Source organism: Lampetra planeri, chromosome 47, assembly GCF_965212315.1.
Source record: "Lampetra planeri chromosome 47, kcLamPlan1.2.h2, whole genome shotgun sequence".
In the NCBI taxonomy this organism is placed as follows: Eukaryota; Metazoa; Chordata; class Hyperoartia; order Petromyzontiformes; family Petromyzontidae; genus Lampetra; species Lampetra planeri.
In genome coordinates this window covers 6,029,526-6,085,945 of record NC_136153.1, presented here as the reverse complement: position 1 = coordinate 6,085,945, position 56,420 = coordinate 6,029,526, and the positions used below count along the sequence as shown (strand labels likewise).

General features: G+C 47.5%; 1 protein-coding gene across 2 annotated transcripts; it reads right to left on the bottom strand.

Annotated features, from left to right (window-relative positions):
* Positions 1 to 2,032: 2,032 nt before the first annotated feature.
* SNX9 (sorting nexin 9) lies at positions 2,033 to 53,951 on the bottom strand. Of its 2 annotated transcripts, none has more exons than XM_078615512.1 (18): positions 53,802 to 53,951; positions 49,038 to 49,124; positions 45,324 to 45,398; positions 42,436 to 42,609; positions 40,696 to 40,750; positions 39,202 to 39,397; positions 36,038 to 36,122; positions 34,091 to 34,216; positions 32,692 to 32,809; positions 31,008 to 31,138; positions 29,794 to 29,897; positions 28,246 to 28,349; positions 27,441 to 27,518; positions 24,671 to 24,750; positions 19,306 to 19,395; positions 17,706 to 17,820; positions 16,225 to 16,316; positions 2,033 to 4,900 (listed from the first exon to the last, which is right to left on the bottom strand). In XM_078615512.1, exons 1-18 carry the CDS (start codon positions 53,811 to 53,813, stop codon positions 4,850 to 4,852), a joined length of 1,773 nt encoding a protein of 590 aa, XP_078471638.1. In that variant the 5' UTR covers positions 53,814 to 53,951; the 3' UTR covers positions 2,033 to 4,849. The 2 variants fall into 2 exon arrangements, with proteins under 2 accessions (XP_078471638.1, XP_078471637.1); XM_078615511.1 differs by having other exon boundaries at positions 40,696 to 40,780; positions 53,802 to 53,950.
* Positions 53,952 to 56,420: the final 2,469 nt, after the last annotated feature.

Sequence of the window (56,420 nt, the reverse complement as noted above, 5' to 3'; positions counted from 1 at the left end):
AAGCAGCTGGTGTCCTGGACCTCCCCTAGGTTGACTCAGCCTAAAGTGAGTGTTACCCACAGCGGTGTTGGGTAACATTCAATAGTGCAAAACACACTCTCATACGTTTCCGACCCTCGTGTAAACCCATCGTTCCGAATGTCCTTCAACAGTGTCCTTTGCAAATCCACATGTCCCGTGGTGATGGCAGTGGTTTTTACCATACTTCTCTTTGCTGGTCAGTGAAGGTAAGTTCGGTGGGGGGTGATCAGATTGTCACTTGCCACTGACGTTAGCCCTGGCCACGGAGCAAATTCAGGACACTGAGTTTCTAGCACACATGCGCTAACCACTGCGCCACTACTCCATCGCGAGCTTCAGTGTGGCTAACTGTACTCACGGAAATGACTCGCCACGACTACTTAACGGGGGAGCATGTGCTTGCGTGGCTGGGTGTAGGTGTGCGAGTGTGCGTGTGTGGGTAGTAGCATGAGTGTGTTGTGCATGTGTGTGGCATGTGAGTGGGTGGGTGGGTGGATGGTATGGAGTGTGCGTGGCTGTATGGGTGGGTGGATGGTATGGAGTTTGTGTGGCTGTATGGGTGGGTGGCTGTATGCGTGGGTAAGTGGGATGAAGGTCGTGTAGCAGCATGCCTTCGCGCGCAGGAGTTTAGGAGGAAAATTAAAAAGGGGGGAAAACGGTTAGAAAACCCAATTACGTTAATGCCTTGAAAAATTCTTGCAAGCTGCATTGCCATTAATTCATCTGCCTTTTAATTCATTGCCAGCTCTTCCTCTACTGTTACAGAATTACGGTGCACGGAGGTAAGTGAAGGGACCAGTGGGGCAGTGGTTCATCCACTGGCCTTTGAGTCCTGCAACCTGAGTTCGATTCCCATTCACAGCTAACATCACTGGAATTTGATATCTCCACCGATCCTGGCTCCCATGCCCCCCACCCCCGTTTCGCCCACTCGGATTGACCAACGTGGTGACGTGTGGTCCCACAAAATCCGTAACTTGACGAAGCATTCCAAAGGCCATAATACAGCAGCAGATTGAGAAAGGATTGTAAATTAATACCATTACGAGTTCATAAAGCCTGTCTTCGCCAGGCAAAAGTTTTCAATACATTTTATTAACCTCATGTTTTTTACCCCATTTTAATCTACGATCAGACACTAACTACTCCAAAAAAAATTATTTTTCCAGGAAAAAAAATGTTGAAGACTTGATTAAACTTTTTTATATTTAAATACGTACCCACCAAAAACCACTGAAATTAAATATTCTGTTATGTCTTTTATTGTAAAGAACTAAAATTTATTAACTTAATACTCGATGAGGGGAAGCTCCCATCTTTTACCGTTTCCAAATTATTCAGATTTGAACATCATACAATGCGTATCTTTTTCGTTCAAACCCGCTTTAATCCGAAATATCTCAAAAACAATTAAAGATAGAACAATTGTTCTCACTCTAATTGTATTTGCTGTTTAAGGGTCTATTTAAAAAAACGCAATTTCATATATTAAACGGTTTCTGAATGACACGTACAAACATCTTATTGGTTCTTTCGGTAAAGTCACGTAGAAGGGAAATAATAAAGTAATAAAAATAAAACATAATAAAATACAATTCTCACGACGTTTCGGCCACAACGCAAGCAGCCGTCCTCAGGTGAAGAACAGGTCTGTCGGAAAGACAGCGTCCGAAATCGACAGCCCTGTTCTTCACCTGAGGACGGATGCTTGCGTTGTGGCCGAAACGTCGTGAGAATTTTATTTTATTATGTTTTATTTTTATTACTTTATTATTTCCCTTCTACGTGACTTTACCGAAAGAACCAAGAAGATGGATCCCTGCAGTCACGAACGCTTTAAATCGAAACGTACAAACATGTTTATGGGGAACTTAAAATCGAGATTTGGCAGCTTTAAAATACAAAATATAGATTTTCAGATTTGTCCTGCTGTTTACTAAAAGCTACCTATGTACCAAATTTCAGCTTTGTACCTTGTCGGGAAGTACCTTAGAGGTTTTTGAGACATACATACAGATTAAGGTCTTTATTTATGTATAAAGATAGATTGTTGTTGTGAAATAAACAATTACATTCACACAAGAAACACAACTCAAAAGACGCAAAAAAGGTCGGATCGTGTAAGATTGCATTTACCAGCTTTTAAAATTAAATGTAAAAGTACACAGTATTGCCAACAATTGTAAATGTGTGTAGTGTATACGGCTATACAGATGTGTGCTCTTAACATTGCTCCTATTTTCCCCAAATTATATTACAATTGTGTTATCAGTGACCTGTCACGAGACGAATTACTATACTCAGCTAGCAGTGAATCACCCTGTGTCAAAGCATGGCTCACAGAACTACTTCTGGAGGTCGCCTACTTCGCCCGTTCTAGAGACACACCTTTTATAGGGGCACCGCAGTGGCGAAATGTTAACTTCCTCGCCTGGTATACAGGAGGTCGTGGGTTCGATCCCAACCCTGACTCCTGCTGTATAGTTGGAGTTTGCATCTCTTTCCGTGGTGAGATGTTAACTACCTCGCCTGGTATACAGGAGGACATGGGTTAGATCCCAACCCCAATTGCCTGCTGTATATTTGGAGTTTGCGTGTCTCTCTCCCCATGGTCGCGTGGATTATTCTCCGGTTTGTCTCCGCATTTAGAATTAACACGCGTTTAGAGTATGTGGCTGCTGTCAATTTCCACACGATGAGCTACTTTGTTGAGGCTATCATTTGTGGCCAAGTCGCTCATGAAAATGAGCTATACAGCTCAGTGCCTTACCTGTTAAAATAAAACATAGTTTTAGAGTTTAACGTATGCTCTGCAAAGAGCGTTTGCCGCACGTCAATCACACTGACAGTTTAGGTCTCAGAGCTGGAATTTAAGCAAATTAAGGGAAAAAACAAATATTTACGTGGTAGAGTGGGGGGGGGGGTCATGCACATGGTGACCAGGCCGAGACCATCATCTAGCTTCACTTGAAACCCCAGTTTCACCACAGGTGGCTGGCTGCACGTGGCTCAAGGGTCAGTGTTGTACGCATGTATGTTGAACTTCTTTCGCACCGCACATTGCCAACCGCGCTCATGGGAGGTGCCGTGACACCCGGCCACCTCCCGCACTGTAAACCCTGCAGAGCTGCTCCCATGTAAAAATACAATGATAATTGCCGCATTGTTTAACACCCGAACAGGCAGATATCGCAAAAGCTCACGGGATTCTCATTTCACACGAACATTGCACTCGGTCAGTTTAACACGTAGACTTTCGCGACCAATATTATTCATAATCAACGTTTTTGGGTTTAGATCGCGTTACTTATAAATGTGTCGTAACCCTCCACCACCCGACACGGCCAATCAGTAAAAAAGTGTCACGTTGACAAAAGACAAATAGTTCACTGCTTTAGCCCACTGGTAGGTTGAAGTCGTGTCGGGTGGTGGAAGGTTACGACACATTTATAAATAACGCGATCTAAACCCAAAAACGTTGTTTATGAATTGCACTCGGTGTTTGAGCGACCGTGAATTGAATTGACTGCGGCCTGCGAAAAGCGACAGCGGAGCCTTCCTCACAAGGCCCCGGTTGCACATTCAATTATCATTCAATAAAAGGAAGTAACACCAGCGCAGTTAAGAGCGCAACGTTGGTGAACGTGAAAATTAACATTCTCGTGTGAAGACTGCAATGTCAGCACCCGTTCACGCACCTACGACCTCTTGGGTTGCGCCGCCTTGTTTGCTCCACGTGCGGGGAGGGGGAGCTCCTCAAAAAATTCCAGAAGAGGCTCGCAGCACGTGGAGGAAATGTGTTTAAAAATGTATAATAAAGCTTCCAGCAGGCGGAACAAAGCGTCCGACATCGTGCTGAACGACGCGTGCGTTACAACCCCCGAAAACACATCGGACAGCTGTACATCGCAAACCAGGAAAACCTATGCGGTTGCGCCATAACATAATCATCCTTAGCCCCAGGCGGTTTTCTTGCAGGAGATGGGTTAACCTGCAGACTTTTGTGGCCAGTCCGGTGCTTCAGCAGATCTCTCATAAAACTCGGTCAATGATCAAGACACCCTGGTCACATGACACAGCGGTGTCGCAGGCCGTGGCTTGTGTAAGGGCTGCAAACGTGAATGCAAATGACTTCCATCGTTTCTAATGGGGGCGTCTCATGCGCCGGCCTTGACTCACGCACACACGTCCAAGGACACGGCTATTTTCAGATTCTCAGAAAGTGCAGAGGTCACTGCCACGTGCAGGAGGGCGGAAGATGGGGGGGGGTGGTGGTCTTCCTTAGGCACCCACCACCAACGGCTGTGGTCAAACCAGCCAATGTTGAGTTCAGAAAACTATGCACGCCTCCGATTCCCCACACCGAGCACACGAGAGCCAAATAGAAACAAGAAAGCGCCTCATATGGACTTATTTTTGCTGCATCTTAATTTAACTCCAATGAGCATCAAATTATCACTCCCTCCTCTTCATTCGCACCGAGTAATTTCAGCACCCGGACGTGACGAAAATTTGTGCTTTTTTACGTCGAAGATTCTGTTCCCCGATTTACGCCCCGTGTATAAAACGAACCGCGATTTGCAACAAAAATACCGGAACGTTTGCTCATCAACAACAACAACAACGACAAAAAACGATTTAAATAAAGCAAATTAAAAACCCGGAAGAGACAGAGGCCAGCTCGGCACGTGACGGTTTCCAGGGGGTTGACGATGTGAGTCTCAGTGCCCGGGAGGTGTGTAGGCCCAGAATGATCAATTCTCGTTGTTGATGTCCGCCTTAGTTTTGACGGCATTTTCTTGCTGCTGTCATACGCCGTCCGGGTCTCTCACTCGCAGGAATCGAAGGCCAAAAGAGCTTCCTGGAGTTTCCCTGTGATCTGCACATATTCATTCAGCGGCGGGGGTGGGGGGGGTGTCACACACATTGAATAAAAGCAAGGTCACATGTCATACCAATTACCATAACAGCCAACTGCAAGGAAATCAATAATGATATACGGTGATGATTAATCCCCCCTCTGTCTCCATGCCACCTGCCCCCTGGCTCTGGTACACGGATAGGAAACGTGAAAACAGATGGAGAAAATTGAACAAAGGCAGAAGAATGCACATGTCAAAGAGGAATGGTGAGGGCACGCTTTTAATCGCACTGAGAGGCAGGAAGGGGAGCGACAGGGATCAAAGAGAACAAATCAAGTTGGAGACACCACGTGGCCTGTTGAGGAGAGTAACTGGGCTTGGGCAGCACTCGTCGCTGGGAGGGATGATGGGCAATGACTTCGACTACAAACAATGGAAGCTGAAGGGAAGGAACGCGGCTCAGAGGATGGTCCATCACGGAGATGTAACGACGAGATCAACCGGGGTGCAGTAGCCAGGATGGATCGTAGCATTGCGAGATACTGAGGGATTGCAATGGATTGTGGGAGGCCTTCATTCGCGGCAGATAGACGACGATATGTTCACGATGGACACTCTTATTCTTGGTTCTTTCGGTAAAGTCACGTAGAAGGGAAATAATAAAATAATAAATAAATAAACATCTCACTATTTTATTATTTCCCTTCTACGTGACTTTACCGCAAGAACCAAGAATATGAATCCCTGCAGTCACGAAAGCTTAAAATCGAAAGATGGACACTCTCTTACATGCCAGCCTAGGGTGCCTGCTGTAGGTTTGAATCAAGGTGTGAGAGAGTATGTCCCTGCTGAATTGAAGCCAAAGGTGGCGGGTGTTATTTTGGCAACACACCGCACTCTGCAATTATTCCCACAGAGATAAATGACAAATGCACTTCTGCACACTTTCACGACGGCAGACAACAAAAAGACAACTCGCTTCTTTCTTGTTCAAGTTGTAACAACAACAACAAAAAAACCCCCACCACATTCCCAAAAAAGAAATTTACTTGAAACGAATTGCTCCAATTAGCTCAAATTGCGGCCGTTGTTGATAGATTGTGCAACGTTCCACAACCGTTAGGCTTGCAGTCGAGGCCGTTTATCGTCGGCTTAAAAGCCTGCACTGTGTCACTCGTGGCAGATTGAATAGCGGGCAGAACAACGCCGGTTTGAAGTGGCAGTCTTCAGTATTTACTGATACAGATAGGGCTGAGCATGAACGAAGGCGATGGATTTATGCCCCGGCTGGCCCGCCGAACCTAAGCTCCGTTCACTGGCATTCAATCACGGCAGGATTACTAAAGCTCATTTATTTTGTGGGGATTCTAAAAACAGCTGCACGTTTGGTGGAATGCGAGGATGCAAATGTACACATACACACGCACACACACACACGCGCACGTCCCTGTACAGACGGTTATCTTCAACGACATCCTGTGTTCATACACATCTTCTCTGTAGAGGTGGCGACGGCCACGTTTCATGTTTTGTACCTGATGATCCATCGTAGAATAACCCTATTTTTGTTCGCACTCTAATAATCCCACTGCTGGAGAAGGGACTCCCCACATGGTGTGGGTCACGGTGGATTCGTTCACCACGCTGCTCAGTACAAGTTCATGACGGTGGAGAGCACAGACATGGGACCATATAAGGGACCGTCCATAAATGATGTCACGCGATTTTGAACGATTTTTGACCCCCCCCCCCGCCCCTTCGTCACACGACGTCACAAAAAGTTAGACCCCCCCCCCCTCAAATGACGTCACAAAGCTCTGCCCCCTCCCCCCCCCCCAAATAAAACATGCTTCAAATCGCTTTAAACTATTGTCATTGTAGTGCGTATTTAATGTGGTGCTGCACTCTGATGTTGTAGGAGAAAACATTTATAAGAAAAAGTCGATTTAATTAAGTAGAACGTGTCGTCTATATTTATTTAAAGTTGCGCATTTTTATGTGACGTCACATTTCTCACCCCCCCCCCCCACCTCGTCACACATCGTCACAAATGTCTGACCCCCCCCCCCCACCACCCCTAGGTGCGTGACGTCATTTATGGACGGCTCCTAAGTACCGTACAAGAAATGCTCTTAAAAGCTACTCTATCGGGATACCCGTAGCGAGTGCTGATCCTATTCTGCAAGAGTCGCTTCTAAGACCATTTCTCACACGTCGAGCCGTGAAAACTTACAAGACATAAAAGTAGATTTCAATAATATATGTTTTTAAACAGTCTGCCTCAGCAGCAGACCAAGCTTTCCCACCTGATGAAGGATGCTTGTGTTGCACCCGAAACGTCGTGATTTATTTTATTTTATACCTACGTGACTTTACCAAAAGAACCAAAGAGTATGGATCCCTGCAGTCACGAAAGCTTCAAATCTAGATTCAATAACTGAATCTGTTGCTCTCTGCTCTCTGCTGCTCACAAAGTAGCCCCAAAGCCTACTGCTCACAACATGCACGGCACGCCAATTGCATTGGCATAGGTCACCCATGCAGGCAATTCCCAGGCTCCACCATGCTTAGCTTGTGAGATCCGACGGGTGCATTCTGGGTGATGTGGCCATTTAGCCTCGCACGACGTCGCGGCAAGCATCGTTAGCGAATAGCTAATAATTCTAGATTTGAAGCTTTCGTGACTGCAAGGATTCATACTCTTAGTTCTTTCGGTAAAGTCACGTAGGTAAAAAATGAAATAAAAATTAATAAAAATAAAACAATAAAAATCCTCCGAAACGTCGTGATTTTTATTGTTTTATTTTTATTCATTTTTATTTCATTTTTTACCTACGTGACTTTACCGAAAGAACTAAGAGTATGAATACCTATGAAGGCTGGCACGACATATAAAGAGCTAGCATCACAGCCTTTGTCTCCCCCGGTGCCGATGCTTGCATACTGCAGCAAGGTAATAATCTAAAGAGATCCAGGATAGTTTCAGGTGCCACATGCGATGGATCGATGTGTATGGTGAGAAATCAAATCGATGTGGCTGGGATCATAACGCAGCGTTCAAACCATTGCAACAACAAAGATCCCCGTGTAGCCTGCATAGACTGTTGAGGCAAGTGCAGTTGATAGCGCCCTATTAAGTCCTGCACCACCTCCCTCTCACAACAACAACCTCCATTAGCCACTGCGTGGCGGTGACGTCACCACAGGGCACTTGTGCCAGGCTACGTGCACTTTAAGGCCACGTGAAGTGTCGAACGTCCGCTGGCAGGAGGTCACAGAACAGACCCAGGTGCCACGGGTCGACTGACTGAGATGACTGGCCGTTGCACCACCTGTGCCCCCTACCGTGCCAACTTGCTGTGTTTTAGCCACATGCGCACGCAGAAACAATGCACAACGCACAATAAGCCATTCATGACATACGCTGCATGAAGACACACTCGCAAACAATACCCGAGCACGCACTGGCGCACGCAAGCTCGCTGAGAACTATCGATAAATTAGACGTGGGATTTGCGCAAACATGGAGTTGGCTGCAGTGTTGGCTTACAGACGCCCAATCCTCGCGTGCCACATTCTGGTGATTTACACACCAGCGTTACACCCATTGAACATTTTTTTTTTAAACTGCACAGACGACAAGTTACGCACACATGCAAAAGTTATTCGACGAACACACACTCGATTCTAAACACGGCTCGGTTATTGACAGTTATCGGGATCTGTTGGGTGGCATTTTGTATTTGAAAAATACACGTGCACGCACACACACATACACATATATACACACACATACACACACATACACACACATACACACACATACACACACATACACACACATACACACATACACACACATACACACACATACACACACACATACACACACACACACACATACACACACACATACACACACACATACACACACACATACACACACACACACATACACACATACACACACATACACACACACATACACACACACATACACACACATACACACACACACATACACACACACACATATACACACATATACACACACATACACACATATACACACACATACACACACATACACACACACACACATACACACACACATACACACGCGGGTTTTAAATCTCATGGGAACAAAAACTTTTGACGGCAGTTCAGCGCCAAACAGGTGTGCCCTATTTACAAAGACAAATTTACCTCCTATAGCCTTTAACAGACAGTTGGGGCAAGTGCTGTTAGCGAGTACCTATGAAGGCTGGCATGGCACACAAGGGTATTGGATGGCCAGCACCACGCCCGGCCGCCTTTGTCTCCCTCATGGCTGGTTTTACACACTGCACCAAGTACTCATTTTGAGGCTGAGTGGACCTAGCGGAGGCCCAGAATCGGTTCAGATGGCCATGATCGGGAATCGAACTCGGGTCGCTGGGTTCATCATCCAGCACGCTCATCGCAATCGTACTGTTCATAGGACATATAAACAAACAAAGATCCCTGTATAGCAGGGGTGGGAAACGTCCGGCCTGCGGACCGTATAAGGCCCTCGAAATCATTTGATGTGGCCCTGCCAAGGCAACCGCAGGCGGGACTCGATTCAATAAATCTAGGAGCAAACCTGGAAAAGCAGTTGCGAGTAGCAACATCATCAATAGCAGCTAACATCACACGCCTCACCAAAGAGAAGCAGTTACAGCCATCGCATTAGGGGTGAGTTAATGAAATGTTTGACCAAATATAACAGGATAATTTTTAAGTTGATAATTTTGTATGGCCCGCGAATGATGTTATAAATATCCAAATGGCCCTTGGCGGAAAAAAGGTTCCCCACCCCTGCCGTATAGCCTTAATGTTTTTCACCTGAGGACGGCTGCTTGCGTTGTGGCCGAAACGTCGTGAGAATTATTTTATTATGTTTAATTTGTATTATTTTATTATTTCCCTTCTATGTGACTTTACCGAAAGAACCAAGAAGATGAATCCCTGCAGTCACAAGCTGTCGTGGCTGTGACGGTTCCACCTGAAGACGGAGGTTTGTGTTCCTTCCGAAACGTCGTGAATTTTTAAATTTGTTTTATTTTACTTTTATTAATTTAAATGTTTTACCTACGTGACTTCACCGAAAAAACCGGAGAGTATGACTCCACATTAACACACAGGCTGTGGGGGTGGGGGTTGAAGTCATTGCAGCAGCGATGTAGTAGGCTAGCACCCTGCACACAGGAGGTTATCGTGTGGCCAGAACAGAGCCGATCACTTTTGTTGCAGCGGTCACGATGTTTACACTCCGTGCCAGCAGATGCTCATCCATTAGCGTTGAGTTGACAAAGACGACGAGGCCCTGCCTCTCTTTTATCATTGCCACCTTGACGCCTTGTCCACGATTGTGAATTTAAAACTCGTTTGCCGCACCACTGCTCCCACACAAATAAACACACTTGGGATATTTCGATTCAAAGCTTTCGTGACTGCAGGGATTCATCTTCTTGGTTCTTTCGGTAAAGTCACGTATTATTTTATTATGTTTTATTTTTATTATTTATTATTTCCCTTCTACGTGACTTTACCGAAAGAACCAAGAAGACACTTGGGAGAAATATAATTTATACACGGACTCGCGCATAGGGAGCAACAGCCAAAGAACACACACGTGGAATAATACGCACAGGAATAACTCGTACACGGGGAATAATTTCTATACGTGCAGGTAATAATGCACGCACACACACGCACACATATACCAATACGTAAACACACAAGGATACAAACAAAATATTCCCCCATATATCCTTTAACAGGGGCAAGTGCTTTCAGTGAGTACCGATGAAGGCTGGCATGGCATTCAAGGGGGTGGGTGGGTGGCTAGCACCACACCAGGGCGCCCTTGTCTCCCCATAGGGATGTTTGCACAACGCACCAGGCACTCATTTAAGGCTGAGTCGACCTAGAGGGGGCTCAGGACCGGTTGAGATAATTGTCACTGGTGTTGGCCGTGAGCGGGAGTGGAACTCGAGCTGCCGGGTTCGTAACGCAGCGCAGCGCTAACCGCTCCCCTCACACACACAGACACACACACAGACACACACAGACACACACAGACACACACACAGACACACACAGATACACACAGACACACACAGATACACACACACGCAGACAGACACACAAACACACACACGCAGACACACACACACACAAACACACACACACAGACACACAGACACACACACACAGACACACAGACACACACAGACACGCAGACACACACACAAACACACACACGCAGACATACACACAAACACACATACACAAACACACGCACGCAGACACACACACACACAAACACACACACACAGACACACAAACACACACACACAGACACACACAGATACACACACACGCAGACAGACACACAAACACACACACGCAAACACACAGACACACAGACACACACACAGACACACACACACGCAAACACACACACGCAGACACACACACACACAGACACACGCAGACACACACACAACACACAGGGAATAAGATTTGCACACACTCGGGAAATAACTCACATGGACGCTAACACAAACAAAGATCCCCCGTATAGCCTGAACAGACTGTTGGGGCAAGTGCTGTTTGCGAGTTTCACCGACGAAGGCCAGCACGGCACACGAGGGGGTGGGTGGCCAACACCACGCCCGGCCGCCTTTGTCTCCCTAGTGGCGATATTTACTCATTTGAGGCTGAGTCAACCTAGAAGGGGGCCCAAGACTGGTTGAGATAATCGTCACCATAGGCTTGAGCGAGAATCAGAACTTGGGTAGCCGGATTCGAACTTGGGTCGCCGGATTCGTAGCGCAGCATGCGAACTGCTACCCTACCGCTCCCCCACAATATACACACGTACACACACACACGTACGTACGGACATGGTGGGAATTACACACACATACATTAAAACGCACAGGAGATAATACGTACCGACACGCACACAGATTCTGCATAACATTATCACATACCGGGCCAGTCTTTGTACTCTATTGACATTGCAAGGCAAACACTGACACTGTGACACTCATTGTGGTGGTAGGACCCCCACATAGCAGCGTGTACATGCGGCGTCGCTGTCTCGCTCGAAACTCTCACTCGGTCAGGCAAATTAAGCAAGAGACCGGGGACAAACAAGCGAGAGGTAAGATCGTGACCACGTAAACTAACCCCGGGTATGCTCAGTGAGGAATTCATTAGCGAGACAATTGTACAGTACTTCTACACGGATTGCTGCAGCCAGTGGTGATTGTCACGCGTTCAAATTGGTGCATTGGATTTTCCATGCGACTGTGGGTTTTTTTTCTCATATTTGACAAGGATAAATCCCTTAAATTTCGATTTAAAGCTTTCGTGACTGCAGGGATTCATCTTCTTGGTTCTTTCGGTAAAGTCACGTAGAAGGGAAATAATAAAGTAATAAAAATAATAAAATAAATCCTAATAAAAGAATGTTTTATTTTTATTACTTTATTATTTCCCTTCTACGTGACTTTACCGAAAGAACCAAGAAGATAAATCCCTTGTGACATAACAAACACGTATGACAGAGATATATCTATTTTTAAAAAAAGTTAAATATAAAATATATATAAAGTATACGATTATAAAGAGTCGAACGTAAATAGATACACACGCGGGATTGGTGTCAGATTCCATTCCATCGAATATTGTATTTGTAAATGTTTTGGTCGGATTAGATATTTCAGTTTATTTTACTGAAATTGATAAGATGTTTACGACTTTCATGGTTCACGCGTTAAATTTAATCATTTTAGCCTTACGCCCCGAGTCGCACATTGAGATCAGTGAATGCTGAACCTTTGGGTGGTTCTAGAAATGAAGATCATTCAGTGGTGATGCCACCTGGGTCTGGACTCTATTCCAAGTCATATCCGCCATGATGCTGGCACACCTCTTAGTCTTTTAAGTAAAATTGTAAAACATATTGCTTTTCGTCAACTTATTTGGATTGAGCTAGATTCATTGGTCAACTACTTTCTGAGTTTCTACTTTAGTTTAATGTACACCACCATGAGGAGATGCAATACACGAAGAGCTATATTTAAAAGCCAATTCTATGATACGTATTCTATTATTATGGCGTACGAGGCGGTGCAGGCAGTGGCAATCTTTGCGATCTTAGTCTCGCCAGCGTTGATGCTGACACAAGACGCAGGGTTCCACGTGCTAAGTCGAGTGTGATGCATCATGGCCAAGAATCACATTTTCGAGTCACTGAAATTGCAATGCAATGCACAAGCCATTTACACGACAGCTCCCCGAACAAACACAATGATCCCTATTTAGCCTTGCAGACTATGGGTTCAAGTTATATTTGCAAGCACCGAACATGCCTGTCACAGGCACACAAAGATGTAGTGTGGTAAACACCACGCCCGGCTGCCTTTACTTCCCCAGTGCCGATGTTAACCCACTGCCCTGGCTGAGTCAACCCCCAAGGAGAGGCCCAGGACCGGTCCGGATATCAATCGCCACTGACGTTCGTTGCGACTCAGAATCCTTCTCCGTTCGCTGGGTTCATAGCGCAGTGTGCCAAACACTACGCCACCCGCTACCCACAAACACACACCTGCGCGCAAACAAAAACATGTATGCCAACACATGCCAGTGCAGGCAAATGCTTCAATACATACAACAGACAGACGCTGTACGCATACCGGTGTATAGCTCACGGGTACACCAGCAGGCCATGCACACAGGGGCGATTCTCCAGACAGCCCTTAGAGCCCGCAGCATAGAGTCTGGCCGAGACTGTACTTTGTAATCCTTAAACAGGGCTGAAGAATTTGTTTGCAAAAGAAAATATAATAATACCTGCATTGTGAGGCCCCATACCTTGCGCGAGGGGGATTAAAGAGGGCGGCCCTCTCCCCAAGAGTCTTTTCTGGTCGCGGGCCTTGAAATTGGCCCTCGGTGCGCGCACGCGACAATACACGGATGCCGGGAAACAGGCAGGGAAATCCATCAGCCCGTTCAGTTATTTGCGTACAGGCAAAGTTCAAAGTTCAAAGTTCATTTATTAGGTATAGCCCTGAAGGCGAGGGCCCCCTTCAGAGGACAATGTCACCCCTTGCTAAGAGGTGGCTCCAACACCGGTGCAACGCTCGCAACAAACGAGCGGCGCAGACACAAAAAGCGCAAGGCTTGATTGGCACGAAGGCAAACAGACGTGGTCGTGCACATGGGCGCCACGGTGGCGAGATGGCAACTACCTCGCCTGGTATGCAGGAGGTCGTGGGTTCGATCGCGACCCTGAAGCCAGTATGTTTGGGGTTTGCATGTTCTCCCTGTGGTCGCGTGGATTTTTCTCCCGGGTCCTCCGGTTTTTCCCTCCACATTCGTTTACAGCATTTGTGTACACATGGGTACATGTGGGATAACTACGAAACTACATCACTCTCTCCCAGCAATAACCGTCCAGGATGGAGGAGACATCAGTTGATATTACCTGCTATTATAAGTATCTATAAACATATTTTGAACTTCTTTAGCACTGTACATAGCTTACTGCCGCTAATCAGAGGGGAGGGACACCAAACTAAACACAAAAAGCTGTTTTGAAGAAGTGAGTTTTTAATCTAAATTTTTTTAAATGCAAAGCTCCAGTGACTTCGTATTTTTGGAAGAGCGTTCCAGACGGCCCCAAAAGCCCATCTGAAAGTGCACGATTGCACTCACAATCGAGGACATTGACCAAGAAAATAGATCAAACGCTGAAAGGTGAGCAAAGAAACATGGAGAGGTGACACATTGGGAATTAGAAACATAACTGCCTCCCCATTTCCACCCGCTCTCCGTGACGTGTGTGCTCCGCTATTTTGCACGGCATCTTGAGATGCAGCTGCAGTCACGCGCTCGAAACATCTCAATCGCATTGTAATGTTGCAAGGAATGCTAATGACAAACGTGGCCTGTTTCTTGCATGTTTGTACGGCCACTGCAAATTCAGTTGCTTAATGTTATTTATTTATTCTTAAGGAATCTACAAATAGCCGCTATTCATAAAAGTACAATTTGAGGGGGAAAAATATTCATCTTGATAAAGGATTGTAAATCTCAATCAGCTGAAATTCATCTGCATCACTCAGGGGGCTCAGGTCATGCTGGTAATTAAATCACTGAGCACATACGCAGCACTGCAGCAACGTGGGTGTGTAGACACAGTGTGTGCATACATGAGCTCTCGGTTCTCACCGCCTCGCACTCAGCCCCAGTTTCACACACACAGCCTCACCTACACCCACATGTACACTCTGACACACACTAACACACACTCGCGCACTCTCACAAAAGACAAAACTGACAAACATCCCCCCTTAACGGACTGTTGGGGCAAGTGCTGTTAGCGAGCACCTATGAAGGCCGGCACGGCACACGAGGGCGTGGGTAGCCTGCACCATGCCCAGCCGCCTTTGTCTCCCCAGTGGCGATGTTTACACACAGCACAAGGTACTCATTTAAGGCTAAGTCGACCTTGGAGAGGCCCAGGACCCATTCAGATTGTCATCACTGGTGCTGGTCATGAGCGGAATTGAACTCAGGCCGCCTGGTTCATAGGGCAGCACGCTAACTGCTGTGCAACCGCTCCCCACATTGAACTTACACTCACGCGCTCTCAGAGACCACAAATTAACATGCTCACAGAACTCATCAGTACTCAATGCACAAAACTCCATTAAAATACAATGCACTCAAACGCTCAGTCACTCCGCCAAACTGTAGAATGTTAATATACACTGCACTCACACTCACTCATGCAAAGTACACGTATACTTTCAGGGCCCTATACACGAGCCAGAGCCAAGCCAGTCTAAGAATTGTGGGCCTCGGCAGAGGTGGCAACCGGGTACCCGATACCCGTACCCTACCCGATACCCGGCTACCCGTACCCGGCCGGGTACAGGTACGGGTACCCGTTTGCGACCCTAGTGCGGCCGGGTACGGGTAGGCCGTGAGTCACTGGTGAGTAACCGTTTGTCACTCATTTCCAAACGTCTTGTCTCTTCTCACAATTCAAGTTCCTAGGATCAACCCACCCGCGCCTGCAACATGGCTTCATCCCAGAGGTCGCAATCAGGTACCCGATACCCGTACCCTACCCGGCCGGTTTGCGACCCTGGTGCGGCCGGGTACGGGTAAGGAATCAAAACCCGTTTGCGAACTCTGGGCCTCGGTCACTCCCGTGTCGCATGGCAAAAACTCCAACCTGCGCGCGCCCCGTGGCCCCCACGCGCCCCACGCCACCACGTGCTGGCGGGCGTCCCACCTTCTGGTAGAATCCGATCTGCTCGGCGAGGAAGGCTTTCATCGCCTGCCTGTAGTCGTAAATCCGCCCGTAGTGGAAGTGGTTTGCCTCCGCTGCACACAGCCCATGTGGGGAAAGAGTTGAAACAACCTCACATCAACGCCAGCGAGGACTAATGCTTCTACGACTACTATGTCGTGTTTTTTTTTCGCGGATATGCCGTAAAGCCCCACGATGTGTTTTCGGGTTGTACCGCGTTCTATTCGGCACCATGTCTCACGTTTCGCTTCCTTATGCTTGGGAGCCTCTTCACCAACCCACACTGGCAAGCGTGGTCAAATTGTGGTAAACAACACGCATGGCCGACACGGTGTGGGGGAGGCTATAATCGAGCAGTGGGTTGACAAAGGGCTGTTGTGGATCATTATAATTAACACATTCCTGCGGAGGGAGCTGGTAGTAACGTTGGGTTGTTCGGTCAATGGCCAGGATCAACAGCGGCGTGGTGTATACCGCAAATATGCCCGACTGTGAGCGCGGGCACAAGCTGGCGTGAGTAGTTTAAACGTTGAGTTTTATAAGGGCACCACGGGGTGACCAGCCCCTCCCCACCAAGCCCCACCCCTCCCACCCCCCACCCAGCCCCACCCTCCCCACCCAACCCCTCCCCACCCTCCCCACCCCACCCTCCCCTCCCCACCCAGCCCCTCCCTCCCCACCCAACCCCTCCCCACCCTCTCCACCCAGCCCCTCCCCACCCCACCCTCCTCTCCCCACCCAGCCCTTCCCTCCCCACCCAACCCCTCCCCACCCTCTCCACCCAGCCCCTCCCCACCCTCCCCACCCAACCCCTCCCCACCCTCCCCACCCAGCCCCTCCCCACCCTCCCCTCCCCACCCAGCCCCTCCCTCCCCACCCAGCCCCTCCCCTCCCCACCCTCTCCACCCAGCCCCACCCCTCCCATTTTTGGATGCACGACGGACGGACAGACAGAATAATCCCCTGTGGGCTGGTGTAACCAGGAGGTTACTACCAGTATTACAGATACGTTGTGTATTTAAGTTCTTGCGTGTGGAAATATGTTCAGGAGCCAGACGCCGCTGTCGAGGTGTGCGAGCCACTAGAGGCTGAAGAAGAGAGTCCACGTGGTTTTCCTACTCCTCCATTGAAGGAGCGCAGACTACATTTGTTTACTTTACGGTGCAGAGTTTGGGTTACATGACCACAATCGCTTCGTGGCTTGTCTTGTTCTGATGTGGCTGATGGCTACACCAGTGTCTTCGAGGAATGTCAAAGCCAGGAGGTGCAATGTTTGGCTCTCGAATTAGGATATTTTTGTTATTCAGGATGTCTATGCTCCATTGTGTCCGACAGCATTCTTATGGATCTGGGTGATGTTCTAGAATGGCGAGAGCAGTGTGATCGGTGGCGAGGTACATCGCGAACAAGGGCATCGGACTCTCAAGGCAGACGCAACAGCCTGTGGAGGCCCGGGGCCACACCTTGAATCGCGTAGGACATGACGGAGACTCGAGTGGTGATGGCCTGCTTCTCCTGGACAGACATTTTGCTGGTGTTGATAAGTTTATCGCATTCCTTCAGCTTGTCCACCGCTCCCTGTGCCACACACACACACACGGGACATCGTTAGCGCTTTACCAACTTAATGGCGCCAGAGATAATTTAGTTAGTTAGCCAAAGTAGTAGGACAGCGCTGTCTAGATTTGAAGTTTTCGTGACTGCAAGGATCCATACTCTTTGGTTCTTTCGGTAAAGTCACGTAGGTGAAAATAAAATAAAAATTAAATAAAAATAAAAAATAAGAATACAAATAAAGTAAAATGTAGTTGTTATTTTTTTTCTTTATTTTTATTCTTAATTTTTATTTTATTTCTTTTTTATTTTCACCTACGTGACTTTACCGAAAGAACCAAAGAGTATAGTGCTGTCTACTTTAATGGCAATAAGATTTTTGATTAAAAAATTAAACAAACAAGGGTCTCTCTCACGATGTAAAAAAAACGAAGTGAAATCAAACGTGAGGATCACCAGCAGATAGACCTTCTGAATCCATGTTTTCCAGTCTCGTGGTCGCGTGTGTTTGAGCGGACAAACCCCGGACTGGTTTTGACTGTCTTTGTATCATCAGCAGTGCATCCTGTTAAACTAACAATGCTGGTTTGGCAAATGTCATCGGCTAACAATTTAGAAATGTGATGGCAAATACTCAAAAGAGTGATGATGTCTTGATTTGAAGCTTTCGTGACTGCAGGAATACATACTCTTTGGTTCTTTCGGTAAAGTCACGTAGGTATAAAATAAAATAATGCGAGCTCTTAGAAAGCACAGAGAGTCGGCTAACACAACAGCTAAAATTGGAAGTTTGAGAAAACAAACCTAGTAAACTTAGAAATGTAATGAAATGCAGAACAGAAAGTCGGCTAACACAATTTATTTTGTGATGATGTCTGTCTGGCCACGTGCGATGTCTGCATGGCCCGGCTCAACACTGAATGCTGGGCAGCGGTTAAGTAACCCTTATGAACCTCGGCTAACGAGATTCATCTGATAGGCACCAGCAGTGGAGTTGTGTGGCCCCTGGTGGACTGTATCACAGCCAAACCGAGCTTGTGGGATGACAGCAAAAGGATCCAAATTACGGTAAAATTGTGGCAGTCACCATGTCCGCACTGATGTAGGATGTGGGCCACGTAAAACGATTCAATTCAAATCGGATCCCTCTTGACCACAGTTGTCATGACCCTGCTGCTGACAGACAGAAGGACAGAGCTAATGCATTCACGGCGCTTTCAACCTTACTTGAAAAGTGTTAACAAAAAAAAAATGGAACGGTCGCACGTTGTTTAATCTTGTCGTTAGTTGGTGAGCAGATTTGTGTTGCTGGGTCTTGCACTCACCAATTTAAAAATTTCTAACCATAGTCCTTGGCTTAGGGATGCAGTGAACCCTGACCATGTGGCTACGCTGGCCTCCTCCTTCTCTCCACCTCCTTTTCACTTCTGATTCTCTTTTCAATTCCAGAGCTCGCGACGCTTCTGTGGTAGAGGAGGGGGGGGTGGGGGTTGTAGAACGGGCGCGGACCTTGTGCGTGGCCAGAATGTCGGGGAAGCATGCCAGGATGCCCTTGTACTCCAGGTTGCATTCCATCAGGTAGTGCCAGTCGCTCTTTGGCTGCCAGACAAAGGGAAAGGGCACAAGTAGGCGAGGCGGGCAATGACGGAGGTGGTAGCACGGTGGACTTCATTTAGATTCCGGGGCAACAGCAAGGGTAGAACAGCGGACTCGTTCACTCCACCTTTTCTGAACCGATATATTGCCTGAACCGGTGTTTCTCAAACTCCAATCAAGCTCCTCAAGTCCATCTTGTTCACATTTCCCAATCAAACGGTGTGCGGATTTTCGCCGGCGCCGAATTTGCACGTGAATGGAGAACACTGGTGAATGCACAAACACTGCACAAAGAGGACACACAAGAGCAGCGTCTTGAGATGCAGCCTCATTTAGACGCCGTATCAATCCAAACTGTATTGTTTTGTATTCTTGGTTCTTTCGGTAAAGTCACGTAGAAGGGAAATAATAAAAATAATTTTAAAATAATTGTATTATTTCCCTTCTACGTGACTTTACCGAAAGAACCAAGAATTGTATTATTTCCCTTCTACGTGACTTTACCGAAAGAACCAAGAATATGAATCCCTGCAGTCATGAAAGCGTTAAATCAAAATTGTACTGTTTTGCTTAAGTGGCGTACAAAGCTCCCTTCGTCTGAAGACTTGGTGTCTTATTTTTTTTTAAGGCATTCACAGCGGTGGTTATTTTAATGAACGCATTTACATTTGTGCAACACTCTACCATCTCAAGCCGTGAGCAGATTTTGTTTTAAAAATATCGTAATTTCTAACAGGCGCTGTTTAACAGTTTCTTCACCAAGGTATGTCGACTGTCAATTCTTTAATTTTAGAACGGTGTTCTTACTATAATTGCCATCAAAGTAATTAACCAATGTAACTCTCTGTAAGAATGAACAACTGTGGCATCAAAGCAATTTCTGGGTGTGGGATTGTCAGAGCGATGATTTTTTCGTGCTTGAATTGCTGCAAGTAAGTGAAGACTGCAAGATTTCAGTAGTGAAACAGACATCATGATTCGCAACACAATACAATCTGTATATATATAGAGTCTATTTGCAACCGAGCTGACATGACGTCCTGCTGGTTAACAAAATGGAATTGCAATCCTGAGATTGGTGGTTCGCACTTCCGGTACGGGAGTGTAAACAACGGGACATGTTTATTAAATCCACGCACCTCTGTCCACCCAGTGATATATGAATAGGTCCTGTACACAGCAGCCGATCGGCAAGTCGTGTGTCGCAGAGCAAAGTGTGGGTACTCCCACCTCTTCCAACATGTAATGCCTCGTGTGGAAAAGTAGGCCAAATACCATCTCTATAGCTCGCTCTAGTGGAGGCCCTTCCTCCAGTAGTGGCCATTTCTGGGCTGAGTCTTTTATTTTTTGTTCTTCAACCTAAATGCGACCTAGAGGCCGAACGAAATTCGGTTTCGGCGCCGAAAGTTGGCAAATGGCCTCTTTCGGAATACTTTCGGTTTCGGCCGAAAGTATTTTTTTACTTTCAGTCTGGTTTCGGTTTCGGCCGAAACCAGAAATTCAGTTTCGGTTGGCCTCTAATGCAACCGCATCCCAAGACCAGACAACAGTCGACGTCTCTATTTCATAGACGGAAAGTGAGACGGTGAGTCAAGAGGCAGAAGAACTAAACGAATTTTAGTGGCCATGGTGGCCGTGGTGATTCTGTAGAGAGATGGGAGGGAGAGAGGCGGTCTCTGGCAGAGGAGGAGAGGCAGGTCTTGAGCCTGGACTCGAACTGGGAGAGGGAGACAACACGATAAGACCTTGCCGGGTTACGAGATGACCAAGAGTTGGCAGTAAAGCCAGTGGATTCTGGCCAGTCTGTGTGGCCAGTCTGTGCGGCTCTATCCCGTGTTAATCCCTCTGTGCGCCTGCCTTTATTATGGGGTTTACAGCCACATGCAAAACACTCATTCAAATGTAACGGCAAAATAGTCGGACCTCTCGTCAAAATATATCTCGAGACTCGGCAAGGCTTTCCTCGGTCGATAGGAACAATTATCATTTTAGTTTGTCGATGATAAAATCAACTGGAATGCAACCGATCTCATTAGATCTTGGAGAATAATGTATGTATGTTGAACTTCTTTCGCGCCGTACGTAGCCAACCGTACTAATCAGAGGTGCAGGGGAAGGACAACAAACTAAACACAAAAAGCAGTTCTCAAGAAATTAGTTTTCAATTTAGGGGCCGTCCATAAATGACGTCACGCGATTTTGGACGATTTTTGACCCCCCCCCCCCTTCGTCACACGGCGTCACAAAAAGTCAGACCCCCCCTCAAATATGACGTAACAAAGTTCTGACCCCCCCCTCCCCCCAAAAAAACCCATATTTAATGTGCCGCTGCACTCTAATGTTGTAGGAGAAAACATTTATTAAAAAGTCTATTTCATTAAGTAGAACGTGTTGTCTATATTCATTTAAAGTTGCGCATTTTGACGTGACATCACATTTCTCACCCCCCCCCTCGTCACACGTCGTCACAAATGTCTGACCCCCCCCCCAAGGTGCGTGACGTCATTTATGGACGGCCCGTTGAGCCTGGCGAGTGGGTGGGAGACCGCCATGCAGGTATTTTTACCCTGCTGCGTGGCCACATTGTCAGCAGGGGGCAGTGCAGAAAGACCCATTGTGCTTTACTATGCTCCAACGTCTATGCCGTCCACCACCAGCGTGGTGAAGTATGGTCATGTGACCCCCATGACCCACACGGCATGGAGAAGCACTCTTCCAGCAGTAGGGTTCAAACTAGCGCGATACTCCGATAGTTTTGACAAGTGCGCACAAAGACAACAACAAAGATACCCCTTATAGCTTTAACAGACTGTTGGGCCAAGTGCTGTTAGCGAGCACCTATGAATGTCGGCACGGCACACGAGGAGGTGGGTGGCCAGCACCACTCCCGACCGCCTTTGTCTCCCTAGTGGCTATGTTTACACACTGCACCAGGTACTCAATTGAGGCTGAGTCGACCTCGGGGAGGCCCAGGACCGGTTGAGATAATCGTCACTTGTGTTGGCAGTGAGCGGGAATCGAACTCAGCCCGCCGGGTTCGTAACGCAGCGCGCTAACCGCCAAATTATCGCTCCCCACACACACTCACCCAGCCACTCACCCGCACACACACACACACCCAGCCACTCACCCGCACACACACACACACACTCACCCAGCCACTCACCCGCACATACACACACACACTCACCCAGCCACTCACCCGCACATACACACACACCCAGCCACTCACCCGCACATACACACACACACTCACCCAGCCACTCACCCGCACACACACACTCACCCAGCCACTCACCCGCACATACACACACACCCAGCCACTCACCCGCACACACACACACACACTCACCCAGCCACTCACCCGCACATACACACACACACTCACCCAGCCACTCACCCGCACATACACACACACACTCACCCAGCCACTCACCCGCACATACACACACACACTCACCCAGCCACTCACCCGCACACACACACACACACTCACCCAGCCACTCACCCGCACATACACACACACACTCACCCAGCCACTCACCCGCACACACACACACACACTCACCCAGCCACTCACCCGCACATACACACACACACTCACCCAGCCACTCACCCGCACATACACACACACACTCACCCAGCCACTCACCCGCACATACACACACACACTCACCCAGCCACTCACCCGCACACACACACTCACCCAGCCACTCACCCGCACATACACACACACACTCACCCAGCCACTCACCCGCACATACACACACACACTCACCCAGCCACTCACCCGCACACACACACTCACCCAGCCACTCACCCGCACATACACACACACACTCACCCAGCCACTCACCCGCACATACACACACACACTCACCCAGCCACTCACCCGCACATACACACACACACTCACCCAGCCACTCACCCGCACATACACACACACACTCACCCAGCCACTCACCCGCACACACACACTCACCCAGCCACTCACCCGCACATACACACACACACTCACCCAGCCACTCACCCACACATACACACACACACTCACCCAGCCACTCACCCGCACACACACACTCACCCAGCCACTCACCCGCACATACACACACACACTCACCCAGCCACTCACCCGCACACACACACTCACCCAGCGACTCACCCGCACATACATACACACACTCACCCAGCCACTCACCCGCACATACACACACACACTCACCCAGCCACTCACCCGCACATACACACACACACTCACCCAGCCACTCACCCGCACATACACACACTCACCCAGCCACTCACCCGCACACACACACTCACCCAGCCACTCACCCGCACATACACACACACACTCACCCAGCCACTCACCCACACATACACACACACACTCACCCAGCCACTCACCCGCACATACACACACACACTCACCCAGCCACTCACCCGCACATACACACTCACCCAGCCACTCACCCGCACATACACACACACACTCACCCAGCCACTCACCCGCACACATACACTCACCCAGCCACTCACCCGCACATACACACACACACTCACCCAGCCACTCACCCGCACATACACACACACACTCACCCAGCCACTCACCCGCACACACACACTCACCCAGCCACTCACCCGCACATACACACACGCGCTCACCCAGCCACTCACCCGCACACACACACTCACCCAGCCACTCACCCGCACATACACACACACACTCAACCAGCCACTCACCCGCACATACACACACACACTCACCCAGCCACTCACCCGCACATACACACACACACTCACCCAGCCACTCACCCGCACACACACACACACTCACCCAGCCACTCACCCGCACATACACATACACACACACACTCACCCAGCCACTCACCCGCACACACACACTCACCCAGCCACTCACCCGCACATACACACACACACACTCACCCAGCCACTCACCCGCACATACACACACACACTCACCCAGCCACTCACCCGCACATACACACTCACCCAGCCACTCACCCGCACATACACACACACACTCACCCAGCCACTCACCCGCACATACACACTCACCCAGCCACTCACCCGCACATACACACTCACCCAGCCACTCACCCGCACATACACACACACACTCACCCAGCCACTCACCCGCACACACACACTCACCCAGCCACTCACCCGCACATACACACACACACTCACCCAGTCACTCACCCGCACATACACACTCACCCAGCCACTCACCCGCACATACACACACGCGCGCACTCACCTGCTCCATGACAATGGTAGCGATTTCGTCGTACGTCTGGCTGGCTTTGCTCAACGCATCTGTCAGGGTTGGATCTTCCCCTGCAGCGCGGACATTAATGAGACATTGTTTGGCACAGGCACGACCGCAATTTGGCAAGAAAGCAGCAGCAGGAGCAGCATTACAATTACAGGAGCACATTGGTTTGCGCCCCGTATGATGCGTAAACGACGGCACTGGAAATCCGAGGGTGGTCTGTAAAATAACCCACGAGTAGCTGTGGAGCATCGTTGGCAAAAGTAAATATAAACAGAACTCCACTTTTGTCTCTCCGAATACACATCTACAAATATTAAATAAAGTTTTACTCCATCAACCTAACTGGCTTTCCAGACCAATTACACTGGTCAACACACTTTTTCTGGCATAAGGTGTTCCAACGGTGTTAAGGTAATTTTGGGGTGCTGATTCCAAATCTGGCATCAGTTTTTGTCCATCACATCAGGGTTTTGAGATATCAAATATTGCATTTTCAATAAAAACTGCAGAGGAAAAATATTAAATAAATGTGGATATCTACATAAAATGATATTATAAACACACTATCCTAAAAATACAGCACCATATTTTAACACTAAAGCAGTCACTGACTCGCAACAACTTGCAATCATAAGTGACAGAGTTAATTTCGGGTAAAATCAATGAAAATGGGGTATGCCGATAGCATAAAATGAGATGTGATAGAGCAAATCTGAGATCAGATTTGGAATCAGCACCCTGAAATTAGTCTAAAACAGCTGCAAAAGTCCAGGCCAGAAAAAATGATTTTTTTTTGTTGACCAGTGTTATCAAGCAACAGCAAACTCTGGACCGTTTCCACCTTTTGGGTCTCATCAGCAGAGTGAGGCTTGCTAAACAAATTGCTGGTGGATTACCACATGCTATTGGCAAGAATACTCTCCAGATTTTATATGGGGGACAAACATCTTTCTGCGTTTAATTTGTTTATTCCCCCCCCCCGCACCTCCGATTAGCGCGGTAGGCTACGTACGGTGCAAAAGAAGTTCAACATACAAAGGTGCCATGGAATGGTTCTTGGCACTTATGGCCTGGCATGCCTCTAGCCACACTACCTGAGCACCTATTAAGACTCACCTGTCTTCTTAACTGGTGCCTGTTGACAGCTCTTTCTTTCCCCAATACGTCCACTAGGCTAAACGGGGTTCTCACGACAGTGACGTCGCTACCGAGTGTTGCAGGCCATGCAACTGCATCGGGGTCCCATAAATTGGACAGTGGGGGGGTCAGGGGGGGAAGGCGGGGACTCCCTGCCCCCCCTCCCCAATTTAATTCCTCGCACCGGGGTCCATGCCAACCACGCTCCGCCACCGCAGGCAACGCTGACACCCGCAGCAGGAGGATCGCTGAATGTGAACGGAGCGACACCTGACTCCGTGCGATGTGGGTGCAGGGATCGACAATGTACACGCGCAGCAGGCATCAGGCCAAGGCCGTAATTATAATATATATTGGGGGGGACACATCCCCCCAAATATTCAAATATGCTCAAAATGTCCCCACCAATATCTTGCTATAAAATCGATTTCTGTTTATATGATTGTGGTTATGGTTGTACTTTATTAATCCCAAATCTCTCACATTACATACAATGAAATGAGAAAAGGTAAAAAAGAAAAAAACAGCTATGTAATACAATACACTATTAGACATTATTGTAAAGTGATTTTTGTTTATATTTTAGGCAGGAAATGGCAGGAAATTCGTTTTCAAATTTAGATTTTTTTTTTTTCTGGGGGGAGACCCCCAGACCCCCTGGAAGATTTGGTCCCCCCCAATGTTGACTCCATAGCTACGGCCTTGCATCAGGTTGATGATGCAAGGCCTGCACTTGGGTGATCTTTAGTGAGAAACAGCCTCGCTGGCAAAAAGGCCATCAATTGCTTGGCTTTAACATTTTACTACATTTCAGAATCAGAATTTTTATTTATCCTGGATGAAATCCGATAAGCTATGAAGCTCTTTTTTTCACAGATGTCCAGCAGAAGCGGGTCACAAAGTTACAACAAACAATACAAAAAACGATGCCACGTTGCCATGGCTACTGGGAGGAGAGCTGTCTGCTTCACTGAACCGGACAAGCGGGGCTCGGTCCAGACTCAAACGGCAGCCTTACCGGGCAATGCCAGTATGGGCAGGGTCACGTGGTTCTTGTTTAGTGGGTCACGTGGTTCTTGCTTAGTAGGTCACGTGGTTCTTGCTTAGTGTGTCACGTGGTTCTTGTTGAGTGGACCACGTGGCTCTTGTTTAGTGGGTCACGTGTCTCCCTCTCCTAAGGGAGCAATAAACCTTTGCCTGGACCATCGTCGTGAGGCCAACTCTGAAGGGAGACGCACGTTTAACGGCGTCCCCTTGGTTCAATAAAACTTCATGGTTGTGTTGTGAATAAATACGGTGGAAAGGAAAAAACATATACTGTATATATATCTCTCTCTTGGCTCTGGATGGTAACCTAACCACAGGATGCTTTGTCGCTTATTCAAAAATATATACCATATCTCTCGGATTGTTTCCTTCCTGCCACTGAGCGAAAGGGAGGGGAGGGTGGGTGGAGTTGTGATTGTGACGGGGGCTTTGCAAGTTGCTGAGACACCAGACGTGTGCGCACCTCGAAAAGCGATTCTATTGGTCAGCCAGAGAGGGCTGCAGCATTACTGGGCAGAGACAGGATCGACGATGCTCCTTGGGGCTGGTGAGAGTGCGTCTTACGTACCCGTGTAGGCGCTGGCCTTGAAAGCATCCGAAAGGTCACCGAGCGATTTGCCAAACCTCTGCAGCTCCTTGGACAGGGCTGAAACACACGAGCGAGCGAGCGGCGTCACCGCGGGGTCTGAGATGTCACAGGAACACATTGAGACCCCACCTCTTCTTGCTATCACGCTGGGCGAAGTGTCGCACGCCTACAATCCAGCTGAGCTTTTGGGAGCCACGGGGGTTGTTGGTTCACACGGGGATTTTTTTTACTTCCAAACCGACTGGGAAGTGCACGGTGGCCAGCAGATGGCAGTGGAGAAAACGAGGGTTTGTGAATCCATCCGTGCAGACCATATTAAAAGGATCATTCCCTTTCACTACATGAGTTGTCCGTGGGTGAGTGGATTTGTATGCGAGTGTGACACTTACCCAAGAATAACATGCTTGTCGTCAGGTTTTCCAGTTGTGAGCACAGTACAAGATCGTATATCTGACTTTTACAAACGTGCTCTGACCAACGAACTGCTCGCATCCAGTGCAGCATTTGTGCATTGTGACCTTTCCACACATGGTATTCTTAATCTCCTGTACATTCGCTTACGTCTCAAGCACAGTGAAGCTTGTCCCGATGTTTAATGCAGTTTGTGTTTTATTTTTTTCCGGTGACCTACCTGTGCACGGTGTAAGACTGTAAATTTGTATAGATACTCAAGCAGCCAATCTTTGTACATATCCGCCTTGACCTCAATGCCCACAGAGACGAATATGTGACAATGTATTGTTCATAGTATGTGAGTGTGACACCACGATTTAAATTCACACACTTGTGCTGCAGGTCTTCCAGTGGTCCTGCCCAACAGACAACACCGTCTTGGTGGTTTCATCCATGGCCTTCACGAACCTCCCAAACGTCTCGAGGGTCTGCTCCCTGCAATTCAAGACAAACGGCACCTCTGAGCACCCCCCCGCCCTCTCTCTGTTTCCCCACGCATCGCCCATTACAGCTTCACAGCTCCACTGTGGATTTTCAATTAAAAAGTTAACTAAATAATATGCGGCTCGTGGCCCAACGGGAGGTAAAACAACGCAGAAGTTAGGAGCGTTGGGGCTCGTGCATCATCCAAGGGTTCTTGGGGGTCGGAACGCAGGCAGCCACCGATGACAAAACGATGCAAAACATAAAAGTGCGCGGTAATAATCTCAGCCTGGTCCGCCAATAACTGTCAAACACAAATCATAGCATCATCTATTCCACGGTGATGGGATTCCAGCATGGAACACAGAACCTACAATTATGACGCTTAATATGAGCATCAGTTCGTGTTTTGTGGCATTTTTTTATGTTTATACAGAGCAGCTTGGTGCAATGTATTAAAAAACCCGTTTCATTGCAGTCCTGTGTATTGTTTGTCTGCTTTGCTCTTGTAACTCCATTACCTTGGACCCATCTGCAGTAAATACACCCTCTTTTCAAATCCTTTATATTAAGTTCACTTGCTTGCTTGCTTGCGCGCTTACGACCGTGCAAATCTTTCGGTCGTTTTTTAACCCACTTCCCGTGATCCAATCGAGCTGACATTTTGCACACAGACTTGTTGTGCGTGACAATTTATTTTCGTGAAAAAAAATTTCCTAAATTTTCCACTTTTTAGGATTCATTTTATATTTCATTTAAAATACCAATGTGATTAAAATGAAACTCTTACTCAAGATAAACAGAAATGAAAATAAAATAAAACCGATGCCACGCATATAAAGGATTTATAGTGAAAAACTTAGTTTTTACGGGTTAATTTTTAGCTCTGAGAACTGAAATGTAACTTAGCAACGCCAAAGAACTGGCACGTGGCAAAGCTCTCTTGAGCAAGAAAGTGGGCGTGCCGTGCAGGGTCAGGCTTATCACGCCTCTAGAAGTGACTCAGTGTGCAGGCTGGTGCAGCAGCACAGGAGTCCATGGGCCAGAGCGGGGTGTAGGGGGGCAGGCACTGGTTTCGTTGGTCAGGGACCCCCCCCCCCATTTCATTCCTTGCTCGAGGTTCCATGCCACTCCTCGACTCGCCCAAGTGCTGGAGAGCTCCCCCATCCCCCCTGGCGCAGTTTTTCTGCCCCCCCCCACCCCTCCCCAGAAATCCTCGGCACGTTCTACCGGAACTTGTGTGCGTCCTCAATAAAAACACTTTCTACGTAAAAAATACAATTATATAGATTAATAAATAACTTTAATCAAATACAAAATAAAAAAAGGGAACGTCTTCTCCCCTGGCGACACGACCTCTGACGCCGCGACCAGGGCAGACATCGGCGCCACGACATTTCACGGGTAAGTAGTAGTAGCAGTCAAATAAAGAAGACGACGCTGAGGGTATACGCACGTGGCGGTCAGAGTGATCTCGTCAGGCGGGGTGTCCACCATGGAGAAGAGCGCGGCCCCGACCGCCTCATCCTTCTCCGCTCGCCGCTTGCCAGTCTTCCAAGCCTGAGCAGAGAGATCACCCGATTAGCACGGTTGGATCAGTGCGGTGCGAACGACGATCTACATTCATACATCATCTGGATTGAAATTAATGACGTCCCTTTTCGCCCTAGATGACGGTGTTAGAGAGCTGTGTTTAAGGTGGCGTGAAAACACGTAACGTGGGCAACCGTGAAAAGGCTACCATCTCCCACCTATGGACCATACCACTTTGGTCTGTGCTGCTTCAATGGAGGTGTAAAACTACACAAACTCTCTCCTGAAGCTCTCATGCCGTGGCTATCAGACCTCGAAATGTGCATTTAGCTCCTAGACATGACCGCTACACACGAGTATAGAATCACATCGTCACGCCGTGTCGGCAGAGCCGCAAGCCAGGGTCTGTCTGCTTGGGTTTCTGTGCGTCCAGGAAGTGGTCGGGTGACACAGGGGTCAGATCACTGAGTCCGCACCCGCGCTGAGATTCTGGGTTAGAATCAAGAGTGACCACCAGTGATTACACGAGGGCAGAGGAGTTGATCGTTCTCAGCCTGGTCGCCAATTGACCACACAACGCAGTGTGGTGGTCACCTCATCCAAACACTATCCAGGCTCAACTCAAACTTAGTTTGCACGATCTGATGAGATTGGACACATTCAATATGCTCTTTAGTAAATAAATTAACACAGTAGAAGAGCAAAGTTGATGTCCAGGTACAGCGCCAAAAGCCAGACCGCTGCTTCTATGAGATACAGGATGCAGCAGGGCCGTCGCAGAACTCGTTACATATGTATGTTGTATGCATGTAGGTATGTATGTTGAACTTCTTTCGCACCGTACACAGCCAATCATGCTAATCAGAGGTGCGGGGGCAGGACAAACAAACTAAACACAAAACTAATTTCTAAAGAAATTAGTTATTTCTAATTTCTAAAGAAATTAGTTATTTCTAAAGAAATTCGTTTTCAATCTAGATTTAAAAGTGCACACCTCCAGTGGTTTCCTAATATCGGAAGAGCATTCCAGACGGCCGCATAAGCGCATCTTAAAGCGCGCGATGCGACGCGATGCCCGTCTTTGTTCGATGGTTACAACTCAACAGGACCACCCGTCGGGTGAGTTGTGAGACTCGCCTTTTCGTCGGTGAATCTCAGAAAGTGCTGGAAGACCTCGCTCTGGGATATCACCGGATGACGGCAAATGCGGTTGAGCCAGGCCTGGAGACGCTCCTTGCGCAGTTGGATGAACTCGTGCTCGAAGCGGCCTGGGGGGGGGACGCGGGGTGGGGTGGCACACGCAGGGGGCGCCGTGATGTTAACTACCTCGCCTGGCATGCAGGAGGAAGTCATGGGTTCGATCCCGGATTTGCGTGTTCTCCCCCGTGATCGCGCGGATTTTTCTCCGGGTCCTCCAGTTTTTTTCCCCCCACACTTAGAAACGTGCGTTTAGAGCATTTGGCCTCTATAAATTTCCACGCGATAAGCCACTTCATTGAGCTATCATTCGTGGCTAGGTAGCTTCTGAAAAAGAGCTGTATATAGCAGCCTTCCACCTGGTAAAATAAAATTTAAAAAATGTTGTTTAGAGTTGGCACACGCATGAGATGGCACACGAGGGCACGCGAGGTGGCACCGCACCACGCATTCAGGCCGTGTGACGCACATTCGGCTACATTGGAGGTATGGTGCTGGTTTGATGAGGAAAATTTGCAAAAACGAAGAAATCCGAACTACATTGGCAGCAGAGGGCAGTGCATCAAAGTCAAATGGTGCACTGCACTCCACTGCAATGTTTACGCACCCCGCCTTCACTAATGCTTCACGAGCGAGGTGAAGCATGGTGAAATCACCTCCACAATCACTGCGGCAACGGTATTGAGTGGCCCTCATCCAGCAGTGGATTGATAAAAGGACTACACATGTACAGTACATGACAAACCGAGTGCCTCTCGCAGTGACAGAAGTGACCGAGGTGCATTGCTGATGGGATAGGTCAAACATCCCGATGCGTGACCCTCTTGAAAGACAGAGAGCTCTGTGACTCGACGAGGCTTTCCTGGGTAACTTGCTGACGTCACGAGTATTGGTATACAGCACGTGGCAGTGACGCGGTGGAGTGGGGGGGGGGGCACGTAGCACGCGGTTTTTGTAATTTAATCACCGATCACAGACAACAAGCGGCACAGATTTCGTCAGACTCCTATTCTGGTGGGGGAGGGCGGCTCTACGGGTACTCCTCTACTTACGAACGAGTTCGGTTCCAGAGGTCTATTTGTAAGTCGACTTGTTTGTAAGTCGACTTGTTCTTAAGTCCAACTTTACTCCCGTCGATCCAAACATGTTGCACGGCGTGTACACTAAACACGGCGAATGGATTTAAAAGTTGCATAATCTCCTGTAGATGTAGAAGCCACCGGTTCTTCGTGTTATGCAGGTGTAGGTACCACCACCGCCATCCATTGCACGGCGGTTGAACTTACGAGTCTCGGTCCGAACAGGTAACTGGACATAGGGACAGGTTTGTTCGTATCTCTGGAAGTTCGTAAGTAGAGGAGTGCGTGTACACGTTAATTAGTACACAGAGGCAACCTTTACTCCATTTCACCGAGACAACGCCGGTGCCACCGTCGGCGGCTCACCGTCGTGGCGGACGGAGCACGCCGCGTCAACGTTAAACCTGACACGCGCACTGCTCATTCGTGCCGGCCTTCATAAATGCTCACTAACAGCACTTGCCCCAACAGTCTGTTAAGGCAATAGGGGAGGATCTTTGTCTGTACTTTGTGTGTGTGTGTATGCAGTGGCGCGTGTGCCAGACCTGCCATCTGCTTCTCAGGCAGAGGAGGGATGGGGATCGAGACTCCGAACTTGTTCACCAGACGCTCGTGCAGCCAGTCGAAGTGCTTGTAGCGGTGGCTCACAGGGCACAGCGTGTCCTGTGAGCAAGCATCACACACGGTCACATCACAAACCCATCCCCATCATCATCTTGTTGTTGTTGTTGCAACAAAACGCAAGCCCCGATACGGCACGACGCACGGCTCGCGTGACCGGGTAATCGAAATTCACTTAAGACGGTCCCTGACGCAACTGGACAGGAGAGTGGCTGGGGGGGGGGAGCCCCCACCCACCACCGCCACTGCCTCGGCCAAGTTTGGGGGGACACCACATCGGGGGAGAAGATGACAGATTAAATGGGGAGGGGACAACCGGGGAGGGGGAAGTATGACCGACCTAATTACGGAAACATGGAGGAGAGGGAGGATGGGGGGGGGGGCAGAAATAAAACCCGTAAGATCAAATACGGTAACATACGCGCAGCTAATGAGCGTTCATGCTAACCCTCCTCCATTCCGAGTTAATTATCATCATCGTCATCATGATCGCTTAGCATGTCCTGCTAACACCAGTCACACATGTCCATGCCGCAAACAGTATCCTCGTCAAGTTTAAAATCAGCATCACCAATTATTACTAATTCATCACCAGCAGCATCATCGGAGTGTACAGTACCTACAGGTACCTGTCACATAACACGTTACACACATTATGCCACCCCCCTCGATCATTATACTCTTTAAGTTTATAAAACATATTAAATTATTAATTATCTTCTTTAAAATCAGTTTTGTGTCATGCAGGCACCAAATCACACACATCCACATCGCATGCAATATCTCTTCTTCAAGTTTACAAATCAACAAACCAATCATCAATTGCCATCAATATTATCATCATCATCAATTTTGCCTTTGATCGTCATGAATCACCACATATAATCATGTTTCTCATTTAATCCCAATCACCAATATTACAAATTTTCATCATCATCAAGTTTAATAATCATCACCACCACCACTGCCATCAAATTTAGAAATAATGTCATCGTAATTATCAACATTAATACTACCTCTGGACATCTGTGAAAAAGAGCTTAATAGCTCATCGGATTCCTCCATGATAAAAAAAAGATTCTGAATAATTATCATGAACTTTGACCAACATAGCATTCATCAATTTCACTCATAATAGAGGTTTTTGGGTTAGATCGCGTAAATATATAAATGTGTCGTTAAAACCCGACACAGCCAACTGTTGTGAATATTACAAACTCACTGCATCGTAACCTGCGGTCATTGGTGGCATGCCCCCCCCCCCCCCCAAGTGCCCAGCCATCCCCTCCCACCTCCCCATCACCCGGACCCCGGGACAGGCACCTTAGGGATGAGGCGGTACTCGATGTAACTCTTGAGCCCGTGCAATTTGGTGCCCTTGGTGGGGTCGTCCACCATGCAGATGAGCGGCAGCGGCGGGTATTCCCACACGGCGCCCAGCTCGCTCTCCTGAAGCCGGCAGACGCGGCGGAAAGAGAGCGCGGGGGAGAGAGACGCGGAGGGAGCGTGAGGAGGAGTGCGGCGGTGGCACCAACGTGGCATTTTGTAGCGTGAGGGCCCTGTGGTGGGTTAAGCGTGGGCCCAATGATCGTGGCCCTACCGATTGTGGCCCCAATGACCGTGGCCCCACGTAACTCAAATGACAAAAGAAAGAGAGCGAGTGGGTCTCTCACACGCAGTTTAGCTCGACAATTTAAGTGTGTTATGCATGATGCACCGTGTTGTTTTTGAATGTTGGCTTTGGTCTGCAATCACTCTCGCACTGCGTAATGATCTCAAACACCCCGCCCACCCAAATTTATTCCAGTGACTTGAGATGTACCGCCCCGCAGGCGCGACATGAAACATAAACGATGATGACTATGACGTGAACAGCCCGTTTTGTAAATGGGCTGCTGGATGAAGGCCTCCCCACACCGTGCTTCAGTGCAGGTTTGAAGTCAGGGAACATAGAAGTACAGAACTACAATGGGGTTTCTGTACTGCCCTTTGTTGCCCACCACGCTGCCCCGCAGTTCTACGTCACCGAATTCATAATTGACTCTTTTGGGTGAGATCGTGTAGGTATGACATCACTTTTTTTTTCTAAACTAAAACTCATTGTAATCTTGATTTGAAGCTTTCGTGACTGCAGGAATCCATACTCTTTGGTTCTTTCGGTAAATTCACGTAGGTAGAAATAAAATCAAATAAATCACGACGTTTCGATCGCAACACAATAGAAACGTCGTGATTTAGTTTATTTTATTTCTAACTACGTGACTTTCCCGAAAAAACAAAAGAGTATAAACTCATTTTATTTTACCAGGTCAAGGCCACTTGGCTTTGAGCTCTTTTGCAGTCGCGACCTCACCCGCACATGATAACTCATGGAAGTGCCTTATTGCGTGCGCGAATTTATATGAGCAGCCGAATAATCTAAACGCGTGTTTCTAAATGTGGAGGGGAAACACCGGCGGATCGAGTTGTCACGTGGGCAAAATAGGAATGTTGCAAAGCAAGCAAAAAATATTGACACTTTTAATCTAGATTTGAAGTTTTCGTGACTGCAGGGATCCATACTCTGTGGTTCTTTGCCCACGTCAGCAATTGTTTCTTGCTGTGGTTGTCCCACCTGATGACGGACGCTTGTGTTGCGCCCGAAACGTCGTGATTTAATTTATTTTATTTTATACCTACGTGACTTTACCGAAATAACCAAAGAGTATTGACACTGTTACACGACGTTCCACTGGAGATTACATCCAGCATCATCAGATCTTGAGAAAGCTAAGTTATGGAGCTTGGCCATGCACACCCTATCCAGAAAAAAAAATCCCACTTAGCTTTCGAGATTGGGGGCAATCTGGGTGATTTAGTCAAAGCCTGTCTCCCACATGGCCCCACAATTTGTTTTTGTCTGCGGTGTTAACTGCCGTACAGGCAGAAGATATGCCTCTTTCCAATGACGCCGCTTGAAATGTAATAATTCTGTGGGCACGGCGCTGCGTTTGATTCATTGGGGAAAGTCCGACGAACGTTGCTGTTGTAACATTGAACCACTGGAACTTTTAACAGGGAGACCCTCATGATTAAGTTACCGACCCCGTCCGTCCAACTTCCAGCTTTGGGTGACTGATTGTTTGTTTTGTTTCCACCCCCCCCCCCCCCCCTTTGGATATTCTGTGAGGCTAAAAGTTCTTTCAACAACAACAAAAACCCCAGCCTGCTTTAAAGTGTAAATATGTGGCACATTCTCATTATATATTAAAAAAACAGAACACAACGTACCATAATGAGTATCCTCTCTTTGTTCTTCACAACGACCTTCCCCGACAGGTAGCCGTCCATGCCGTGCTTGGCATACATAGAAAACCTGAAGCGAGAACCAAGGCGCGTCTCGTGAGTGTTTGCCAATACGCAACTGCCGCAAGCAGAGATTTTGAAAAAAACATATTTCTAATTTGACGATTTTTTATTCACACGTCACAATTGTAATTTTTGGGTGGACGGCTCGCAGCGGTGGTTGTTGGCGATATCAGAAGCGGTCCTCTTCTGTCAATCCCACTTCGTCACAAATAGTCACAAACCCCCAAGACCAGAGGTCGCAACCGGGTACCCGATACCTGTACCCTACCCGATACCCGGCTACCCGTTTGCGACCCTGGTGCGGCCGGGTACGGGTACGGGTAGGCCGTGAGTCACTGGTGAGTAACCGTTTGTCACTCATTTCGGGTAGGGTACGGGTACGGAACGGGTACCCGTACCCGGTATGGGTACCCATTTGCGACCCTGGTGCGGCCGGGTACGGGTAAGGAATCAAAACCCGTTTGCGACCTCTGCCCAAGACCGACACGCCGTGGGAAGTCTTTCATCCACTGGTAGTTTGAGAATGGCTGGAGTCTTCTTTTTTTATTTCATTGCGATGTTTGTTTGTGGTTTATGGAAGGTGATGTTAGACAACTATTTCGCAGATTCCTTAAATTGACTGCTGTCCATATTAGTTGACCGCTGCACCTTCTGGCATGCGCTGGTATAGGGGATTGCATTGCATCATCATGAACTTCAAACTTGTTTCCGTCCACGGAACTGGCATGAGCTGAATTATATGAAAACCAAATTTAACATAATTTATAATCTTTGGTTCTTTCGGTAAAGTCACGGAAGTCGAAAAAATAATAGATCACGACATTTCGATCGCAACGCAAGCAATCCCAGCACAAGCAATTCGCCAGCAATTGCTTGTGTTGTTTTTTCTACCCACGTGACTTTACCGAAAGAACCAAAGAGTATGGATTCCTGCAGTCACGAAAGCTTCAAATCAAGATTTAACAGAATTAGTTTTTCTAATTGGTGATTGGGCTGAGACCATAGTATTCAGTACATTTAAGAACCCGGTTTGATTATGCATAGCCAAAACCTGGATTCGAACCCAGGTTCTCAGCAGTGCTTGGCTACTTTGGCTCAACGTTTGCCCCCTGAACCACGCACTCACCTCCAGACTGGATTTATTAGGATTCAATCAAAACCTACTTCTGCAGGGCAGGCATGGAGCACGATTGTGAATTCTGGCATAGGATCGTATGCTTTTCAAACTGAATTCTGATACTTTTAGTAAAATGGGTTCAGGAATCCAGATGTAATTTTCTTTTTAAAATATCCCACATAGAAAGTATGTAATTCAAGTGAAACACATTTAAATGGCCTTCAATTTTTTTATATAAGTGCATTTAGGACGCAGGGAATGAGATGGAAATTTTTATTTTATTCATGAGCGGAGCTATTTCTCCCACCGATTTTAATAGCCAATAGGCGGACCATAACTACCAGAAAATAACAAAAGCTTTCAGAGGGCCAAATGCATTTACGAACAGCACACAAAACCTTTCATTTTACGGGCATGCAGATTAATAAAAAATATATATACTGCATGCACCATAACTATTTATACTCCATGTACTATAGTGCATTACTATTTCAATTATGCTGCACTCATCATTGGTACCTCATTTGCCAGTAAAAAATATGATAATTGGTTTTTTACCCTTTTATCTGGCAACAAAACTGACACCTTTTTTACGAGGAGTCATGTTTGCATAGACCACAATACCTGCAGTCATAAGCTGTCTCGGGTGTGGACCAATCAACTTCAAGGACAGTGCATACATTATCAGAGTTGTGTTTTTTGTTTGCATTATGACTGCAAGTATTGTGGTCTATGCAAACATGACTCCTCGTAAAAAAAGGTGCCAGTTTTGTTGCCAGATAAAAGGGTAAAAAACCAATTATCATGTTTTTTACTGGCAAATGAGGTACCAATGGTGTAAATGCTTACCCCAAGCTCTCATACTCTGATGGTGCATTGTCTTTGAGTTGTGCGCCTTTTGGCGTCATCTGGTCCAACCCATGTGAGACTAGGCTCTAAGGAAAGCCGTCTCGGGTGTGGACCAATCAACTTCAAATGACAGTGCATACATCATCAGAGTTATGTTTTTTGTTTGCATTATGACTGCAGGTATTGTGGTCTATGCAAACATGACTCCTCGTAAAAAAAGGTGTCAGTTTTGTTGCCAGATAGAAGGGTAAAAAAACAATTATGATCCACTCATATTATGACTACTACAGTGCATCGTTATTGCTCATCAAATAATGCCTGCAGGTGATATCATGGATTTGTAAACAAAACCATTTTTATTTTTGCCAGGTAAGGCCCACTGAGCTGTATAGCTCTTTTTCAGAAGCGACCTGACTATCACAAATGATAACAGAACGAAGTGGCTTATCACGTGGAAATGTATAGCAGCCAAATACTTTAAACACGTGACGTTAATTCTAAAGGTGGAGGGAAAAACAGGAGGGCCCGGCGAAAAATCCATGCGACCACAGGGAGAGACATGCAAAGTCCAAATATATATGCATCGTCAGGGTCTGGATCAAACCCACGACCCCTGGATACCATTGCGAGGTAGTCAACATATCGCCACATTTTAAGCGCAATGCAGAAATAATCAAAGTTAAACGTTCACCAATGTGCAGTGATAAATAAAGGTGCAGCATTTCTCAATTGCCCACTCACATCACTGCTGGAAGGGCCCCTACTCGAGGTGGAGCGAGAGGATATTTTGTCAACTTTTCCTCGCCGGCCAAATGTTTTGGAACAGGTGGCAGTCCTCACGCTTTACCCCACCACACGCAACCTGCCGACTGACGAAGTGTACCGTACCCATTTACACTGCTCGGTGGACAGAAGAGCGGGGAGATTTAAGAAACCTGACGACTGCTTCAACTGTCGCGCACCGGTAGAGATCCAATCAAACCGGCGAACTTCGAATTGCAAGTCCAGCGTGCCGTCCATGACACCGCGACAGCATCTCAGTCCACAACCGAGCAGCTCTAAAGTCTCCGTTTCCCGTAAATAACAAACGCTGCTCCTGGGCGATGAGTGAAACGGGCACCTCTGCAGGCCTTTCCTCATGGTGTTGGTCCGCACTAGCGTGGACGGCCCAGGAGCGGCCACCTCCACTTGCTGCTGCCCTTGCCCCGGTGCAAAGTTGGTGCCCGGCAGGGGGGTCATGGGGGTGATGGGCGAGGATTCGCTCGCATCGTCCCAGACTTCGTCCTCCCAGGCGTCATCACCGGCCCCGGTTCGTGCTGTGGGGGACGACACCGAGAGGATGGGTGGACGCATTTTTTTCTGATCATCTTTTTTCATTTCCCCCACAAATGTTATCGCGATTGTGCTGTACCCGCGTCGTGTCACGAGGTGCAAAAATCCATTCAGATCTGTCACAGGGCAATGTAACGCGTCGTGTTAGAGAACGGGCCACAGAAATGGATGTGACAGAGCTACTTCTGAGATCCCTTCAATATGACCTCTTTTCCTCCCGCTCAACATATGCAAGTAATGTTCGTCATATGACAGTCAAACAGTTTTTATTATTCTCAGGGCAGGAATACAAACCAAATGTAACGTGATGTTTTTTTTACGCAGTAATTTGTCACCAATTTGAGAAAATGAACTCACCATGGGCAGCTGCCTGGAATTGAACTCAGGTTATCAGCTGTGCCGGTTCTCCCCTCTAACCTCTCAGCCATTCGGCCGAGATATCAGACACCTAACGTCGCTTACTAACGTAAACAATGTGCACGTTCCTTCACTGCTCCACTTACGATATGGAATGTCACTTGTGTTGAACTGCTCTCAATGCTAGCTGAGACTAATTTGTGCCGTCTATTGCGTAATCCCTTTGGGTGTCTACGCGCTGCATTAGCTTCACTCCGTCTCGCCAGAGGGAGTGCGTGCGTACAATGACTCAACGCTTTGTGGGAATATCCAATGACAGCCTATGTCCCTTTAATCGATGTTGGGGTCAACTATGATTATCCTCATCAGAAGACATACGTGGTCTACCCACTGCTGGATGAAGACGTCCCCACGCTTTCGCCATCCCTCATTCTGGCAAATTTCACAATCCTTCTCACTCGTGTGCACGAACGGATATAATTGCTCCATCTCCATGGGGGCATGCCCTCTCCATGGGCACATTCTCTTCTTTGGCTGCCATTCACTTGACCAATCTCGTCGGTTTACCCATCATCGCTTCTCGCAGTGTGCCTTGTCTACGGTCGCGTACTTCTTCAAAAATAATTGTTGTCTCTGACTTTATTCCCCAATCCATTTGCCCAGTAAAGGTTCGGATATTCGTCACCTACATGAGTTATCCGCTGCGAGCGCCGGGTTCGTAGCGCAGTGCACAATCACGACACCAAAGCTCCCCAGCAATTACACACTCCATAGGACAACACACATATTGGAACGCATTACACGATCTGTGGGCACACTTCGATTTTGTTGTTCTACCAATGGACTTGCACCTCCTATGAATGATGGCTCAGGGGGCCTCCATGCCCTCAAGTGCTGCAGCCCCCGGCTGTGGTTTGGCTCTCACCTGTGGACGGACCTTGTGCTGCATTCCACTCGTCATAGCCCCGGTTCTCCATGCCCTGGTAGGAGGCGGCATGAGCATTTGCATTCTGTCGCACAAGCAAAGAAGAAGACTTCAGCGACAAAATTTGGTGAGCGGAGAGAGGAAGAGGCCAAGATGTCCTGCGCTGCCGTGCGGAAGCGGTGTGTCTCGCTCATGGATGGATGTTCAAGTATCAGGTTCGTTTTGTTCAACCAGGGGAGGACTCAAGAGGCGAGGATACGAGAGTCATCTGGGGCACGAGTCTGCCAGTAGTGGGCGATTATTGCCGTGCATAGTCCCAACTGAGTCATCTGCAGGTAATTTCAAAACTCGGCAAAATTTGCACGATGACGCCGGCACACAATACAATGGCCTCCTCTTTTGCGAACGACATCGGGGGGGAATCTTTGATGTCCACGGCCAAGCAGAAAGCGAGCAGTAACACGGTTATTGCGCCCACAACAATAAGCAGGGCGGCCGCTGGAATCCAACCATGGAACTTTCTGCAACAAGCTTGCGAAAGCACAACCCCCAGGTTAAGTCACCTCCCAAGTTGGCTGCATAAACTCCAAACAAAAGCTACTTGATCTTCTCTTATTTTCATTCATATCGTGCCTTGGCTAAGGAGCTGAACAAAGGAATTAGCTATTTGTTGTACAGCGGAATAGCGTCATGAGATGAGACGAGTTGATGAGAAAGATGGGAGTACCTGAACAAATGATGATGACAAGTGAAATACACGATGATGAAGGTGAGTGGTTAATGACGAGTGAGTGTGATGAACGGGGAGGGAAGTTGAAGGGATGGGGAAAGAGGTGGGCGAGGGAAAATAAGTGAGCGTTTTAAGGGACGACCAAGAAATAAGACAGCGAGGCTGACTGTTTGACTTGCAGGGGCCGTTTGTTGGGTGACAAAAGTGGCTGACAAGGGTCCCGGTGCAAGCAACGCAACAGCCAAACCCTCCCCTCCTTTCAATTCTCCCTCTCTTTGTGGCCTAGTGCCTGGAGCTCTCTGGACCGTGAGCCTGGTGCAGTTGCATGGCCTGCACACTCATCGACAGCTGTGCCCCTGGGTGACAGGTTTGCACACACAGGGCGGAGGAAGTGCACAATGAATTCGTCAATTCAAGCACATTTTTATGCTCAAGGTACATGCATCGAATTGTGCGTGTAAGGACACGCGTGCAAACTGTATGCAAATGTTATGCCGCTACAATTACAGAGGAACTTAATGAGACAATAGCTGAGAAACAAGACTGAAAAGAAACAAGACCGAATTGAATATCGAGCTCAAATTGTGACAATTTCGTCGAATTGCCGGCGTGGGTGAAGCATTACGTGCAATGAATATGATCGTCTTGTTGCCTTAATTATATCAATTTTACTTTGACACAATGGGATGACATGTGTTATACTCCATCAGATATATATATTGTTTTTACCTACTATGATTAAAATAATTGGCCAACTAACCAAAATCTGAATCTTTCTGATAAAAACAAAAGTGTGTGACTAGGCGAGGTTGTTACTGGACAAACATTCACATCAAGCGCACGTGAAGCCTCTTTGTCAACCATTCCTGGAATTCTGGCCTCTGCACACCGCCCACTGCCCTCTGTTGGCAACATAACCCCGCAGGGTTAAACACATCACAAACGTACAAAACGCAAACACGGCCCAAATCCAATCACTTGTTTGCACTGCAAGAACGGGAAAACTCCACCTGGTCATGAGCAGTCAGGGCAGAATTCTCTTCGATGCCCCCATCCAGGTCATGGGTTTGCCCATTGTATGACCCCTGGCCAATGCTGAGGGATGCAGCCTGGGCTGGGTTGTAAGACGAGCTGGCTGCAGAGGGGATCGGCACTGGGGCACTGCTCTGTGCGTTTGCGATGAGCTGAGGAAACAAAGTTAAGAGGGGAGGGGATTTGAATGTGGGGGGGGGGGGGGTGTGGTCAACACAGACTCAACCGCTCAGATCCACTAAGGTGGCACGGCGTCCCGGGGCCAGGCCTGATGAAAAGAGGGCAGAGGGGGGGGGTGCAAAGGAGTAAAGTTCAACTGTACCAGGGCCACAAGCTCAGAGCCATCCCAACAAGAAATATACAAGAACATGTTTGAATTACTCGATAGTTTGGTGAGTAAATATCAAACTAACTAATCCCGAGATGTAGGTTATACGGCGATGCAATATTCTGGCTAATATATTTGCCACCAATTTAATTTTATGAACACAATTTCGATCTAGCCTCTGTCCCATAAGAGCATGTGCAAAAGCATGCTCTTAGCAAGTATTCTAAACAGATTCAGAATATTCTAGATTTGAGGTTTTCGTGACTGCAAGGATCTAAACTCTTTGGTTCTTTCGGTAAAATCACGTAGGTGAAAATAAAAAAAATAAAAAATAAAAAAAATGAAAAGAACTAAATTAAATCACGACGTTTCGGAAGCAACACAAGCCTCCGTCATCAGGTAGGAGAGCCACAGCAAAAAATAATTTGCTGCAAATTATTTTTGCTGCAAATTATTTCTGCTTTATTTTCACCCACGTGACTTTACCGAAAGAACCAAAGAGTATAGAATCAGAATATTTATCCTGGAGGAATCCGATGAGCTGTAAAGCTCTTTTTCACAGATGTCCAGTAGGGGTCGGTAAGAATGTTACAACAACAAACACTACAAAAGCACGAACAGAGTGCAAAGTACAAGAAAGATAAACAAATCAAACAAAAACATACAAACACAACTAAACCATCCGCATCCTACCAGGCAAAGCCCACTGAGGTATTAACTTATTTTTCAGAAGTGACCTGGCCACAACTGCTAGCTCAACAAAGTGTCCCAACATTTGAATATTTATAGCACCAAATTAATCTAAATAATCTCCATGTACGTTTTTAAATGTGCAGGGAAAACTGGAGAAAAAAAATCCACGCGACCACGGGGAGAACATGCAAACTCCAAATACACAGCAGGCGTCAGGGTCGGGATCGAACCACGACCTCCTGCGTTCCTGGCGAAGAAGATAACATCACACCACCATCGCGCCCATTAATTAATGAAATAATTTTTATATGGGTAACAATCTACTCCTGCATAGTCGCTCGCTTTGACAACGGCGATGATGGTGTAAGGGATGGGATGGGACCTCCAGCCAACGTCGTTGTCATCTACCGGGGCCCCACATTTTATTTTATTGACGGCGCTTGGCCTGGGTTCTTTTTTCATTTTGGAAATAAACTTCTGGACTCCTTCCCTGGTTGTGGGCGCTGCTCACGTGCACAGAGTGATCCAGATGTGTCGTGACCTCCAATTAATTGACCCCAAACATTTTTGTTCCTTTGCACATTCATTTTCTGTTGTAAGTAAAAAAAAAACGTACTTTTAAAATATTAAGTTTTCAATAATTTAATTGCGGGGTGACAGGACATCTGGGCCACCTTGTAACAACACGTGGCACCCCCGCCTGGTTCCCTGGAAATCTCTGAGCCGACTCATTCTGCCGAGCAGCTTGGAGCGCGAGGAAAACTGCTTCGTGGTCCAAGGATCTTACCGAGCGAGCGAGCGATCGGCAAAACCAACACGCACGACCTCGTGAGACGTAACATATACGACAGCATTGAATCGTTTTTATGGCTGCCTTCTGGGGAAAGATGTCGTAGCTGTCTTGTAAATGTAAGTACTCATTGGATTGAAGGCCTTTTGGCTACGTGTTAACTGGGGGCCTGTTTTAAGGAGATTTTAACACTGACAATAGGCTTCATGTATTCATCTACGTATACGGCAGCAAAATGTTACAGGATTACATAGTTACAACGGTTGTAAAGTGAGAAACGGAGCAATATTTACCATTCTTTTATTACTGACCATTTGCAGATTTAACGCTGCAAAAAAAAAAGACCGGCTTCCAGTTGATCATTTTGCCTGCAACTAATCCAGTTCCTGAGGAAGCTTCCGACCAAAAGTGATGAACCCCATAGACCCATAGGGAGAGCCACGTGGTGTCGCGGTGGCGAGATGTTGACTACTTCGCCTGGTGTACAGGAAGTCGTGGGTTCGATCCCCACGCTGATGCCTGTAGACTTTGAGTTTGCATGTTCTCCCTGTGGTCGTGTGGATTTTCATCCAGGTCCTCTAGGGTTCTCCCTCCACATTTAGAAACAACGTGTGCGTTTCGAGTCTTTGGCTGATATACATTTCCACGTGATAAGACGCTTTGTCAAGCTCAGTGGGCTTTACCTGGTAAAATAAACAGCAGTTAATAGTATGGGCGGAGTTTGGGGGGGGCGGGGGGACATGGGGGGACAATGCCCACACCCCCCAAACTGGGCACCTTTATTAATTTATTTTCAGCAGTTTAAAATTAAGATCAAAAATAACATGCACCTGCGATTCCTAATGTGAGGGACAAAGCGAATCCCTGCCCCGTAAATATAGAAGTCAAAATCCGCTTCTGGTTAATAGGTAGCACAGTTTAAAGGGTATAGTTTAAAAGAAGCCCTTATCGGCTACACCTGTGACTCAAACGTGGATCAAACGGATTTCAAGCAAAAGTGAGGGCTTCACGGATCGAGGAGGGGGAGGGTGGTGAGTGCATCGGGCTCTGCGCACCTCCACGTAGTTGGTTGGGAAGTGTCCGTTCTCTCCCCCGGAGTTGACGCCGGTCCACCAGCCCTCGCCCATGGTCTGCGAGATGAGCATCGATCACGTCAACACACAAGCGGTGGCAGGGGGGGCTAGAGAGGGGGGCTAGAAAGGGGGGCGAGAGAGGAGGGGGGGGGGCTAGGGGCCACGAGCAGGGATGCAGCCACTTTGGGTGTCCAAATACCACCAACATATTTTTTATATCTTGCTAAGAGACGTCCGCATATTTTTTGTGCTTTTACAAATGCCACGGTTGTGGGTTTTTTTTTAGCGCACGGACGCAAACGCTCAGTAAGAGCCAGTCGTTGCGTGTGTGATGTACAATTGTAGGACATCAGAGCTCCTCTTCTCTGAAAGTTTCAAGTCTATTTTGTTTAACCTGGTTTGAGCTCGAGAGACCAGGATAGTGCAGCATCATTTGCAGGAGTAACCTGAGGGTATTAATCTGCTCGTAGGGGGTGATGATTGCCGTGTGCTTAAAACCAACTGAGTAATTTGCAGGCAAATTATTATTTCTATTCGACCCCTGAAATGACGTCAGGGGGGCCTTAAATGTCCACTTTGAAGCAGACGGCACGTAGTGTTATTTTTGGTCACTGCACACCGCAGAAGTGATCAGGGCGGTTGCTGGATTCGAACCGTGGAACCTCCAACAACGAGGATGGCCAAGTGGCCTCTCCTGCTATAGCCAGGACCCACAAGGGGACAGTACGTACAGTCCGTTCTCCTATAATGCGGGAGTTGCGTTCCTGAATAACACCACGTTATGGAAAAATCGCGTTGTAATAAATAATATATATCACGGGGTAAAGCACGACAACACGTGAGATGCGTACGCAGGCTGAACAAAGACTGAGGGCACGTGGGTAGCACCGAGAAGCATCCAGCAGCATCCCGTCTTGCGTGATGCTACGCCGAGTTAGCCGCTACAACCGCTACTTGCGTCCGCGTTGTAAAAATACGTGTTCCCCAATACGTTCATCGCGTTAAATCCAATTCTCGTTACGAAAGCAACACGCGTCACAGGAGAAAAGTGCACACAATTAGCCCCTGCTGCTGCTGCCGCTGCTAAGGGGGCCCAATTGTTTTTTTAAATCCTTTATATTAAGTTCACTTGCTTGCTTGCGCGCTTACGACCGTGCAAATCTTTCGGTCGTTTTTTAACCCACTTCCCGTGATCCAATCGAGCTGACATTTTGCACACAGACTCGTTGTGCGTGACAATTTATTTTCGTGAAAATTTTTTTACAAAATTTTCCACTTTTTAGGAAAAATTTGTTTTCATATTTTATTTAAAATAGCAATGTGATAAAAATGAAACTCTTACTCAAGAAAAACAGAAATGAATAATAAAATAAAACCGATGCCACTCATATAAAGGATTTATAGTGAAAAACTTTGTTTTTACTGGTTAATTTTTTGTTCATTCGGATGTGAGCCACCAACGTGCTCGTGTTGCGCGACGTGTCGCAGGCTTCTAACCGTCGCATCGCAACTCGTGGCCGTTGCTCTCGAGCCTTCGGCTGCAAAATGGTGCAACTTTTCTGCACGCGAACTCTGCCGCGCTCCTACAACGTCGCACACCATCCGAAGTTATCGAACGCAACTTAAGCCTGTAGCACGGCTTGCACGTTGTGGAGCCATTGCGGCGAAATCCGACTCGTGTCTTGAACCACGGCCCTTTTGTAAATCACTGCTTCATAATAATAATAGTAATAGTTCAATTTGTAACGCGCGCAAATTTGCAGACGTAGTGGCCGCAACTCAGAGGCGCGGAGCCAAGCTCAGAGTCGCTCGAAAGCGTGATTGTAGAGGTGAGTTTTTAAGTCTCTCTTGAAGGAGGCGATTGAGGTGATGCTGCGAATGTGCAGAGGGATGATATCGTTCCAGACTGTTGCTTGGTGAGGGGCTCCTCCAGGAGGGATCCAGGTGTCACTCGGCACCCACGTCAGTGTGGCTGGGCATCAAAACACGAACCGCCGGGTTGATTCCGCAACGGGCTAAAGAATCGTGCACCGCCACTCGCGATCAATTTATCTTAACCTTCAGTTCCCTTAATGTTTACGCCGGATGCTCTCATTAAACGTAATGGCACCCTAATAGCCACTCACTTAGCCTTGAACAAAAGGCGTCATTCACGCTGCGAATGGTGACAGCAAAATGATTTAGACCAGCTGCCCCACCATATTTCACCTCCACACAATTCAGCTCCCGTTCTCGATCCATCTAAAACGCTCCTCCGACCCCCCTACTTTTCTGAAACCGACAATTACCCAACAACTAAATAAAACACTTTTCGATTTAAAGCTTTCGTGACTGCAGGGATTCATCTTCTTGGTTCTTTCGGTAAAGTCACGTACAAGGGAAGTAATAAAATAATAAAAATAAAACATAATAAAATACAATTCTCACGACGTTTCGGCCACAACGCAAGCAGCCGACCTCAGGTGAAGAACAGGTCTGTCAGAAAAACAGTGTCTGAATGACGCTGCTTGCATTGTGGCCAAAACGTCGTGAGAATTATTTTATTATGTTTAATTTTTTTAATTTTATTATTTCCCTTCTACGTGACTTTACCGAAAGAACCAAGAAGATAAATAAAACACCTTAGACGATTGTCGTTAAGTCGCGACACGTCGGCACGACCCATTCCATATTGGTCTGCGGGCCCCCAATGCGTCCGAACACTTATCAGAGCTCGCCGACTGAATGAAATAAAATTCGGTTCTTTTAATTCTCCACCTCAGGCGGCGGTGGCAAGTGCCAGGGTTAAGATTGAAGGCTGACGAATGGATGTGGCAGCAGCACTAGTTAAAGGGGGTTTGACTACAGCTGGGAAATAAGTATTTGACCCCCTCTCAATCATAAAGATTTTATACAGGTAACGAGCTGAGATTAGGAGCACACTCTTAAAGGGAGTGCTCCTAATCTCAGCTTGTTACCTGTATAAAAGACACCTGTTCACAGAAGCAATCAATCAGTAAAAAAAAACAACTGAGAACGATGGGGGGGGGGGGGGGGTGGTTAATGACAACAATAAGAATACGAATATCCATCACATTGTCAATCCACTGGTGGATAAATGCCTCCTTCGTGCCGTGTCAGTCCTGGAGGTTGTTTGACCAGCCTGGTTAATGTGGGTTGACGGTTGGGCAGGTGACCAGGGCTCGTCCAGGTGTCACCTGTGCAGGTACTCCATAATAAAGGATTTTTTGAGTGGGATAGCGTAAATATAAATGTGTCGTTAAACCCGCCACCACCCGACAACCAGTCAGTAAGGTTTGTCACGTGAACAAAACGTGCCAATGGGTTATTACTTCAGCTCACCGGTGTGGTGGAGAGTAAACCCACAACGAGCTTCACGAGGCGATAGCTGGCTATCGCGGCTGGTGGCGGTTTTCAACGACACATTTATACTTACGCGATCCAACTCCTAAAAAAAAAAAAAAACGATGTTAGGTTTAACGTTGGTCGCGAAAGCCTACGCGTTAAACTGCCGAGGTAGTGTCTGGAATACAAAGCAGCAACTCAATTTAACCATCATCGCACATCCACCGCATGGCGACATTCTGTCAGACGGCCCTGCCACTTTACGCGAGGCATCGTCATCGGCAATTCGTGCTCCTCGTTTCTAATGAAGGGCCCCGAAGGTTTTCGACGTGTCCGTGTGTGTAACCGCACCATGTCCGTGACCGTGATGATCTCGTTGGCTGCAAGGCAGATCTCTCCCGATCCCGGGACCGCCTCAAAGTCATAGAGAACTTTGGCCTGCAAATGCGAGCAAACGACAGGGACATACATGCACCCGCACACACACACACACACATGTACATGCGTGTTTAGTCCATTTACCATGTATTGTCTGGACGTGCGAGTAATGTGCACGTACAACAACAACCGCCGTTCACTATTTAGTGGCGGTGACGGCACCACCAGCGCTTGTGCCATGCTAGGTGCACTTTGAGGCAACGTGACGTGTCAAAGGCTCGCTGGCAGGATGTCACGGAAGAGACCCAGGTGCCATGGGTTGACTGACTGAGATAACAAGCAGATGCATGCACCATCTGTACCCCCTGCTGTGCCAACTCTCTGCGTTTTAGCCGCCCGGGGCACTGCTCGTTGTTGTGAGCATCACTCCTCTCTCTGCCTTCTGTTGATTCTGGAGGGTGCCTGCCTCCAACTCTCCAGTAGCGTCCTTAAATAAATGTGCATTACATACGAGTACACACACTCATTACAGAGTACATGGATGAAAATTTCGTTTGGGTGGCGCAGTGGTAACACGCATGCCTCACAACATGAAGGCATTGGGTTTGATTCCTGACTCGGGTGCCTCTCTGAGTCCAGATTGCATGTTTCCGCGGTTTCCTGCCATAGCTAAAAAATACAATGTAACTGGTATTGGCCAAACATCCAAATGCTGAAAATTGACCGACAAATTACTCAATTGGGATTACACAAAGCAGCAACATTGACCCCTCTTGACAAAATAACTTGGCAGGACCCTCTTGACAAAATTGTCTTGAGACTCAGTGAGGCTTTCCTGACTAAATAAGCATCATACAAAAATAGCCATAATAATAAATCATAATCACACCCACCTCAGACTTTTATGTAACCTAACCCAGCCAGACCTGCAGTAAGTTTTTTACTGGTACGTACCGTACTGTTCTATCATGGGGAACGGTGGTGTAGTGGTTAGCACGCGGAACTATGAACCCAGCGACCCGGGTTCGATTGCCGCTCATGGCCACCACCAATGACGATTTATCTGAACCGATCCTGGGCCTCCTCCCCTAAGTCGACTCAGCCTCAAATGAATGCCTGGTGCAGTGTGTGGTTTAAGCAACCCATCCTCCTCGTGTGCAGTGCCGGCCTGCATAGATGCTCGCAAACAGCACTTGCCCCAACAGTCTGTGAAGGCTGTACGGTGGATCTTTTGTCTTTGTACTGCTTTATTGGCGGTCCCCTTATCAGACCTTGAGACGTCATTGCCTCTTTCCTGGAGGAGCTAAAATTAAATCGAGGAAATAAACTCGGCTGGACGCTTTGGACTCTCCCGTGCAATCCCGCGACAACCTGGTAAAGCCCCAGAGAGGAAATCAACCCAACTGTATGGTTTGCTCACTGGTTTAAAAAAAAAAATAAAGAGCCAAAGGAGAGATGGCTCGGCTATTCACAATGAAATATTTTGTATAGTCTTTGGTTCTTTCGGTAAAGTCACGTAGGTATAAAATAACATTTTATTTTGTGACTTTATAAAATAAAATTAGATTTTGTGACTTTATATAATACAATTTTATTTATGTGACTTTACCGTAAGAACCAAAGAATATATGGATTCCTGCAGTCACGAAAGCTTCAAATCGCTTTAAACTATTGTCATTGTAGTGCGTATTTAATGTGGCGCTGCACTCTGATGTTGTAGGAGAAAACATTTATTAAAAAGTCCATTAATTAAGTAGAACGTGTTGTCTATATTTATTTAAAGTTGCGCATTTTCATGTGACGTCACATTTCTCACCCCCCCTCCTCGTCACTACATCGTCACAAATGTCTGACCCCCCCCCTCCCCCGGTGCGTGACGTCATTTATGGACGGCCCCTATTGGCATCTTGTGCTCTGATTTACAGATTGCTTTCCAAGTAACCACACTCTCCTGAATATAAATGTCTGATTCGTTAGAATCTGCAACACATCTAAATACAAAACATACAACCATTCGTCAATCCGCTGTTGTATGCAGGCCTCCGCACACACCATGTCAGTCAAGTGCTTTGTTTGACCATGCTTCACCACGCTGGTCAGTGTGGGTTGGTGTGGCAGGGAAGTCTCGGATCGATTAATCTATCAATTTGGCATTAATGTTATAGCCGTGAATGGGAATCAAACTTCGGTCACGAGGTTAACAGTGGAGTGTGTGATTCACTGGCACGAACCACTAAACCGAAATGCACTTATTATAATTTTTAGACACAATAGGAAAGGCCTACACATTTGTAGCCTGATTATGGCCGGGTGATCTTCAGATCAAAACAGGTTTGAAGTGACAGGTTTGCTGTGCAGAAAAGTTGCGGGCAACAGAGGGCAAGGGCAGAGCAATCTATAACATTTTACTTCTATGACTCCCCACCTTTAGCAACCTGCGCGGTCTGGCAACTAAGGTACAGTCAAATCACCCACGACCGGCACGGTTTGAGGGAGACCCTCATCCGGCAGTAGATTGACAAAGGAAAGTCATACAGATGAGATCCATAATACTGTTTTTTGTTGTTAGATCGCATATAAATATATAAATGTGTCGTTAAACCCGCCACCACCCGACACAGCCAATTAGTAAGGTTTGTCACGTAAACAGAACATGCAAATTCGTGTGTTAGAGAGCAAAGCCACAACATTTACAATCCGAGTACGACGTTTCGCCAGTAATTACAACTAGCTTCATCAGGCGACAGCCAGATATGAGAATATAATAGATTCTATTTTTTGAAAGGGCGCGTATATTTAAAAAAAAATATCCATCCTGACAATAAAAAAAACCCACACAACTCGCATTAGAATAACCACTCGCTGAAGAAGATGTTGTTATTAAAGTGAACGGAAATCAGAAAAGCATGAGGAGGAGGAGGAGTGCTGCGAGGCCAATGACAACATAAGGAGACACGTGACAAATGCGATGGTGACTGGGGGAGGTTTTGTGAACAAGGATCGACGCAGGTGTGAGGCCACGTGATCGCCACGTGCCCTCGAAGGGGGCACCCCGGTCCGATAAAAAAAAAACAATGTTACATCTCCATAACTGTCACGACCAGTGCCGGACTAAGCTATGTTATCAAGGGGGCATGAAAAAAATAAGTAAATATTAAAACACGATTTTTTTACTTGCATAGTAAAGTAATTGTATTTTTTCATTTGTTATACAGCCAGATAATACGACAAGTCGCTAACCTTTAAACACCCAGTCGTTCGTACAAGTTGAAGGCGGTATAGTACTATACTGTAGTTATAGAGCAAGTGCAGAATCACTGAACCGGAATTGATAGCTTGAAAGCATTTAGCGCGGGGCCCGTAGCATATGCTACTTTTGCTACTAGGATAATCCGGTCACAACCCACACGGTTTACCCCGTATTCTTGTGCATGGAAATTGAGTGTTCAGGTCCATACGGCGTACAGCCGTTTCAACACGGGCAACAACATGTGTCTTTGTGTTTCTCTCTTGTGGATGGGGACTTTGTGGGATGAACGATTTATAAGGGCACGGGGTGACCAGTAAGCTCTGAATTGGTCTCTAGTAAAGTAGGGCCCTGATAGAATGGTTGACATGGTATGAATCGCTGAGTAGTCAAACCACGACTGCTGGATAGAATGCCCCCTGCCCCAACTCAAATGCGGTTGCTTTGACCGTACACTTTGCCACCCTGATCAGGGTTGGTGCAGGGGAAGCTCCAGGACATGTCCGCACAGGTATCTCTGGCCACGGATGTTATTAGCCCGTGGAGTCATACTTCCAAGGAATGTGTTAAATAGCCCCCCCTCCCCAAAGTGACCGCGTGATCCTGTTAAAAAGAGAACCGTTTTACGGAGTACCTCGACTTCTCGCGACTGTGCGGGCAAACACTCCGACCAGTCAAGGGTTGTTGAAGGGTGCAAGGTGCCCCAGGACAAGTTGAAACAACCGCTTGCCAACGATGTTGGCTGTCACCTGGGATTCAAGCTCAGGTTTGCGGGTTTAATAGTGCGGTGGGGGTGAGCTAGTCCACCACTCTGCATCGCTGCTTAAAACCAGCAACATCCAACACGCATTTAGTTTCCTGTAAAACATATATATAATAATCTGTTTGCATCAGGAACATTGTCCCAATTAAATGTATACATGCCAATTGTGGGTGTTGCCCAACATTGTTTGAGTTCAAAGTCTTACCTTAAAATAGCAGCATACTTTGAAACAAAAACGATTTCCACACAGCATTACTACTCCCTTTACCCACCTACTACTGTACGACGTTGCCTTGCCAAAACCTTCCCGGCTCAAACGAAAAACTGCGGTTTCGGACAAAATCAAACCAAACCCATCACCATCATGGCCCATCATCCCGCCACAGTTCCACTGAACTTTCAAAACTCGGCCTCCTCCTTACCCGTGATCTGCTGCGCACACACACACACGATTTCTGATTGTTGAAATAGATCAATAGAACCGACAACGTCGGGTACAAAGACCAGGTTGAACTCTGGGCAGCGGCACTACCACAAAAACGCCCGGCCTGCCCTCCCCCCCGTGCAACGCAACTCCCCGAGAGGGCTTTCAACACCGTGACCGGGCCAGGGGTCCCCGTTTAGCAGAAGCCCCCCTCTCCCCCCCCCCCGACACTCCAGGTTTATAAAAAAAAACTCAAACGTCGTCTGGATCAACCCCCCCCCACCACTCTACCGCTCTTCTTACCTGCGAAGCCATCGGATGGCGTGTGGGGTGAGCTGGCTGCCTGACCCCGCCCGCGCCTTTGAGGTTCTCCCGAAGCGACGAACCGAATCGAGGGCGCGACGCTCTCCCTGCCGTCGGTCCGCAAAAGCGCCGAGAGTTCCGTGCGTCGTCATGTGACCGTTTCCCCCACCCGCGCGACCTTTGGCCACGGGCGCTGGATGTAAAAAGTGGTGAAAGTTTAACCAGAGCCCGGGAGGGTGTCTGCGTTGGTGGTGGTGGGTGGTGGATGGGGGGGGAACGGGAAGTTGAGTTCCCGTGGCAGGATGCCCCCCTGTGCACGGAGTGTGTGGGTTGGTAAAGTCACGTCACCTACGAAAAAAACAAAGTATGAATCCTTGCAGTCAGCTTTAAATCTAGAATGTGTGGGTTGGGTTGTCCGTGGGAGTGGTAGCTGCGCTGCGCTACAAACCTGGCGGACCTGAGTTCGATTCCCGCTCACGGCCAACATCCAGTGACGATTATGTGAACCGGTCCAGGGCCGGTGCGTAAAAACATCGCCACTGGGGAGATAAAGGCGGCTTGGGCGTGGTGCTGTATACCCACCCCCTCGTGAGCCGTGCCGGCCTTCATAGGTGCTCGCTAACAGCACTTGCCCCAACAGTCTGTTAAATCCATATGGGGGATCTTTGTCTTTATCCGTGTCCGTGGTAGGCAAGCACAACACCAGGCGTGGCACGGATGTGCGTATGAGGCCCCCGTCAAAGCCAAGAGGCGGACAGAACGGAACGATATTTATTGAGGCATAGCTGCTTGAACCCATACGGGGCTTTCGTGACTGCAAGGATTCATACTCTTAGGTTTCTTCGGTAAAGTCACTTAGGTAAAAAATTTAATTAAAATTAATAGAACTAATAATAGAAATAAAATAATAAACTATTTCTATTATTACTTCTATTAATTTTTATTTTTACCTACGTGACTTTACCGAATAAAACTAAGAGTATGAACCCATACGGTTTAGCCGTATTCTTGCACAGGGAAATTGGGGTTTCAGGTCCGTGCGGCGTCCATCCGATTCAACACGAGCAAGAAAATAATATTGTTTTGTCTGTTTGTTTGCGTTTCTCCCTTGTGATGGGACGTTGTAGGATGAACGTTGAGATTTATAAGCGGCACGGGGGTGGCCAATACGCAGAGGTGTGGACTCGAGTCATGTGACTTGGACTCGAGTCAGACTCGAGTCATGAATTTGATGACTTGCGACTCGACTTGGACTTGCATAACAATGACTTTGTCCCACCTATGAGATGTGGACTCGAGTCATGTGACTTGGACTCGAGTCAGACTCGAGTCATGAATTTGATGACTTGCGACTCGACTTGCATAACAATGACTTTGTCCCACCTCTGCCAATACGGTCTGAATTGGTCTGTAATAATTCTAGATTTGAAGCTTTCGTGACTGCAAGGATTCATACTCTTAGGTTTTTTTGGTAAAGTCACGTAGGTAAAAAAATAATAAATAAAATATGTTCAATGCCCTCTACGGGGAGGAATTTCACCTATCTGTTAAGAGTTTTTAACAGACGAGACAAGAAGTCACAGCTTCTCGAGACGCTGGCCTTCCTCTTCACCGAACTCTACAACAGATTTTATTTATTATTTTTTATCTACGTGACTTTACAGAAAAAACCTAAGAGTATGGTCTGTTTAGATTTAAAGCTTTCGTGACTGCAGAGATTCATCTTCTTGGTTCTTTCGGTAAAGTCACGTAGAATGGAAATAATAAAATAATAAAAATAAAACATAAAATTATTCTCACGACGTTCCGGCCACAACGCAAGCAGCCGTCCTCAGGTGAAGAACAGGTCTGTCGAGAAGACAAAGAAAGTCACGTGATTGAAGACAGAGTCTTCTCGACAGACCCTGTCTTCTCGACAGACCTGTTCTTCAGTCTTCTCGATAGACCTGTCTTCTCGACAGACCTGTTCTTCAGTCTTCTCGATAGACCTGTCTTCTCGACAGACCTGTTCTTCAGTCTTCTCGATAGACCTGTCTTCTCGACAGACCTGTTCTTCAGTCTTCTCGATAGACCTGTCTTCTCGACAGACCTGTTCTTCAGTCTTCTCGATAGACCTGTCTTCTCGACAGACCTGTTCTTCAGTCTTCTCGATAGACCTGTCTTCTCGACAGACCTGTTCTTCAGTCTTCTCGATAGACCTGTCTTCTCGACAGACCTGTTCTTCAGTCTTCTCGATAGACCTGTCTTCTCGACAGACCTGTTCTTCAGTCTTCTCGATAGACCTGTCTTCTCGACAGACCTGTTCTTCAGTCTTCTCGATAGACCTGTCTTCTCGACAGACCTGTTCTTCAGTCTTCTCGATAGACCTGTCTTCTCGACAGACCTGTTCTTCAGTCTTCTCGATAGACCTGTCTTCTCGACAGACCTGTTCTTCAGTCTTCTCGATAGACCTGTCTTCTCGACAGACCTGTTCTTCAGTCTTCTCGATAGACCTGTCTTCTCGACAGACCTGTTCTTCAGTCTTCTCGATAGACCTGTCTTCTCGACAGACCTGTTCTTCAGTCTTCTCGATAGACCTGTCTTCTCGACAGACCTGTTCTTCAGTCTTCTCGATAGACC

Coding starts and splice junctions, on each gene's coding strand:
- SNX9 (XM_078615511.1), bottom strand. Junction 32,810..34,090: donor AGTACCGCCTCATCCCTAAG/GTGCCTGTCCCG, acceptor GCTTGCTCACAG/GACACGCTGTGCCCTGTGAG. Junction 19,396..24,670: donor CTACCATTGTCATGGAGCAG/GTGAGTGCGCGC, acceptor TTTGTCTGGCAG/CCAAAGAGCGACTGGCACTA.